Below are 66,277 nucleotides of genomic sequence, written 5' to 3' on the forward strand. Positions count from 1 at the left end.
CCATCGTTGGGGTCGGAGGCTGAAGCTTCTAGAGCCAGCAAAAACAGAACGACCAGAGAACCTATCATTGGCGTTGTTCTCCACGTTGTCTTGTTAAGCTAACTAATCTTGTTTCGATTTCTTATATGACTTAAACACTAAAAATACCCTACCATAAAATCTCAAAATCTAAAAACGTATTGTTGTTAAGTGCAATTTTTGAAACACAGCCAAAAATCCACCTGAAGATATCACTTTCACTTTATGTGACTTTTTACATAACATTTACTTCATATCAACTTTAAAAGATCGGAGTTGGACCTAGAAAGCACGAAGCATTTACTTTTAATAATATTCGATGATAATTTGAGAGATTTTTCTTTGTTTTTGCTTTGTTCTGGAACATTGCTCATAAAAAATGTTCTTCACTGGATACAACATCAAGGACAGAACCTGTATACATTCTATTAAAGTGAAGTTAAAGTATGTGAACAGCAGTGATGAAGTATGTTAAGATAACTTTAATTGGCCAGGGAAACTGCCGTTTTTATTTGGCGGAAGCAAATTGCAGTATATCGATATTGAAAATTCATTCAGTCGGCGAACGGTACACAATTCAATTTTTAAAGGACGAGTCAAATTTAGTTCTCGTAAATCAACATTTTGAAAAGTAGTTTTAATAAAATGGATCTTTTTGTTTGTTTGATGGTGTTTTTTTGTTTTTTGGGTTTTTTTTTTTTTTGTTTTTTTGGTAAAAGAATTTATAAAATGATATAGAGTTAGCCCCTTGATGATTAACAAATGAGGCCCATGAGGGATGCAATGTTCTACATATTGATACATTTATAGAAAATATTTCATGTTTTTAAATCAATAAAGATGCAAGTCAGTGTGCTACCTTTATGATGAAGATTGAAACATTTGCAAGCCTACTAATCATATAATTTTCACAAATGAATGTGTAATATGAATTGGATAACTAATATTAAAATCATTTTTGGTGGGTTTTTTTTCTTGCAGCTTGCTATTACTATTTCCAAGCATGTTCAAATCTAATAGCACTTACTAAACAAATAACGACAACTTCAGTTGTTTTATTGAATATTTAAATGACAAAATCAATTGCTCTGTTAAATATTCACAAGACAGGTCTTTAGAAAACCTGTATACCGTTCATTGCAAGATTGTAAACATTTCGCTAAAAATAGCTGATTGATTGAAAAACACCCAAGCTTGCAGGTCTGTAAAACTTCTCTAGACTTAGTCAGACATTGTTTCAGTGGATCCACGGCGACAGCATGCTGGTAAACGGATATCATGCTCCATAACAAAACTACAAAAACAAAAATGAATATTATTTAACGACATGTGGTTCTAAATGTAAACTTATGGAGGTTTACATAGGCATTGCCTGCTACCTAATCCATTTATGTAAATGTATATTCGCACAATAAAATTTGTTCAAATCAATTAAAAATTAAATATAAACTATGAATTACTAGTGGAATTGTTTGTTATGAAATTTTCTACGTTTTATTACAAAAGATGTTTTTTTCGTTTTTCGTTCAATCATTATAACATTAAAACTTGAAATTGTATACCAAAGATTTCAAAAGGTAAAAGTATATTTATGTTATAATCAACAACATATAACTTTTCATTAATGTTTCTTCATTTTTGCCCAACAATGAAAATGTGTATATAATAAAGTCATTTTTTCTGACTTTATATTGAATTCAAAAGCATTCTACGCCATTTTTCCACATTACAATTACATGATTATAAAATTCTTTATAGAACTACAATGTATATAGAACAACAAAAGGATATGTATTATATGCAAACAAATTAGAAAGATGTAAAATTATTAGTAATTCAAAGTTTACCTCGTTTCCTCCGTTGCATTCAGTATAACAATGGAAAATATCGTGAATAAGAAATTAGTTTGTGTATGTATGACTGCACACATTTTTGCATTAAGTCAAGTGATAATAGCTGCTGAATCATTTGTTCGTAAAGATATGGGGTCTGAACTTGATTTAATTAGAATTAATCAAGTACATGGCGCTTTCAGACCACAAGGATTATGTTTTGCAGAGATTATCTAATCAATCACATCATTGATTACATCAGAAATGGGAGTTATGGATTATTTTAGTTGTGACATATTATGGCATAAAGAATCAAATATTCATAATTTTATGATTAATTTTATAAACTTATTAATTTTTGTTATATAATCATCTATTGTCATTTTCCTGATTATTTCAAACCAAATTTGGTTAAATAATAAAGTCACAAAAGCGGCAACATACCTATTTGTTATGTGATGTTTTACTGTAAAAAGATGAAGGGCTCAGGTGGTTCAATTTCGAGCAGATAGAGGTTAATTATTTAATGAATAACGTGGAATAATGCTATACGCAGTAATGGTCTATTTCGAACATTATCAATTATGGATAAATACAGTGTATATATTGAGCTCCGACTTGAATAGTCAAAACGTTATTACAATGACGTCGACTTTCCAAAGATGTATTTTTCCAGCGATGAACATACTTAAAGGTCATATGAAACGACATCCTGACCATATTGAGTTATATACGGGAATGAGTTCATAAGTGCCTATTTAATAAGACTGACATTGTTTTTTGGATATTTTATGCAAAATGTGAGCGCCACAGTCGATCAAAATTACTTAATCGGGAAAAGGAACATTGACTTACGCGGCTTACCTCCCTTGCTTATGATGTCAGTAAGACCCAATCGCCTTATAAAGCTATGTTGTGAATACAAATATCCATGTCATTTTGCAGCATTTTAAAAGAAAAAAAATACTATTTTATATAAAACTTGTATAATTATACAATAATCAACCACGTTAGTATTTTTTCTCTCAAGAAATGAAATCGTGTGCGTTTTTATTTACATGTAATAGCGTGTACACAATTATATTCAGTTTCGAGATTGCAAGGAGAATAAATGATTTTCTTCATAGACCCACATGCAAGTATAATATGATTTTAATATAAGCATATTTATATGTTTTATTTTGATCTTTTTAATGAAATTGACAAATTCAAAAATAAATCTGATCGTTCATGCAATTCATTAAGATTTTTTTTCTAAACAACTTGTAGGCCTCATTGTGCCTCATTCGTTTAACGATTATATTGTTTGCTTCACTTTCAAATTCACAAATATGTTACCATTTAATTATTTTTAGTCTAAGAGAAATTTCTTCAAATGTTTTGTTTTTGAAACGTGTACTTGAATGTGCGGTGTTTTAATTTTAAAACGTGTATGTGCGGTGTTTACTCACAAATCCCTTTTATCTCACTTTCTTCGGCAATGTTTTCTTTCGTTTTTTTTATCATTATTGATGCTTGTCCTTAATAAAATCTGTTGATTATCTTCACATTCGTTCATAACTATTTTTATCAAACAACCGATTTATTTTACCGATACATTTCTAAATCCTTAAATGCCATATTTCCGCGATCTAATTTAATAAAACGTTAATACACGTGTACACAAAGTATTTTCTAAAAATATTGCTACATGTATATATCAATAAGTCAGAAATTTATATTATTTCGAAATAAAATTTAAGAATAATTTTGCGGCATTTTATAGCAGTTCTTAAATACAAACTATGTACACAATGCCTCAAACATTTTCATTGGCCTGCCTTATATACTTTTTTATGTGACAATGTAGCTCAATCATTATACGTACCGAAGAAGAAAATGATGTTTCTATTTCAAAAGGATAAGGATAGTTCATTAATCAGCTGTAAATGTTGGAGCATTTCTTTCGTTAAATTTCCACTCCAGTACGGGATCTTCATCATAATTTTACTTTTGTGAGAAGCTGATATTAGATTTATTCATTAACGACCAATCAAAACTAAGTCACCTGTAAGCTACTACGAAATCAAATGATCTCATTTGAAAAGAAAGACACGTTCATATATGCAAAAATTACTAAAATATAATCGATAAACTACTGTAAAATTACACTAGTTTTAATGCATTGTTTACATCGGTGGGTCTTTGTGACATCATAAATCCACAAAATCAAGAACGATAAGCGGGCAAGAATTTTTTCAGGTGCTCAGTTTTCACGGTTATTTCTCAGTAATGCAAAGGCAAAAAAATCTTACATCATGTAGTTTAACATTTGTTTATACCAAGCTTTATATTCATGAAAGAAAATCATAGTGTTAAAAATCGTTTCATATGACCTTTAAAAAGTCGACCCAAAGTTCATGTTTTTTCACGAGGATTTCTTTAAAAAAATCAGTTTTGAGTAAATAATAATTGAAATATTCATATCATTTTCAAATCATATCAATTAAAAAAACAATTGTATTGAAATAAATCACTTCATTTTTAAATTCTTCACTTCCCGGTACCAGTTTTTGACACGTTCCAAGTTTTGAATAGCAATATATGAATAAGGTCTTTAATGTCGTCATCGTTTATATGAAAAGAACAGCTTTTGTATCTTGCATCAAAACTTAATTTGAAATTATTTGATAATGCACTGTCCAATGCAATGCCATTTAATAACATAAAATGCAATATATAACTTTTAAATGAACTTAACAGTCTTCTGAATGTATCAGTTTTGTTTTATACAATAACTATCATGTAGGTATATATTTTTTGAATAAACACTTATGTTGGAAATACATTAATATAGATTTAGAGCCTTGGCAAGGGGATAGAATACACACAACAAGTTGGATAAAAATCATATACCAACACAAACCATGAGAGATTCTTTTTATTATGTATTTTATCACGTCTTTTGTTAAACCTCAATCTTATCTGTAAAAATGATAATTGTGAGCCACACAACACATTTACTCAAGACCTCAACAACTTTACGCAAAAAAGTTCTTTGAAGATTAACAAACAAACATTTCATTTTCGAACATGTGTTTATCAATCCTTGAAAAAATAAAGCAGCTTTTAATTTCACATTTAGAACTCCACACTCTTCAAATGAATTTACTTTTTCATTCTACGTCAATCAACCGCCTAACTGTACGTATTGTTTCATTATGGCGTCATATTGGGTTAAAATACACAGTGTTAGGCTATATCAAAAAATTATCCCATGAGTGATATCCTCCGTTTAGAGAGATAAACATGATTGTGATCAATTTATTTATATTTTATACATTCTGTATAGAAAATAAAAAATGCCAAAACTGAAGCACGGTGTCGTAGTTGAATTATTCACTACATCAGTGGAATGATATAAGGTCTTTTTATTACTTTACAATATATCAGTTTCCATAAACTATTTGTAAGCATTGTCTTTACTACCACTGGGGTTTAACATGTTAGTAAATACAGAATGTCAAAACAAAAAATGAAAAATATATGGTATTAATATTCCGTTGTAACAATATTTAACAAATTGGGTATATCTACTCAGCTTATCTTTTTAAAATTCATACTATTTTCACTTTATTCTTACCTTTAGCTGGTGAAAACTTTTTGTGTGGGTAATAGACGGATATAGGTTGACAAGTTTGACCTTGGGAATGTCTACAGTGAAGTGTTTTGTACACAATGAATTAAACCAGTTTCCATGTGTTAAGTGTATATCTCTTTAATGACCATCAAACCGCCTTGGGCGTAACCAACATCATCTAATATCCGCAATTAAGGTTAGATCTATTCACATGTTCATTTTACACTTAAGCATGCATGAAATCTACTACGATTTTATGCTATTGTTAAGATATTTGTTAAACAATTCACGCCAAAATAGTTCCGATTTCAATAAGCCTGTAAAAACGATTTTAATCTTCATTCTTACCCCAACATTTAAAACTCTTGTCAAAAAGTAACTTGTCTGTGTATTGCGGTAAATTTTCAGGTGTACCATTGAATAACTCATGTAGACCCAAAACGAAAAAATATGACGAGAAAAAACAAATCACAAAAATTACTTTCTTACAAGAACAAAGGACAAATTGAGAACTATAATGTGATTTCTTACGAAAAGGCTTGGGTTAAAGAAAATGTAGTCAAAATTATTTTGAGCTGTGAAACAAAAAATTTACTATTTCAGTTTTCATTAAATTAACTAGATAGTAAGTTTTGTCACTAAAATTTATCGTCGTAAACTAAATTAAAACTGGAAGGTTGTTGCTTACAAATGTTGACTGCAGTACTCGTTACAACTTATAGTGCTTCATTTTATTTTTGCATATACTTTGTTATACAGACCATAGCATAGTCCTAGGTGCAAAGAAACTGATATAAAAACCAAAATTATACTCTTGATTTCTGTCTTAAGTGCTAAAGTGAAAAAATGCATACAAGTACAAAAATACGTTTTTGGCATATCTTACCTGAGAAAAAATTGGGCATACAGATAATTTATACGTCCTAAAGTGAAACCGTCGGAGTATTTACTTTTATAGAATACAAAATTTAAAGAAACGAAGCAATATTTGCAGATCAAGGCATATAAGTAAAGGAATTAAACTTATTGCAGTAAACAGTGAGCATTTAGAAAACTATATCAATATATATTTCAATTTTTCTTCCCTATTTCTTTGTGAAAGAATTTAGCAAAAAAATAAACAATTCAAGAAAGTTAAAAAAAGAAATTTATCCCATGCATTCCGGTTTTTTTTTTAATTATCTATAGGTTTATAGCTTATATGTTGTTATCAACATGTTACCTACAAACATCTTTTTACATTTATCGTCAGTTATTATGTTTTTTATCTCTAGGTATTTGAGATGCAACAAATTCTTTCCAACAGTTCAGGTGTTTGCTGAGGGTAGAGTTGTCTTCCTTACAATGTAAGACTCCATTAAGTATTAAATCCAGTACAGATAAATAAAAAAAATATGCACATCATTTATAAAAAAAAACTTAATTATTGATTCCTTTGAATTATTTGTATTGTTTTTAAGAAAACGTTAAACATGATTCATAAGGATTGACATTTCATTGTTGTATACTTATTCATTGTATTTTTCTATTATAGCAAAGTAAGCAAACACAACCATTACTTAAAAATTGTCCTGCATATCAGACTTTCTAAAAGCTAAATGTAAGTACCCGGTGAATATCCTTGCATTCAAAACACCACAGGGTACTTAAAGTTCAATATAAATTCCATTTTTATAATAAATAGCAAGTATGGTTTCTTTTTCTTTTCTTTTTTTTAACTTGGGCTTAAAAATAAAAAAAAAGATAGATAATATTTGTTATGTTTTAATGAAAAATAGAAAAAAAATGAAAACGCGATGAATTTTCCGACTCGTTTGTGAAAAGAAATTTGATTGCGGTAAAAAAAACCCAATGTCTGAGAACATGATTAGACAAATGCATAGATGTGCTTTTTTTTTCTAACAAATTAAATACCAAGAACTCGATAATCCTTGTTTTTCTTTATGACAAAGCTGTGAGTCACAATTTGTACACGGTACGAGAAACAGGACTCGTTTTCCTGACCGGTTTTGCGAAGATCATTTTAAACTGATTTGTCACCACAGCGGATATTTTTATGAGATGAAATTCCGATAACTGACACTAACAATAAATATCAAGTTTTATAAATCATTTGCATCTACGAAAGGGTTTAACGTTAATTTATCGTCAACTTCATAAAAAATATAATTTATTTGTTATAATAGTGTCGGTATCCTAACATCAATAAGAAGTTTAAATGATTGGTTGTTTTTGTTTTTAGCAGAAAAGTTCTACATACAAACAGTATGCGTTAAACACTCTCTTTTATGGATTACCACTATCTTTTTAGGCTGATTTTAATTAGTGAGCAAAGTGTTAAAACACGACCAACCTTATCGTTAAGGTTCAAATCGATATATATATATATATATATATATATATATATATATATATATATATATATATATATATATATTTTTTTTTTTTTCAGCATAAATTTTGAAAATATTTTAGTACAGAACCTCAACATATTTAACGGTGCATATCAATATGAATATATCACTATGTCAACTCCGGGTCACACTAAAATAATTTACAATAATACTCCATGCTTAGAAGAGACTTATCCCAGGTTACGTAACATATGAATTAATACAGGTCAACGGTAGAAACAAATCTTTGAATGGAAAACAACGTTTTAAATTTTTGATTTATTTAGCATTTCAAGAATAAGCTAACCATTCATTAACAATGTCCCTGTACTTTTATCAGAATCAGTTAAAGTCTTATTGGAGGCATACAATTTTAGAATAACATGTAGAAAATTTGTGTATATTTTACGGAAGTGTTTTAATTTGAGATATAGACTACTATTAACCATGTTTTCACTTAATAAAACTATTAGTGAATTAAAGTAATTTTTTTTTCATTCAATGATATCAATAAATATTTACATCGAAACAGGGTATTGAAATCTCATGCAAGTATATTTTTGTAACTTTTAAATATTATCTTAAACAATATGTTAATAATGTTTAAAACGGAGTACACATTCAACGTAGATACATATTTGATATTTCTCTACTACTCTGCCATTTTCAAGTATAAATGAAGAAACATGCTTAAATCAAGTTGCATATTCTCAGATGATTTTGATCTATATATACTAGCATTTATTTATTAATAAAAAATGGTTCTTTAACACCCTATCGACAATTTTAAGTATGGTCGGGGTAAATGTATCTTTAGTTATAGCAGAACTTTGCTCTTAGTAACGTCTTTTTGAATTGAAAACAGCACAATGTATTTCTGAATTTGTCATTTTCCTTAAAAAAAAAAAAAAAAAACCGAGCTGATTTAGCCCGATAGGCTAGACAAAACTTTGTCACATTTGATATATTTTGATGTACAATAATTTTCTTGCCTTTAAAAAAGGAAATATTTGCTTTACTAGATGTAAACTGTTATTCCCAAGATAATTGGTCAAAAAAAGCAATAATTTTCATGCATCTGAACAATTTTCATTAGAAATAAATTCATTGTATAATTCGTAGGAAGATTGCTACTTTGATGATGAATTTGTGACAAATTGTGTTGAGAGTTATATGTTTTTGCAAAACAAACATTCTTTTAGATCAAATGTAAGTTTCAGTTGCTATTATTTTTCCCAGAATATGAGACAGAGTAAAATAATACTATAACATACGATTACAAATTATCCTAACATTTTCTTGTGACAACTTATAGAGCAACTGCGAGAGCTATAGCTATACTTTGATTATCTGAGTAAAAAAAACTTTCTGTGATTGTGACCGTAATTTTGATTAATTAAAGTTAGAAATATTGCAGTAATAAAAGACGCTTGTATGATTTGGTACAGTTTAAAATAAAACTGTTGATAAGCTTTAAACGAAAAGAATATTACAGTTTACAAAATGAGAATGGCCATTATCATTCAATCATTGTTTGCAAAATATTTTTTTCATCTTACAAAACCGATTAATAGTTGTGCAATATTTTTTAAATGGGCAGCTTATTTTAAGAAGCATCAATTTCAAAAGTGACTAAGTAAGAATTCGTTCGAAATGCACGAAATAGACAGGTTTAAAGACCTTTGTGAACATCAACAAGCGTCTGTTTTATTTTTATTCCGAGGCAAGCGTTGTGATGAATTAGACCGATTCTCTCGTGACACCATAACGACGGACAACCTCATCAATAACGTCTGCTTCAGAAGAAACTAATCAAATTTGATTGCACGGGTAACAATTGAATTTGCGGACCAAACGAGATCTAATATTGTGAAATTTTATCTTTAGGAAGTTCTCCTTTGCTTTTTGATAAAATATTTCTTTTTTATATTTTTTGTTCATCGTCCTACGCTAATTTGATTAGTTTCTGACGAATTCTAACTTCAAACAAGGGGATTAGGCCATTTGTGCAAAAGAAGAACCCAGAATCCAATCGATTTTGCAGAACAGCAGAAAATTACTTTTTATTCAAGTAACAAGTAAATTAGTTATTGCTATTTACACTGGCAATTTGTTAAATTATATGACGTGTGTTGATCAAGTTAATTGAAAAAGACGCGATCTGGTCTCCCCATTTCCCCTATTCTATGACAATTCCACGAAATGCTAGGACAAGACACGGTGAGTAAAACTTACACCTCCATAAATGCCCTCTTTTGTTTCTTGAAATGTTGCCTCTTCGTTTTCGAAAAGTTTCCACGATCTGAATCGTGAACGTGAAGGTTAATGCTTTCATGGAACGCCATTTTGGTGTAAACTAAAAAAAGAAATTTCATATTACAATTGCCTTCTTGTTTGCGTTCTGTAGCATTGATACTATAGTATAAGCTCTCCTTATTACTTTGTCCTTTACAAAAATGTTGTTCCACTCGCAATAATTTGATGATTATGGAAATGCTGCACGTCATTGCTACTTTAGTTTAGTTTGGATTCAGTTTAACATGTAGTGAAATGAAAGTGAGTTCGGACAAGATATTTAAGAAATAAGTCACCAGCTGTGATTTTGTGTGAAAACGTGAAATTTAAACATGGATTTCTGTACAAAGTGTGGGTGTGGGGAACCCCCAACCGGGCACCTGCATGTTCACTCTATCACTCAGTTAATTATCCAAGATTTCTTAAAAAGCCCAGCTATTGCCTTCCATTGTTAAAGGGGTGGATCATCTTACAATAAACTTGTGTGAGGATTCGGGTAGAGCAAAACTTCTCCTCCCTTTAACGACGAAGTGTCAGTCAGCGTAGTTAGAAGACAAAGAATAAAATATCACTAGCTGTGGAATGCGCTCCCAAAGGAGCCGAGGTTAACTAAATTTCAGTGTTCACATCCCGGCGAACTAATCTGATTAAAGAAAGTAGCTATTCGCCTTAATTATGAAGAATTGCGTAACAATGGAATTAAAGGTTTCTTAAATAAATCGAACTGTCATAACTCATTTGCGACTACAGGCAGTGTTGAAAGTCAAACTCAGGTCTTTATGTCTAAAATATTAAAAGGGACTCAATAAAAAATAGTACGTAAATGGTAAAGAGACAAAACACTTACAAAGGGAGTGGCTGTGTGTTGGGTGAAGCTGGGCTGATGTGTAATTTGCAATACAAAACAATATAGTTCTTGACTGTATGGAAATGCATAAATGATATGTTCATTGAGATTAAATCGACAATGAGATTGTATTGTCCATGAGAAAAGAACACTAATTCTTTCTAGTTGTCTAAATGAATTGGTGGTGTTCGAAGTATAATTAAGTTTTAAGAGTTATATGACCATTGTGTTATCCAAAATTAGTTTACATTATTTTTGCTTCATCCAATTCGTCTCATGAGAAAAACAACAATATAGTGTACATTCTACTTATATATGACATTTGTTTCATCTCAAGAATAAGTTTATCTGCAAAGTATTGTAGAAGTATACATTTTCGCTATTTGTTAATCTAGCAAATCTATGTATATACAATACATACGTAGGCATAATGTTTGCGATTTCCTGAGGTAGATATGTTTCGTAAAGAATAAATAAGGTTACTTAATTTATTGCTTAGTTAATACATGTAGTCAGTCCACAGCTAGATAGTTTAATGAACTCTTTTTCATCGCGTACTTAATATCAACGACTCCTCCACGGAATCTTCAACTCCTACCGCACCGGTTTAAGCTTTTAAAACAAATTAGATTTTCCCTACACGGAGTATCTCTGAGATGATCCCACTCTGTGTTAAACAGGTCGAGAACCAGTGTTTGATCTCCAGTAGATTCCTTTTTTGTATCTGATATGAAATAGAAAGTGACTTTTCTACTGGGAATGGCAAAATGGTTGGTAGGCCTTATCTGATCATCGCTCTCCCAATGTCTGTTTACAGCGATCACAGAAATGCATCATGATGTCCTCCTCTGGTGCCTCTGGCGCCGTGTTAACAGAGGAAATGCAGAGTATCTGTGTAGTAAGTTGTCTGTACTGAATGTTAACAGCAAGGATAGTTCTGTGTTCTGCCAGTTCTCCAAACAACAAAGGTATTGCGTGTACCATTCATCACGTGATGTGCAACCATAAATCTTTTTCTCCTTACCTTTTACTGGTTTCTAAAAATAAAAAAACTCATTTTCCACTGTTTTATATAATGAAGAATTACATCAAGATAATTATTCAAGTGCTAATATATTTTACTCATATCAATTTTGTCGTCTAAAATGTATTGAAGAATTAAGATTTAATTAGTAAGCTGGAAATGTGTTCAACATTCCACACAGGATGAATTTCTCCTTCAGTCAACTGAAATGTGACTGAAAAGGAACTGAAATGTTACTGAATGGCATAGTTATGTTATTCAGTCATATTTTAAGACCATTCAGTTAACTTTCAGTTGACTGAATGGCAGAGATTCATCCTGTGCCAGATGTTAGATAAAAGCTAATTTAACTGAAAAAGCTCACGATATTGAGAGTAATTAAAAAGTAAAACACATAATTCATGTAACTCAGAATCAAAGATTAAGTACTTCTTTAAATAAAAGACACTTCTCGTTCTGTACAAATGCAGTTTGTCTGTTTATTATTTTGACACCTTCTTTTTATTCCTGTTTTAAATATTGCATTAGTGTTTGCTGATCAGCATCAAATCAAGGTAAACATGAGGTAACATCACAGGTAATCCGTCGGTGGTCGCTGGAAATCTGTTGATTAATGGACTGATACCGCTTATCAAGATTCTGGAAACCACTCATTCCAAGTCCCAGGGAAGACCTTCCTCTGGCCCCGTGTTTCCCGCAGGACACTGATCGATCCGGAGATGGCGCTGAGGGTCCCAAAGATGGTAAACAATTGACGGCCATTTTTATGCGTGACTGATTGTTTGTCGCGTGTGGATTCACGCCTCATTTGGCGCGTCCGACTCTTGATAAAACATCCGCGTCAAGTTCTCATTCACTTTTCATTAAACCTGAATGATTTGTGATTCATCCTCAAGTCGGAACAGATTTCAATATTCTGGAAATTGTATAACTCAATCTCGGTGCCTAAAAACGGAATGCAGTCCTAATTATCATATACTCTTTCGCACCGTTAAGTAAATGCAAAGCTTATTATTTAGAAAAATTACACTGTAAAGCATTTTTGTACCTCACCCATATACTAGTATTTCGTGTATATAAATACATATGTGGATACGTAAAAGCGACGTTTTATTAAACAATTACAAATCATGGACTTATCCCAGGTTTGGAACCATGTTGTAGTCGAAATATTTTTTATTCCACCGAAACGACTGATATCATCGGATATTTTTCGTTTTGTCTGGAAAGAATCAAGCATTTTTGGGACTATAATTTAGCCAGTAATCTGGAGCCAGATGGTATGAAAACAAACTCCTTTAAGAAGCAGACTGATGCCATGTTGCACGGGCAATCTAATAAACCAGGTTAAACAAATCTCTTTAATTGAAGGTTTTCTTCGTAAAAAGAGAACCCGGTAGAGAATCGAAAAGTCTTGATAGACTTGATAGAAAGATATAAAGCCATGAAACTACTCAGTAAAAACTATGCAATAGGAAGACGTTTAAGGCGCACATATTGTGTATAGGCAAGAAAACCCAATGAAAAAACAAAGTATTTCCTGCATACGGTGAATCAGAGGTACAAGAAGTTAACAGAGACAAAGTTCAAGTTTGGCGTGAAAGAAATAGTTTAAATAGTAAAGTTGAGGTCAATGTAATAGATAAAAAACAAAAGATAGTGTTTATTGCATTGAAAATAGAACAAGACATTTTGAGAAAAAAAAAAGATATATTATGTAGAAAACAAGTATAAACTGTGTGAAATTCACGGTCTTTGAGATAGCCCAATGGATTTGGAAACTGAAACAGAAATCTCAATTCTTCCGAATATGGAAAAACAGATAAACAGACATAGTTGTGGTCTTCTAGTCATTGAACGGGGGGAGGGGGGGGGACAACCCCTACCTTTTATCAGTAGTAAAAAAAGCATGTTTAACAAAGCATGCATCGTACATGCATAGAACAGTTCATCATATTTACATAAATATTTTAAAATTTCACAAATCAAAATAATAAATATCAAAAGCCAATATGTTCTAGACCATTGTGATATTAATAAGACTATAAGATTGAAAGAAAGGTTCGGATTGTAGAGAAACATGAACAAGTAGACAAATAGGGTAGATCCTTCAGCATTCGAAATAACAAGAATAAACTGAAGACGATATAAGAAGATTCGCATGTTTTATGTGTCAGAGATAACAAAACAGGGATAGAAAACAAGAAACTGACAATTTCGCTGAGAATCAGAAGTATAAATAAATTGTCCTCAGATTGCAAATAAATAACAAGGAGGCAGCCATTCCAAGATGAATTTTTATTTGTATTGAAAAAAAATATCGTTTTGAATAACAATTGTCCGGGAATATCTGAGTGTGCTTCTGTAATCATTGTATCCAAGCTGAAATCTGATTATTTTAATGATAATATAGTTAATGAATAAATATCAAGAATTTAAATAATGATAAAGGTATAGTGGTCGATTACTAGATGGTAAGACTACAGTCACAGTCTGCAATTTCAGTATTTCTATTTTTAAAAAAGATATATATATATATTCTCGGGCTCGAATTCTTAAATATAAAGATGTAGCTGCCACGTGTTGATCCGGTGTTTAAACATTATCTAGTTTTTATATATTATTTAGTTTAGTTTAGTGCTAGTTTTGTAGATGTTTTTCTTCTTTCTTATGTAGTTTTTATTTTGTTGTCCTGAAGAAGGGACGGGTTGTCCCGAAAATTTGACAATATTTTACTTTATTGTTCGTGTCGTTGGTTATTTTTAGTGCTTTTATATATATATATATATATATATATATATATATATATATATATATATATATATATATATATATATATATATATATATATATTAAAATAAAATTCTGTCACCACAGGACGAGGGTTTTATTCAACCCAGTGAAAAAATGTGTCACTGTGAACCACAGGACGAGGTTTTCATTCAACCCAGTGAAAATATGTCATTTCTAGTAAATCATATGCTGCATCATAGCTCTTTTATCTTTCAAAAAACTCCTCTACGTACTTTTACATTGCTAAAATGGCCAAAATATAACAAACATTAGTCATTTTGATTAGATTCAAACTGATGAAAGCATTGGGAACAAATCACGATAAACTATCCGAAATAGTACAAATTACAAATTTATATACAAAAGAAATTAATATGATACATTTTGTAATACAAATGGAAGATACATAAATCATATGAATTGAACATATTTTATTGTGTAAGTTACATAAGAGGATAGGAAACAACTTCTCCCAACTTTGTGTTCCTCTCCCAATGATAATACATACAATATATACAATTATCATAGTAATATTACATGTTACTTATAATTGTTAGCTTTATCATAGTAATATTCATAAATTTGCATTTACAAAGTATTTGCGAATATATAATAAATTCTGTTGGTATACAGTATAAAATTACAAAAGAAAATTAATTATCAAATCTTTAAAACTCTTTATTAAAGTTCTGAACTGCTGAAAAAAGCTTATCACATGAAAAATCAAATTAGAACTATACAACATAAAAGAAAATAATAATGCAAAATATGACAACATACAAATTGCAAATCAAAAACTATACAAAAGTACAGGTTATACCCATACAGATAAACATTACACAGTACAAATTGATAACTATAAAATACAAACGGGAAAATGAGCAATATACAAATTGGAATAAATTAACTGTGGAAGGCTTCAAGTGCCATATTGAATTAACAATTTTAAAAATTGTTCTTAGCTGACGTTGCAATTCTGTTCAACAATTTTTTTAAACAGTAAGAAACAACCAGAAAATTCAAAGATATTTAAAAGGAAAGAAAAAAACCAACAAGGAACGAATCGTGAAGATGCCACGATGTGAGATTGTTAAAAAACGCTACATATATAAGTAACGAGAGAGTTTGATTGTATCAAGATAAAAAAAAAAACCTAACAATTAATGAAAGGTAAACATGAAATGTTGATAAGTATCGGAAATTAAAAAATAATAATTTTGAGGAAAAAAATAAAACTTAAAAGGACCCCGAAAAGCTGGCGTTTTCACTCTTGATATATTTGTTTTACTGTACAATATTTCTTTTCATGTCATCATGCAATGTCTTGCTAATCTAAATAAATGATGGTGATAGTCCTTTTGAAAAAGGAATATAATGACCTAGGCTGTTAAACGATTCGCATGTATTTGCATTTATTTTATGCTTTTTGCCATTCCCAAAAAATCTATCAAAAAAATAATTTACACAGACAAAATAAATTGTTGTAAATGTGCTATTTAAAATAGAAAAACTGTTGCTATCCATTCAAAATGGAAATTTTATTTTTGTCTTTAAAAGAAAAGGCAATGCTGTTATCACTAAGACTGTCTGTACCCATTGTGGCGAGTCTTTGGGCTCCAGAGAAAATAAATGAAATTAAAATTGAATGAAGTTGTTCTTTTTCTTTATTAGAAGATACTTAAAATTACATGATGGGTTTTGAGAAACCGGGTTTTTCTTTAGTATTTTTTGTGCTATCACACGTTCATTTTCACTTTAAAAAGCTGCATAATAATTCATTTTTGGTGGCAAACCGATAGCTTCTCTTGATCCATATATCAATTCTATTAAAGTCTTTGTGAATTTTATTTTTTATTCTCCGTGTTTCGGTCGACTTTTTCATTTCGCTGATTTCCCTGGGCGGCCATTGGGATATAAAGTGATGAAGGTATCCAGAGCTCGTCAAAGTAAACACGGCATCGCATCCAGTCCTAATGAGGAAATGTATACAAAAATCATTAATGTTAAATTAAGAGATTGCCAAGCTTTCTAGGGGCCATTTCAAGCACTTAATATGCCGTTCTTGGAACTCCCTGAGGACTGCTTGAGATTGTTGATCCATTACCGTTTTTTGTCACAATTTTATTGTTAACGGCAACGAAAGGTGGGCCATTTCGAATCCATTCAGTTCTTCCCATTTTTAGAGGACAATCGGGTGAATTCTGTTAATTGATGCTGTTCTTTGCTAGACGATATTTTAATCTGCAACTTGATGCAATATCGTTTGTCCGCTTTAATATCGTCTCACTGATTACTACTGGATTCTTTTTTTTCCAAATCGAGAAGACAACGCCCACTCTGTTATAGAGTGATAAATATAGGTAATGATAAGCCGATTGACCTAGCAAAGTGGACACAAAGGATACCGGAAATAGAATGACGAATTTTAGATGAATATTTAAGGTGAATGAGAGCATAAAGATATAAAAATATCTATAGATAAACTCTTTAAAAAAAAATTAAATCAAATATGCAAGTACACTATCTACTAATCAACGGAATTGTAACTACTGAAAATTATAAATGCACAGAAAAGAATTATCCAAGATAAATGAATAAATTTAAAAGTTGATGTTGAAATGAGGAAAAATATGATAATTAGTAAGTCAGAAAGTTCTAATAGCATGTTAAAATAGTAGCTAATGTTTTCTATTTTTTGTTCGTGCTAACAAAAAGAAAATAATCTGTGATATATCATTATTAAAATAAAATCAATGTTCTTACAGGTTTAAGAATTTGTTTCTTTTTTACTCGAGGGTGCGCGGCATGGTGAAACAAACATTTACCACATGTTAGTACATGTATTACTCAAAATAATGTATAGTTATATACCTCTCTCTAGTATTCTCTGATTATAAGTTTAGTTCACATTGAAACCGATACGATTCCAGAGAAACTCACTGAAACACTCGAATCAAAAGAAAAAAATCAAAGAAAAATGCTACCAGTGCAAAATATTCAGTAGGATATTCCTCTTTTTTTTTTTATTTTATTAAAAAAAAAAATGTGTATTTCTTGAGATATTTAATTGGTGTTGTGTTAACGTTGTAAATGAAAGGAGAAATGAAATTCAAGATGAATAGATACTAGAATATCGTCATGAACATGCACGTTTGTTATAAATTTATAAGTCTTGTACTTCTATGTTTTCTTTATACAAAGTTACGTTCCTTCATTGCTTCACAGTATAAAAAAAAGCTGGTACTGGGCAGCACCCACTCCTGGTGTAGCCTGATTACTCTGATAAATAATTTTTTAGAATATGAAATTATAGCCAGGACGGTTGAAAGTCTATTTTGGACTTTTTTCCGGTGAAGAATGATTATCGAGTTGATAAACGGAGATGAGGTCACATATGACATGTTTATAAAAGAACCCCGTCATTTTCTGACATTTTTATCATATAATTATCTGATTTGATGTTCCATACATTCATAAGATACAGTGTCGCACTTTTTTGTCTTTTTTCTTTGGTTCTTTTACGACTTTCTGAAAAATAGAGGCTCTTCATTTTCTACACAAATATATAAAGAGAAAACTAGCTATCTAGATTAGAACTTTATCTAAGCATTATTTGCTTAGATATAAATAATTAAATGTTATTCTTATTCATAAGGCTAAAGTCATTAAAATTTTTTATGATAAATAAAAGATAAGATAAAAAGTTTAATTGAACATATCTTATTTTTATTTTTGATGCATGTACAATTGGATTAAGGAGACTGCGTAGTCAACGAATAAATCGTCAATTCTATATTAGTATTTCTAAACGACTTGTTTGGCTATTAAGTATTATTAAGTAAAGAAAAATTTCATAACTTTTGAATTTAAAATTTGAATGATTTTCTATATCTTTATATAGAATTTTTCTTTTTTTAGGGATCTATACAGTCGAAAACTGACCACGACCATTGAACATCTTAAGCACAAGTTAATATAAACTTGAATACCCTCTCCTTACATGTATTGATGTATGGTATATATTGGAATCTAAATATTTCCCATTTAATTATATGAAAAACATTAAAGCAAGTTCTGATGAGTTTATCAAAATATTTACATCTAGAGAACAAAAGTTAATTCTTAATAAAATTTCCTCCAAAATGAATAGAGCAGCCAAGTGCTTTGAGAGCAAAAGATATGGCGTAGAATAAGAGGACTGTTCTAACAAAAACATCTTTTAATAGAAAAAAATGTGGAAGAAATTGCAATTTCATACAATATGACTTGCAGTTGTAATGATATTTTACACAAAAGCAAATTCAGTTTGTTTTACTATCTAAAAAGTTGTATAAGTGATGAGTTATGTGTGAAAGTTGCAGATACTGTTTGTTTGTTTCAATAAATATATTTTTTAAATCTATTTCTCGTCTGTCACTTCTTTTTTTCTTTTAGATTTTTATATATCACGTGATGAAATCAATCAAGGTAGGACAATTAAAACATACACAATAATTTTAAAAAATGTGTAAAAAAATGAACTGGACAGAAAATAATTGCACGTGTATCTCACGAATTCTCAAGTTATCTATCCGTACCATGCGAAAATCAAATGAATTTCACTGCTTTTATTTTTATCAACTAAAACCGAGCCGTGAGTGTGTGACTTTCTGTTTGTATAATATTTATAGGACATTCATACTCCTAAGTGTTAAAGTTCATTTTCCCCGGGGGTTACTACATTTCTTAATTAAACACCGGGCGCGTCAGACCCTCATACAGTACCTGCTTTACAAACCGCTGTAACGAGTCATGCCAGAGTCGGATTAATCTGTAGAGTAACTGTTACGATTGGACGCTAGTATTGTTTCTCTCCATTCTTGGAAATGAAGTCGAGATAATGGCGACAAAAAGGACACGTTAAGGCGAGTAACCTACGACGCTTAATCAATCAAAAACGTCAGCTATCTGTTACGTTTTGCTTATAACGGCAGTACACACAGTATCGCATTCACGCCTCGCAAAAACTTCTCTAATCAACGGACAAGTGCTACATGGAACAGCAGCTCCGAACGTGTTAGGGGGTGTAAAATTAGACGTCGTTTTGAGTTTGAGGCACTAGTCCGTAATAAGCCGGGCCCTATTTGTCTTTAGCATCGCTGCGCTCTTTGATGAAATGATCAGGTAGTAGCGCCACGAGATTTCACCTGTGTATCGATGACAGTGATTGATCGGGATTATCTAATCAACCATCGAAAACCGTCAGAAAATTAGACCTCACCTGGTGCAAAAGACTTCAGGTGCAAAAATCGGCAGAGTTGGTCCTCACGGCCGCTAAGCCGAATGCCGGGGTTCCCGCGGGGACCTATTGATCCCCAGGTAAAAGCTACCCGAGGGGCGGTGTACCTGTTAGTAGGTGAAAGGAAGGTAAATACTGCGGACTTATCTCCGATGATCAAAGAGAGCCATGCGACACGGGACCGCATAGGTATCGCTAGTTCTCCTGGCGCCGAGCCGTACCGGTATGAAATATTGAAAGGATGGTCCAGGAGTTAGAGATCCGTCGTGGTGGAGGTACTTTATTATTTATCATCACAGGAACTGGTCATCGACCGGTGGCTACAAAGGTTTATGGTCGCCAAATGCAGGCTGTAATGTTCGCCTATCTTGTGACCCGATCTCGTGTAGACATATGTCCCTGTCCATGGTGCCGTCACTAAATAGGGACAGTAGTCAATCTAACACCAAATCTACAACTTCTAGTTTTGATTTTATGAATTTATTCATCAAACACTAAAAACATATTTACTCTACACATTCGACATTTTCCCCTTCAAATCCATCAGTTAAAAAAATGGTACAATGACTGAGAAAAAAGTGCGGGGTTTTTTTTATGACTTTTATCCCATGTTTTTGAGAGAGAGAGAGAGAGAGAGAGAGATCGTTGAGGGTTTTGCATTAAACTATGATTCATCCTACACTGTCAGCTGCTTAGTATGAAGAAGCCCCGGACGACGAAAGAGTTGAGACAAAAAAAGTTTAAGATCGGTAAAGAATCGTAAGTCTTCTCCCATCGTCCTGTGTTACGTTGACAAATCACCTCAAAAATCCGATACCTCAGCCCAGGCGTTCTGTCTTTCTCATTGATTTACGAACCTAATGGCTGTCGTTACAGGATTAAGAAGCCCCAATGTGCGAATATTATTTGATTTGAGACCCTTTAAGTCCCTTATGCCCGTAAACTAACTGCTTTACCATTGGCTTGATTGCATTATCGCCCTGAAATAACACATCGTCTTTTCCTTGCCGCCGAGTAAGACTTCGCAGACTTCGTCTTCACCCTTCTATAAGACCTCAGGTTCCAAGCACACCGAACTCACTAAGAAAAGACTCACCGATCTTTGTTTTTAATAATTGATAGGCGATCAGTTTGGCCCACTCGCTTTCACAACTCTGAAAACTTAACTTTAAAAGTCGCCGTTTCGAACACCCATTGCTTTTCTCGTGTTCCACATCGAACCCGACGATTGAATTTTGTGTTAACACGCTGTGTCGCGTTTCTTCCAAGACAAATCGTAGACTGAACAAGGTAACGAGACTCACACCTTCACCTGCAGAACATGCTAGCCGCAGTGTGAGCTCGGTGTCAAACGGGAGCGGGGTAATTCTTATTGATGACACAGCAACCGTTTGAAACTGATCCGTTGTCCATCTTCAGGCGCTAGGATTCTACCAGGACGAACATAGAGGCGCCAATAGGCTTTCTTCAATATGTGACCAGAGATAATTTTTTACACTTTCTCGGTCAAACATTTTAAAAATTTTGATAAAATAAGGGAATCTTTTCGATTTCTTGTAGAAAGACTGTAGACGAAAATGTATTCAATGACTGTAGTGACAACAACGACAGTAAACTGGTGATAATGAATGATGATTTCTGTAAAATACAGTTTTATTTTTTCATTTTACAAATATGTCAACATTCTTCACCTATCTATCTATCTATCTATCTATCTATCTATCTATCTATCTATCTATCTATCTATCTATCTATCTATCTATCTATCTATCTATTTTGCTATCTATCTATCTATCTATCTATCTATCTATCTATCTATCTATCTATCTATCTATCTATCTATCTATCTATCTATCTATCTATCTATCTGTCTGTCGAAGGGGGGGGGGGTCTCTGTCAATACGTTTTCATTGATCAACTAGTCAACCTCTCATATTTTTAAGGAGAAACCCCTAATAGTTTTTTTTATCTTTTTCTTTAAAAGATACAAAAAAATAAATAAAATACGGAGATTCGTGTCCTTAGTCATTTATAACAATATACGGGTCAGGAATCTTATACTTGACATGATAACTAGGGTTTGTTGTGATTCTCCCGAGTGCCGCTCTTGTGGTTCTCCCTTGGCTGTGAGGTGTGACACTACCCCCGTGCTCTTGACAACTTCTCACCCATTTAGCCCTCTCTCACTAGACAGGTGCCCGCTCCATCTCGCGGCTTCCTTGCCTCTGTCATTCGCCGCTCTTTCATCCCCCGTTCTACTGAAACCTGCGAAAGGCTGAAACTGTCTGTCTATAAACAATGAACGATCAATATCTAATGAATATTCATTTTATAAAGGTCACGTGCAATATTCCGGTTGCAAGTTTCAAAAGCATCTCGACCAATTGCTGATGACATGTTGTGTTAAGAATTTAAGGTTCAATCGGAAAAGAAGAAAAACTGTCTCATCGCTATACTTCAAAAATCTGAACGAGTGACTCGGAGATTGTGTTCCTTTTTGGGTTGTAATAATAATTCCAGACCCCCCAAATGAATATGTCCTCCCTGAGTGACTTACCCCCTGCCCATGGTGGTTACCACACGGAGGGGTCACGGGCTAGCCCCACTCCAGCCTCCCTGACCGAAATGATCAGTCGGAACAAGTTCCTGGAAGGTAAGAGATTATATGTGATTGCCTCGCTCTTTGATGTCAATTTCAGCAATTGGTTGTTGGGTTCCTTAATTTCATTCCCGTATTCTGATACCAATTAGTTTGTCGGCTTTAATATTTCAGTTGATACTTCTCTATCGTCTCTTGATTGGGAAATAGAGCGATATCGTGATGCAAATCAAATTAATTTTTTTCGCTTAATATAAATTAATAATAATAGACTGGATTTAGTTGAAGGGGTATTGTGTATAACGATTTGTTGGGTTTTTTTTCTAATCAAGTTTTGAACATAATCAATTAAGAGGGACATTTTGGATTAAAACTTGGCGAAGCGATGTAGATTTCTTAATTAACTTTCGACTCCCCAATTGATTTCTATTGGGGCATCTAAATTTAATAGAATGGGAAAACGCGCCTTGGTTCCGAAGTTCATTAACAACAAATTCCAGTCAAGTAAGGATTGGTGAAGTTTGACTCCGAACTTTTCCAAGACGTTCCAACGAAATTCCTGTGTTTAAGGATTTAACACACTTTAATAATTCGGAATATTGTCCCCGTTTGTTTCGGGATATCGTTTGGACCAGACTGTTACTCCGAAGAGATCGTAAGTTCGGTTTGACAGGAAAACTACACAGTTTTCTTATTTCGGATTACTGTGTGATTAAAATTGAAACAGGGTTTTTGAATTTACATGTTAAATATATATATATATCAAGGCATTAATTGTATGTTGAAATCTGACTTGATATGAGGCTGTGTAAAATATTGCTTTCAGTTTGTAAGACCTGAAAAAAAATCCAGAAAACAGAAAAAAATCTATCACTAAATTCATCCAGTTTCCATGCCTGATATTTGATATTTCTGGTCATTCAATTTGAAATTTCTGCTTCTCAATATATGATTGATATTCCCGTTGAAAAAGCAAGTTATTTAAATCAAGAATTATTCTAGGTAAATATGTATTTCTTTTTATTTTTTAACTGTATATATCTGTTATAAAAACGAGGAGGAAAAGACAATTCATTTAGTGGTCAAAGTCTACTTGTAGCGTTTTCCCTGAAAGTCTAACCATGTAGAAAATGAAATTCCATGCTCGACGCAAATGTAGATTTTTCCCTCGGAAATTAGAGATTTGTCCTGAAAAATTGATTTTAGATTGGTGCAATCCTTGTCGATGTTCCGGGTCTAAGCCTCTTACTGGTGAGTCCGGATTTGTGAACAGATAGACCTGTCGGGTAATTAGTGTCCTCCGCTATCTCCACAGTTAAACACTGTGCCCCACGCTGCTCTGTTACATACCCCGTACACCGCCAACAGCCTGTTCCTGTCTGGGGTTTAATGTATTAAATAATATAAAAAATTGTAATGTTTTTCTGTGATTCAGGTAATTATAGTTCAATGAAATAGTAAAATTTATTTTGCAATGAAAATAATGTTGTCAAAAATAATACAGCTATAAAATTACTTTACAATTAAATGACCTGTAGGATTTTTTCTTTTTCTTTTCATTTTTTTTATTTCACCCAAAAAAATTTTTATGAAAAAAAAATCTGCTGATTTCCATTATTTTGTTATCTTTTGAAGGAAAAACACGGAGGATCTGTGTTTTTCTTTGATGTTGACAAGGACCGTAGGTTGAAGTGAATGAATTGAGTTTAATGAGAAATTAAACCCAGTATTTCCCACATTTGTCACCAATCGGGACCGATAGTTATCGTGTGTTCGCTCATGTGGAACCATCTAACGGTATCTTCGCACGTGCTTTCTAGGTAACTATGCGTGCAGCTTTTGTTTCTGGATGCACCTGCCCATAAAATTTGAAAATGTGACAATAATTTGGATACAGTTCGTCAGTAGTTCGGTCTTTGTGGAGTTTTTTGTAATCTTTTAAATCAACACTTGCCAGAAAAAATCCAAGCGAAGGCCATTATTTCATAACACGCCGTCAAATCGCTTTATTTGATACACTAAACAACAGAGTCGCAGTTTTAATTACAACCCATAATGAAAACCCGTCAAATGAAAACATTTATTTCGTGCTCAATCGAATTTAGAATTGGACCCTTGGGAGTCCTAGGCGTCAAATATATACAAACCACTGTTGAAACAGGACTACGGCCACTGAAAGCCCCCCTAATGCATAACGTTTGTCGGGTATCGGGTGTCGGTCCCAGATAAATGGAGGTCTCTAAGATAGTCCAAGTCTAACCTTTATGTCGCGCGGCGCAATTATCACCATAAGGTTAGCACGTCAAACTCTTGAAAACTGAATAAAAAAATGTTCCATGTCAGATCCTTGGTTGGTTTGTTATCGGCCGTTTTGTATTTGTACCCATTGTAGTTCCTATATTGTTTTAGGTAATAATGGTTCGTAAACTTTTAATGTAATTAAATAAAATTAAGAGATAATGAACCATGATAGTCCGGAAATGAAAGCAAATGGCAAGTAACCGTTTTATTGTCGTTAATCTTCGGAAGAACGAACAAAATAAATCCTTCCCCACCGGTTACTGATTCTGTCAGCGGCACGCGCCGACCCGCGGATTAATTTCTCCGTCGTTTAAACCTTTCAGGTCACACAGGTGTAATTCAATAAGCCGCGAAGACAGGGACAGATTTTGGAAGAAGAAAAAATAATCAATGAAAAACGAACTTTTAATAAATTACACAGAATGTGTGTTTTTTGTGAATAATTCCAACTTAGAAAAAGAAGGTGAGAAATGCCGAGCTGTCGATGTACAGTTGGCTGACTAGAAGAACTGTTAGGTTAACAAAAAACCTTATGACTTTTTGTTGAACGTCGTGGGTCCTGGGTCCAATTTGATCTCCCCTCTCGTCTTTCTGGCCTCGGTTCTTTGGACAGATCATAGTGCTGTGTTGACATTTTCTTCCTGCCTCCAGATGGATGGCACGCGCCATCTTCATTTGAATAATTTTCCACACGAGTCAGGACATGGGCCAGTTACTTCATTTTTCGGCAAACATGGCGTTATGCGCGGTGTCGGTACGTAAGACACGTGTATCGGGGATTGCTGGGGAGCGTTACATTGTTGGACAGAAACCTGCCATTTTTCTTGAATTCCTATGGGGATATTTGACTCATTAAATTATCCGCCTTAATCTAACCTTATTGTCGCGTTTTACGGCGATTGAAAGCTGTCCTGTCATATTCTCCACATTTCGTAAGCATGTAAAAAATATTGGTGTAAAACTATCATTTGATAATTCCAAGGGTTCCAAAAAAAACCCAAAAGAAGCTTAACGTTGTCAGTTGAAAATCCTCTTGACAAAATATTATTGAGTGTGAACAATTCTGTAGGCTGCATGACCTGAAAACAACTTGTGAAAATATATCTACTCCATGCCTCATACCGTGTAGAAAACATGTCAACTGTCAAATACTCATGTAAAATTTCAAATCTTATTCAACATTAATTGATTTAATATTTAATATAAATGAATTATGGTAAAATAATAGAACTAAGTGTGACACGTGTAAGGAACATGCATTGGGGATTTATGTCAATATTTCAAATCCATCTGTAGATGGAGGGAATACACGGAGTTCTGTTGGTTTTGTATATTCTGAGCAAATTCTATCGGGAAATAATATAATTACATTAACTATTAAAAATAAAGAATTCTTAAAAAAAAATAAAATTAATCGGAGATTTGAGAAAAAATATTTTTCTAATTTTGATACATGTATGATATTTAAATGGATGCCATAAAGTAATTTTTTTTCCTATAATTGAACTGATTGATAAATAAATTATTGTTATATTTTCCCGAAATATGTTTTAAATGTCGAATTGTCATCAATTTGCACCTCATGATTATTATTTGTTCAAAATAAAACAAATTTGCACGAAATATCCGCATGCAAAGCAGGTTAAATTGAAACATTCGTATTGTGTACTGAAAAATATATGCCAAGTGACCAGCAGTTTTTATTAAGGCAATAAATTCAAAGCAGTGTCAGTAAGAACAGCTTTGTTTTTCTCTTTAATTTATAGTCTTTCTATTTTCAAAGAAGAAAACCCCCAGTATCTGTCAACTGAGCACTGTTAACCCAAATAAACACGGTAAAACAATGGGCAAAAAGCCGGAAAACAAGAAGCCGCATATGGCAGTTCTAGCGAGTTAAACAGGCATGCGTATTCATTACATTGTAACTCGTATTTATCCACAAAGAAGGTCTGAATTCTCGTGTCTGGACGACTTTGGGCCCCGCCCCGGGACCAGCGCTTACAACGCCGCATCTTCATCAACAGATGGTCCGACAATGGCACCCAAACAACGAGAGCGGTGTCGGTTTCCGTCGATCGCTGCCTCTACCCCTGCAGCAAGAGTTATCAATTAAAACGGGAATAGAATCGGGCGAAAATGAACCAGCAATCAAAGTCTATTTACGCCAGGAAAATCCAATGAATACCTAATTTATGTTTTTTGCGTTAGAAATTTGCATAGATCCAATAATTTTGACAAGTGCGCTCACTAGAATGCCGTGTTAAAACAAAATCTATCTTTTCATGTTGTTACCAAATGTTTACCCAATCTGACGAATGATATCGATGCTTGGCGATTTATGCTAAAAACCTGGCGGAATTAACAGACAAACCAGATACAATCATACATAGCCTCTAACAATTTTAACAAAGGGAAATCTGCATGATTCAAAATTTTGTACAAATAGTTTACTTTAAACATTTCGCCCCTCTGCCAATATTATTTTTTTTTTAAAAATCAACATCGTTTTTTTAAAGACTAAAAAAATCTTAACGTACTTTTTACATATACATGTGGATCTTTAGAGGATGAATTTTAAAGATTTTAAAATTTATTTATTATTCTTATTTTGTAGTTTGGTATTACTGAGATACTGTTTGAATATATACATATATTTTTAAAATCGCATAATAATTAAATCATAATCATCATTATATTAAAGACTTGCAATTCAAAAGTAAACAATAGACTTTGGATAAATAAATTAATCCACTTACAATATAAAAAATACTAAATTTACCAATATTTCTTTAACAAAAAATTCATCGGATAAAAATATTCTCAAATTCTAAGCAATATTCTATAACACTTAATCCTTTGATATACTAGTAGTACTGTAAAAACACATATATTCACGCCTGATCACATTAACAGTCACACGAAGGACCATTTTGTCTTAATTTTCTCGCTTAACCAACAACAGATAAATTATCAAAAGCAAGAAATGATATCTTCGAATTTTGATAACACAAATCCTCGTTATATGCAATTATTTTTACTGCAAGCTTCAGAGTAAATCTAATTGGGGTAGAACTATTAGTCAAATTTTCATTTATGAGTACTTTGTGTCTCAAGTTTTTTTTTTTTCGGGGGGGGGGGGGGGGGCGTTCAGTAATGGACATACCCTACGTTGACATTGAGCTGGATAACCAAAAATTGCACACCGTTTCGCGATATATTTTTCTTGAAGATTGATAAATCATTTTCTTATGTGTACAGAAGGTCCACATGAATTGCTGACATGATTTTGTTTCTCTTTCAGCCGCCATCCCTAAGTGCGCGGGGTGCGGGGAACCGATTCTGGACCGATTCATCCTGAAAGTCCTAGATAGATCCTGGCACTCCCGCTGTCTCCAGTGTCATGACTGCCACGCCCGGCTCAGCGATAAGTGCTTCTCCAAGGGGGAGAAGGTCTTCTGCAAGGACGACTTCTTTAGGTGAGTCCTAGAAAAAAACCCCTTAAGATTAGGCACGAGAGAGAGAGAGAGAGAGAGAGAGAGAGAGAGAGAGAGAGAGAGAGAGAGATATTTGTCCATTCACTATTTTTAGAGATTCTGGTCATGAAGTTAGTAATTTTTAATAATATGTACATGAGAGAAATAACAACAATCTGTGAATTGTTTTTGGAAACCATTTATAATAGATAATGGAGTATAGAGATCAGGTTTGACAAAAACTGCCCTATATATGTCTGAACTCCGTGAAATACCCCCAAGTTGTCCTTGTGTGTACCGATCTATCAACATTATATAAAGATGCATGGTTCCCCCATTGTGACGGAGGACTGGTAATACATTCATTTCCACCACTGCAATGTGTTACCACTCTGGACTAATTCAATCCACACAGCCCATTCACCGCCAGGCAAAACTTGCAGCTTTAAATTCAAAGCGAATGGTACCAGACTAAATTTCAATTGCTAAATAAACTATATTTCTGTTCCACTAGATTTACTTCAAACATGCTGGAAATTTCCCCCATAATAAAATACATATAAATAATCCATTTATTCCTTGTTAGACGAAAAAAAATCATTTTGCTCTTTCATTAAGAAAGAATAATTAAAATGAATGAATGAATAAAGAAATAAAATGAATTAGTTGATAGATAAATAAAATAATAAATAAATAAATAAATAAATAAATAAATAAATAAATAAATAAATAAATAAATAAATAAATAAATAATTACAAAACCGGAATCTAAATGCATAGAAGCATGTACAATACAAACCGTGTTTTACAAACTTTGTAAGATGACACATCATTTTGTACTTTATATTAAAAAAAAAAGATAAAGAAATGAATAAAATAAATAAAGTAATAAATAAATAACAAGTCTTGGATCCGTCTGTTTCCGGTGCCCTGGTTGTTGGATTGATTCTGACGGATGGCGGGTAATCCGGGGTTACACAGAGTTATGATCAGGCGATAATTGTTCTCATTTGTTCTGTCACAGAAAAAGAAAGCGATAAAAGACAGGAAAAAATCATTGTTATCAAGCACGAACACAGGTCTGTAGAGTGAACACTTAAAAAGCATCTTCTGAACCCTAACATAAACAAACGAGACGGAACTGGAATGATGGCTATTCAGATTTATTGCATTCTACGTCGTAAAACTAAACAGAGAAGCAACAAGTTGGGTTTTTTTAAATTCAAAGTAAAATGCAAATTAAAAAAGCTTTTGAAAACATCCAAGTTTTTCTCTAGATTTATACACAGTATTCTTCGCAAAAATACTTTCAAAATGCGTATATGAAAATATGAAATCTACATCTGCGTATGCTAAAATGAAAAAAAAAATCACTGAAAGTAATTCAATGAGTAGCCCAGTGAGGAATATACACAAATTAAAAAAAAAAACCCACAAAACCCCAGTTTTTGATAACCATACATGCAAACAAAGTAAATATCATACTTTTATCTCATACCAACAATTTACTAGTATTTAACAAGTCATAAATACAAATAAAACAAAGTTTAAACTGTTAATTATCTTCACGGTATTAACTGATTTGTTATCGTCATTAGTTGAAACCTTTAATATGATTTCTATTAATGTGTTTCATCCTGCATACATTTTACCCCTTTTTTTTTACATTTTATATAAAAATATATTTCAAAATTTCCTTTCTATAAATTTATCATCTCGTATTTTCGGTATCAATTTTCGAGGAAATAATACGTATAAAGTTTAAGATATTCACATAATGAATTAGTTAACATTACCGGTATTTCCAAAAATGTTACCTTCTGTTTGCTCTAATGACAGAATAATTCTTGGGAGTGATATTGTAGCTAGGTAAACCAACACTTTTTACTGCTGATTGAATTTCATCCTATTTTATTTTTCCGCTGCTATACCGATTTTGGATGATGAACAAAATTGTCAAAGATTTTACGATGGGAATCATAATTTTCATCTTAATCTCGGAAATGTAAACATCGAATATCGGCCCCGATTTATCTTGTCCTGACTCGGCTACATAAAAACCAGTGGCTTGATGAAATTTCATTTGATTAAAAGGATAACATTTCCCAGAACCGAGTGCGGCCAGCCTCTTGATTAATTAATATGTGACCCAAAGTCAAGTGCGCGTCGACAGATGGAGCCTGATCTGACGAGGAACTCTCTAGTCTTCTTTCAAACCAACTTCTTGGCAGATTTGTCGGCTTAGACTTATTGTTTGCCCTCCACTTCCCTTAATTCTGCCCTTCTTGAGTTTCCTTGAAATGATACTGTTTCCAAGGCTTCATCCCTTAAGTCAGACCCTCGTATGAATTTTTATGGTTTATTAATGGTCAATTTTTTTGCCCTTTAAGAAACTTACAAGGTTCCTGTTTAACAGATCTATGAAGATTTTTTTTTCTTCAAAATCTTTCTCGATTTCTGTTTTTCTCGACGGAATATATTTTTACACGGATTTTAGACATGTGTCAAATAAAAAATAAAACTATATAAAAAAATTAACACCAGGATGTTTTTTGTCACGTTTAAGTAGACATTACCTGGCGAACTAAGATCAAGTAGCTGCTTTTGGTTAATGCTGTCAATAGCTTGCATTTTTATACACTTCTCGCTTAAACAGTTCATTAGTAATCTTTACAATGTATGGCCTAATTCATTGCATTTTGGTTTACACTAGACTGAAGAGTTCTTAATATATGAATATATTTAGAAAAGAAGAATACAAATTATCTGTATAACACGTCTAGATGTTGAGTAATTCATTCCCATATTCGAAGGCGAAAGTGTATTTTTATTGTTCATTTTAAAAAATGATATAACTCTGTACTTAGAGTAGGAAGTACACAGTGTTATCCGCAAAATTCATCCTCCCTCAGCCATTACCTTAATTCATCCTCCCTCAGCCATTACCTTAATTCATCCTCCCTCAGCCATTACCTTAATTTTAAAAATATTTTATTACGTATCACATAAAGGGATGGGATAACAGACATTGCTTATATAATTCACTCCGACATACATGGTCAATGTCATATAGTAGTATACAAGATTTTGTGTCGTACAATATTGACAATAATATTATAATATATATTATATTGATAAATATATGCATGTATGTATGTATATTTGTAATCTATGAAGAGAAATTACAATAGGTATGATAATACTTATAATATCATAATTTGTAGTCACTAGTAATGATAATAATGATAATAAAAAAGAGAGAAAAAAAGGACAAATATACAACCATTACCTTATTCTTGATATTAAACATTTGTAACACGTCAATTTAATTTAAACTAAAATTCAAGTCATAATCATGTCTTTTATATGTGTGTGATTTTTCATAGTTATTTAACAGTAAACATGTACGTTCAAACAAAGTGGCGTTTTACTACGCATTAATAACTAACAATCCAAATTAAATTGTTTACAAAAACTGCCAGCTTTGTTTATTTTGCTTACTTTGCATATTTTAATCTTCATGCATAGTGGTCTTTGTTTCATTAAATTTGCGTCACATCGTGTGATGGTAAATAGCAGAGTCAAAAAACAGTGGTTAGTATTATGAATTTACAAACTCATGAATGGACTTTGACAGAGCGAAACTGCTAATGATCCATTTATGAAAAGAAAAGAGGACTGAGACTTATAGAAATGAAACTGTTTGCTATGAAAACAATTATCTTCTGTGCACAGTTATAAAGACCCCGAAGATCTAATTTTACAATGTTCCTATATTGTAAATCCTAAAAGAAGTCGGAACTTACACATTTTACAATATGCATTGTTTTTTAGGACAATGCACGCATACGATTAAAAATTCTGAAAAAGAATAGCAGAAAGAATGAACGACAGAATAGGTCTTCTCTGGGATGAGTTTTTAACGATTGATGGTTCCCTATAATGAAACAAAAATCAGAAAAAAGCTAATCAGAAAATCATAGTTAAAAAAACCACTTAATTTGGGCCCGCCATCTGTGAGGAAGTTTTGTTACTAGCAAAAATAGCCATTTGGTTAACTTCTCAAAGACTAAAAGACAATAAGGATATTCTGATCGAACTTCCAGTAGACTGAGGAACCAGTGATGCATGCCTGTCAATATGTGCACGTATCGTGTGACAGGTGGAGTTATGTGTATTTATCAATGCAGCCCGACTTGATCGGCCCTCTGTCTGATCACGGAGTGACAAGACCCCCAAAGACCGTCAGAGAAAGGGTCGGGGCATTGTCTGTTCTTGGAGACCTTTTCGGTTGTTGGGACAGTGGCTCTGTTTGATAATCGTGCCGGATCTCCATCGCAAGAGATTCTATCTTTATGATTGATGCGTAAGTAATTTTAGGACATTAAAAAATCCATCAAAACAATATGATGGGGTCCATTTTTAATGTGGCTTGCATCTGTCGGAACAAATGACGAAACAGCGGAAACGCAACCACAATGGTCTATAGAAGTGTTCCCGATACCAGACGCTTAGTTATCACAAGGAATGCGTAAACAATATGTAATCACTTGTTAATATGAATCTAACGACTTTATTAGATATGTTAACGAGATAGTATATTTTTCTGTTTGTGTTTATTAATTTGGAATCGTCAGAGGATGCATTTCTTCTTAGACTGGCGACATTTATGATATACCAAAATAAAAAAAAGGAAAAGACGGATATAAAAGAATAAACTGCTGGCAGTTCCGATTCTTACAGCAATAGATAATAATGTAATTGACAACATTTTGTTAACATTCTTTTGAATGCAAATAAAAATACATTTTTGTAAGGGTTTGATTTACGGTAAGATTGAGCGTGAAGTAATGATCACATGTTCATGCACGTGATGTTTCCATTCAGACAAAAGGGTCCCCGCTGGTCTAGAACAAAGTCTTGTCATTTGTTACATAAATCTGTCATCTTTATACATTAAATCATTGATCTTTTGAAATAATTTTCAAAAAAAATCGTTTTCACGTTTGAAGACAGCATATACATACAACAAAAACCCTTACTGAATAGAACACATTTGATTGGTCCATTCTAAAAACCCCTACCCACTCTTAATATGAGTACGTGAAAAGAAAGGGCTTGTTTCGAAAGATTCTGTCTGACCAAATTAAATGAAATAAAAATACATTTATTTTGCCCAAAGTCAAACAGATTCTAAAATTAGATAGTTGATTGTGGTTCAAACTGACTAGTCGGGGTATGGGGGTAACAGTTATGGGGGGGGGGAGTTCCCGATTTTATGCAATCATGCAGTATTCTTGATGATATAATAAAGTGTGATTAAATTACTTATGGCACCTGCTTCAAGGTTCCTGTATTGTACATAAAGACACAAATACATTCACGACGAAACAGAAATAAGAATTCCAACTCAAATCACTCAATAAAGGAGTGCTCCATGATTAGACCTTCAAATGCATGCTGTGTCGATTAACTTTCGGTTTTCAGTTTATCATTGGTTCAGGTACGTGACAGAGAGAAATAAAGCGTTTATTTCTTTGGACTCAGTACTTTTGAACAGAGAAATGCGTTTACCTTGCCTATCTTGTACATCGGCCCATCTGGCCGAGTCGATCGTCGCCCTTTAATATTTAATCATTTTCGTGCACTTGGCATATAATTGGATTCCCATGGTATTAGGGGTTTAGGAACCACCGCTTTATGAGGACCGAGTTTCTTACGAAAGAACAAGGTTTACACGACATTCGGCTCTATGAACGTCTAAATAATATATATCTCCCTGCTTAACCAAATTAAGTTTTGTCACCTTAGTGAAATAAAAGGGGGAAACGTCTCCTAGATCAATAGTCGTCCTAAGATGCCTTGTGTATTTAAAAGTCGTCTGTGTCTGTCGTAATGGAAGTGAACATTTTAGAAAAAGAACAAAAAAAAAAAATAAGTTACCGGAAAATCTTGCATTTCAGGAGTTCGTATGGCTCCTCCCATCACGGGAAGCAATATGTCATTTTGTTGATGTTTAGAAGTTGTGTATCTATACAAAAATAAAATAGAACTAGAGCAAAGCTCGTTGCAAAGCAACGAGTGGGTCTTCCGTTAATGTCGGAAGTAAAGCTGGGAGTTCCTGTAGGAAGCAGAGCTCTTAAACCAATAACAAAAGTAACTTAAATAAAAAGATGAAAAAATCGAATTATTCCTGGTACGACTTAACAAAATACGAATGATTTTTAGTACGACTTAACAAACACCTTTCCGATTTTAAGAACGACTTAACAAAAAAATTTCCGAATGTGTTCAAGTACGACTTAACAATTATTTTTGGTACGAGTTAACTTTACTTTGAACATTACGCTATTTTTTAAACCAAGGACGCGGAATCAAAATTTCCGGAAAAATCGATTTTCAAACCCCGATATCTCTGTAATGCATTGTCCGATTTTTAAACAGCTTTCAGTGTTAGATTCAGCTAAATAAGCTCTACAAAACACATATTCATTTTTGATTTGATCAGAAAATTCATTTTTTCGAAAAATTTGTTTCACTTCCGGTTTGGACCGGAAGTGATAGATTTTCATTTCCAGCCTTATTACAGAGGTAAATCGACCAAATCATAACCATTGAAAATTTCAAGCCTCTATCTTAAAGCGTTTTCGAGAAAAGTCCGGGACAAAATGACTTTTTTAAATTTTTAAAATTGACGTAACGTCAAAACGGACGTGACGTTCTCTTTAAAATTTTAATACTTTTGAGGGACGCCAACTTGCAAAAATCTTTGAAAATTTCATCAAAATCGGTTAAAAACCTTTTGAGTTATGAAGCAAAAAAGGAGTCAGAAGAAAAGAAAAAGAACTAGAGCAAAGCTCGTTGCAAAGCAACGAGTGGGTCTTCCGTTAATGTCGAAAGTAAAGCTGGAAGTTCCTGTAAGAAGCAGAGCTCTCAAACCAATAACAAGAGTACTAAAAAAAAGATAAAAATAATCGAAGTATTCCTGGTACGACTTAACAAAATACGAATGATTTTAAGTACGACTTAACAAAAACCTTTCCGATTTCAAGAACGACTTAACCAAAAAAAATCCGAATGTGTTCAAGTACGACTTAATAATTATTTTTGGTACGAGTTAATTTTACTTTGAACATTACGCTATTTTTTAAACCAAGGACGCGGAATGAAAATTTCCGGAAAAATCAATATTTAAACCCCAATAACTTTGTAATGCATCGTCTGATTTTAAAACGGATTTCAGTTTTGAACTCAGCATGGAAATAACTGTAAGATGCGTACGTAAAAATATTAAAATTGAGAAACATGAAAATTCAAAAAAATTGGTTTTGCTTCCGGTTTCGACCGGAAGTGTCCGAATTGAGTTTCCAGCCTTATGTCATAAGTAAAACGGTAGTTCTACCTACTCTGTAAATCTCATAGCTTTATCTTAAATCGAAAATGAGAAAAGCTCCGGACAAAATCACTTTTTAAAACGTGAAAAACGTCAATATCTGACGAATTTGATGACGTCATCAAATACTTTTTTCATATCATAGAGATCTTTTAGATATACATTAAACCTATAAATTTCAAAACAATCGATGCAAGCGTTTTTGAAATATTTGAGTTGGAAAAAAAATAAAAAGAATAATAATAATAAGAATAAGAAAAAAAAGAAACCGTAGAAAAACAAAAGGGTCTTCCGTTGGAAAACGGAAGACCCTAATAATAACTAGAGCAAAGCTCGTTGCAAAGCAACGAGTGGGTCTTCCGTTAATGTCGGAAGTAAAGCCAGAAGTTCCTGTAAGAAGCAGAGCTCTTAAACCAACAACAAGAGTAACTAAAATAAAAAGATGAAAAAATCGAATTATTCCTGGTACGACTTAACAAAATCCGAATGATTTTAAGTACGACTTAACAAAATCCTACCCGATTTCAAGAACGACTTAACAAAAAAATTCCGAATGTGTTCAAGTAAGACTTAACAATTATTTTTGGTACGGGTTAATTTTACTTTGAACATTACGCTATTTTTTAAACCAAGGACGCGGAATCAAAATTACCGGAAAAATCAATTTTTAAACCCCGATATCTCTGTAATGCATCGTCTGATTTTAAAATGGCTTTCAGTGTTAGATTCAGCTTAAAAATCTCTACAAAACACATACTCGGTTTTGATTCGATCAAAAAATTCATTTTTTCGAATGACCCCACCATACCACCTGGGACTTTGAACAAACTTGAATCTACACTACCTGAGGATGCTTCCACTTTAATTTGAGCTTTTCTGGCCTAATACTTTTTGAGAAGAAGATTTTCAAAGATTTTCTCTATATATTCCTATGTAAAACTTGATCCCCCTCTTGTGGCCCCTCCCTACCCCCGGGGACCATGATTTGAACAAACTTGAATCTACACTACCTGAGGATGCCTCCACACAAGTTTAAGCTTTTCAGGCCCAATAGTTTTTGAGAAGATTTTTGAAAAATACCAACAAGTTTTCAATAATTCTCAATTATCTCCCCTTTAAAGAGGGCGTGGTCCTTCATTTGAACAAACTTGAATCCCCTTCACCTAGTGATGCTTGTAGTGCCAAATTTGGTTGAAATCTGCCCAGTGGTTCTTGAGAATTAGATGAAAATATGAAAAGTTTACAACAATGACAACGACAAATTGTGATCAGAAAAGCTCACTTGAGCCTTTGGCTCAGGTGAGCTAAAAACAAAATGAAGGAAATATTATTGCATACTTTTATTGAAAAACAAATTTTCACAGCTAACAATTGTAAATTACTTCAAACAGCCATAATTTTGTTTGTTATAATTTTTTATCAAACACAAACCACAACAAGGCATGATGCTTTCTTAAAGTTCCATTACAGTAACTGTTCATGAATTATTTGATTTAATTTGAATTACTGGTAAATAGTCTGTAGAACACATTAAGGAATATGCATGTGGGTAGAGGTGACAGGTTAATCTCAAGAGCTCAAAAGAATCAACAGGTATAAACCACGTGGCCACCAATAGCTGAAATTAAAAAAATCAATAAGCTGTGTTAATACATGTACCGGTACTAATAATAGCTGTGTTAACATTAACATATGCATAGTATTTCTGAAAAAAAAATACACTGACCATGCAGTGTAATTAGTATGACATATCCCGATACGTGACATTAGATGGCACAAGACAGTTTTTTTGATACATTTCATTGTAGCCTGGGAACGTGTGTCTTCGGAACCCTGTAACTAGAATTTCCTCAGTTCCCATTCAGCACAAATACCTTTAATTCACTCTTTATAAGGCCAATCACCAATTTCTGAAGAAAAATACTAGTCAAAACCTGTAAAATTTTCTACATACTGGTTTGACCCTTCCATATTTTGCTAATTTTTCATGATTTTTCAGCTTTTTAGACCTCCCCCAGCCAATTCCCTGGAAAGGGTTGACCTTCCGTACCATGTGCATGTTGCTCCATCACATGTCAGAAACTTACCGGTGTATAGTTTATAATGCCCCATCCACCTACTTTTCGTGTTATTTACCCTCCCGTCTGTAACTTGCATTTTCACGTGCACTGTCTAATTAAAGTCAACACAACAGTCATAGCCGCAGGTTTCGCATTTTACTTCTGAATCTCATGTACCTAACATATGGGGCCTACATATTGAATATCAATTTCAACAAGAGACATCCCTCTAACTAATGATAATCATTAAAAATCATTTCATGAATTTTAGCAACACTCATAAGCCGTCAAGTACAGCAACTCTCAATTTTACAAAATTATTGACGGGTACTTTATCCGAAACTGTCCCTTGCTACCTTTAACTTACACTAACATTCTCTGAAAAGTCATCTTGTCTTAAACTCACAAAGCTTATGCTATTCTGAGAAAAAGTATACCTCATTTTGCCAATTCCATTAAGGATTAAGAAAAATATGGCCATTTAAGTGAACCCAGCATTTCTACCTTCCTCTATTTAACACAGATTCATAGGGCTCTCCATAAATAAAGCATCTTTACCTAATCTTATAGAGGTCAACTGTTGTTCAACCTCCCTAAATAAGAAACCTTATTCAAAACTACATACATATACATGATATTATCATGACAAAAGCATCACATCACTTAGAAATATCCTTACATGTATACCCTCCCCCTTTTTTGATTTTCCTAAGAAGCATTAGTTTGAACACTTTAACCTAATATTATGAAACTTGTGGCAATTCCCTTGAGTCATTTCTCACACATATTTGAAAACAACCATCACTGATATTGAAAATTGATCTTTTCACTTGATAAATGGATGAAATGTAACATTTTTTTTCACAAAAAGACATGCCGCCATACATGTGATTTCTTGTTTTCATGAAACAGTAAGCTTATAATCATATTTAGTGAATATCTTATCTATTCTGGTTTCTAGTCTCCTTTTAACTTTGCTAAAATAGTAAGACCTACAAGTGTGATGTCTGCTCTTAATTAAAATGAAATTCAAACACAACCGGGTACCTGGGGACGGATGAGAATTCCATGATAAATGTTCAAATTTTACATGTTTTCCTACATTTTTGATGCATATATACAATAAAAGGGTAAAAATATGTTGTTTCTTGATCATTTCGAGAGTAATTATTATAGCAGATGTTATTTCAAGGTCAAATGTACATTTAGATATCCAACATGTAATGGTAATGGAGACAATTGAAAAGAGGGGGTGGCTTTTTGAATTCTGTAAATATATCTAAAATAACACTTTTGGATAGGAAGGAGCAAAAACTTGGGTTTTTTGACATATTGTATACTTTGATAACTGCATTTGTCTACATGTGAATTTTATTTGAAAGAAAAATATGCTGTTTTAAAAAAATTGAGTTATACGGTATAAGTCAGGTTGCTTAATGTTATTTCATGAAATCAGACAGCAAAATTACTGCAAATTTATAATTTAAATAATTCAATTGATCAAAACTCTTTTACAGTATTAATTCTTATCTCGGTAATTAACTTAAGCCTATTAATTGTCATCAGGATAGGAAATACCTACTTTCTAAGCCAATTTACTCTAGTGGTGGTCATTCTACACATTTAAAAGGGATTTACTTCCCTTGTGTATTATAGATATAACTAACATCATCATCCATTTCCCCCCCCCCAAAAAAAATAATTTTGGTACAAAATCCACTCAGAATTATAGTTAAATGAGAAATCTGAAAATACCATATGTAGTCTTGAAACTTACACTAACATTCTCTGAAAAGTCATTTTGTCTTAAACTTACAAAGCTTATGCTATTCTGAGAAAAAGTATACCTCATTTTGCCAATTCCATTAAGGATTAAGAAAAATATGGCCATTTAAGTGAACCCAGCATTTCCACTTTCTTCTATTTAACACAGATTTATAGGGCTCTCCATAAGTAAAGCATCTTTACCTAATCTTTTAGAGGTCAACTGTTGTTCAACCTCCCTAAATAAGAAACCTTATTTAAAACTACATACATATACATAATATTATCATGTTAAAAGCATCACATCACTTAGAGATACCCTTACATGTATACCATCCCCCTATTTTTTAATTTTCCTAAGAAGCATTAGTTTGAACACTTTAACCAAATATTATGATATTTAAATGCTTCTATTCTGATCAATTGAATTTTTAAGCAGCGTGAAATTAAAACCATCGCAATTGATACTTTCGTAAAAATCATGAATTTTTAACACGGTGAAATTAAAATGACTTACAATACCGGTATTTCATCCGAACAGCCTCAAAGTATAATTTTCTGCTATACCATTTTTTAAAAATAAAATCTACTGGTTTTTTTTTTGCAAATAAATTTAGCGAGGATTTTGTTCTCTTTTCTTATAAATGACAGGTTTTAAAAACAATATTATGTTTAGGATGTATAAAATTCCATAAATTTTTTTACAAAGCTTTGGATTTTAGTTGCACAATGAAAAAATGAGGGATTGCACGATAATACATGCTCATTTTGAAATTTAAAGCATTGATGATTTCTTTTCCTAGATAGAGATATGCACAAAATGATCTTGCTCTGTGATGCTTTGCCAAGATTAAAAGCATGAGAGAGAGAGAGAGAGAGATCTGAGGCACATGTAGTAAAAATTATTACATACATTTGTCTTACTGTAAAAATTGTTTACAATGTAGATGTGTTCTGCATGTAAAGTTTACCAAAAAGGAATCAATAAAATTCAATATATATAAAAGATAAACTAATCTCAAAGAATTTACTATGTTCTGTGAAATAATCAAATCTTGAGAAGAATGTTTTATAGATATCAGGGAACATTTACCTAAAATCTGAACTTAAAGTTCTTTTCATCTTGCACTCTGTTTTACATGCTCTTTCACAGGCGATAATCATATATAACGGCGAGCCAGACAAAAGTTCTAATTTTAATTAGACTGAATATTTACCATGTCAAATATATTTATTTAATTAAGCACAAGCCTGAGTTCTTTTATTCATTAATCAACATGATTAAGTGGAGGTGATATGGTAAAGATCTGCTATATTCAAATATTTAGGGTAAAGTTATCATCATGCAAACATGCACTCTAATTACAACATTCTACTCTTGTGTGCCTTTGGACCCCCACCCATTTTAATTGCACTGGTTTACAGTGTGTGGTGTGTTGTTCAATATAAAAAAGGACATACATATACATAATAATAAATAGAAATTCAAAAGAGTAGTGTGCAAAACATAAACGTGAAAATACATTGAACAGATAATATCCCGAGATTTCTCTGACTCAAATGCCCGCTTTTATATTGTTACGCACGTCAAAAGCGGGGGTTAGAGTCAGAGGAATGTCGGAATAGATTGAAAAGTGCACAAACACTTTGAAAAGAAAAAGTCAATACGATATATCCTGTATTGAAACATACCTTTATAATCTGTCATACGTTAGTTGAGCTGAAATTTCCACTATCGCCGTCTTGCAGGCCATTCTTCTGACACACCGCTATCAGCTGTTGTTCGCAGTCAAAACATGGCGAGTTGACATGGTGAATCGTACGATAATTTTTTCGATTAAAACTAATAAGACTAATAAAAACTAACAACGTAATTATCGACCGAATTAACGAAATTGTTTCAATAAACACTCTGATTAACTATATAAAAAAGGAGTTCGGTTTTATATTACCTGTACGAAATCTGTTCAGCAGGAGTTACTTTAACTGTGAATTTTGCACTATTTTTTAAACCAATAACGAGGAATCAACATTTCCGGAAAAATCAATATTTAAACCCCGATATCTCTGCAATGCAGTATCCGATTTTAAAACGAATTTAAGTTTTGTATTTAGCTTTGCAAACTATACAATATGCATATAATTTTATGTTTTTTATAAAGTTTTATGATCAGTACGAATTGATACAGTAGAAGTTACTTTCAGTGTGAATTTTGCACTATTTTTGAAACCAAGAACGCGGCATGAAAATTTCCGGGAAAATCAGTTTTTAAACCCCGATATCTCTGTAATGCATCCTCCGAATTTTAAACGGTTTTCAGCATTAGATTTAGCTTAAAAAGCTCTACAAAATACGTATACGTTTTTTGTTTGATCAACAAATTCAATTTTTCAAAAAATTTGATTCGCTTCCAGTTTCGACCGGAAGTGACAGATTTTCATTATATAGCTCTATTACAGAGGTAAATCGACCAAATCATAACCATTGAAAATTTCAAGCCTCTATCTTAAAGTGTTTTTGAGAAAAGTCCCGGACAAAATGACTTTTTTTAAATTTTAAAAATGACGTAACGTCAAAACGGAAGTGACGTTGTCTTTAAAACTTTAACATCTTTGAGGGACGATAACTTGCTAAAATCTCTGGAAGTTTCATTGAAATCGGTTGAAAACTTTTTGAGTTATGAAGCAAAAAAGGAGTCAGAAAAAAAAGAAAAAGTATAATAATAATAAAAAGAAACCGAAGAAAAACAAAAGGGTCTTCCGTTGGAAAACGGAAGACCCTAATAATAATAATAAAAAGAAACCGAAGAATAACAAGAGGGTCTTCCGTTGAAAACGGAAGACCCTAACAACAATAACTAATTATGTTATCAATGACCTCATCAAAACGAAATCTTTAGAGAGTAAATAAGGCTGAACTTGTAATGACAGCATGACATTTTTGGATTTAAAACAAAAGCAAAACATAATGATTAATGATAGGATTGAGGGATCGAGTTAAGACAATCTGACAAGAATATATTAACTTGGAGATCCTGACTTGCGGACTTTTGATAAGGAAACCAGTGATGACGAAATACTAAGAATATGATAAAACAGCTTCATGGTGTATTTATTACGTCACGACATCCGGGTACAAGCTCGCACTCCCCTATGTTAACCTGCTTTCATGTCCCAGACAAGTATCAGACCACAGTGACAGTAATTTATCTCTGGGGAGGGGACTACGCAACATCAGTAGCTAGGTTTTGTTGTCTTTGATGGAAGCTGATTTGGTTGTCAATGATGAAGTCTTTTTAATGCTCTCAATTCTTTACATTGATATATGATTCCTGCATTAGTATTTAATTAATCATAGGAGCGAAATACAGACGACGGATTTTGAAAAATAAACAATCAACACCCCATCTTTATGGAATGCATTCATATAATTTAAACACGTTTTTATATTTAATATTTTTTTTTCAGATGCTTTGATATAGTTGTTGGATCTTTGCAATATATGAGTATTTTCCAATCTATTTTTAGACGCTATGGTACTAAGTGTGCTGGCTGTGAGAAGGGGATTCCCCCGACTGAGGTGGTGCGCCGCGCCCAAGACAATGTGTACCACCTGGAATGTTTCGCCTGCCTGATGTGTAGCAGACAGCTCAACACGGGCGACGAATTCTACCTCATGGAAGACCGGAAGTTGGTCTGTAAGGCGGACTACGAGTCGGCTAAAGCCCGGGGCATCAATGGTGGGTCCTATTTTACCGAAACCCACTCCACACAAATAAAATAAATTTTTTTTAGAGTACACTGCAACCCGTAGAGCGATTGCAAGTACTTTATAAAAGTTTCATTTTTATAGGGCCTCATGCTAAGAATTTATCGGTTGCAGCCCTTATAAATATTTCGTTGGGAGTTAGAGATTAAATGATTCTTACTTTTTTTTCAAAAATTGTCGAAGAAAGTTAATTTCAAAGCAAGAAATTCATCACGAATTTATTGTAAATTAATAGATAAGAGCACCTTTAATTTGGTTGGTCAGTCGGGGTAGGGAGATGCAACCCTTTTTAAACTGAGGCCACAGTTCTTGCGGTTGTAGTGTATCGTATGATACCATTTCGTTGAGATAAACAAGGCAAATAAGATAGGAATCCCATAATATTCTTAACGTAATATTCTTCGTGAAACAGAAATCCGATTTGGGTAAAGCAGGTAAAAATAGTTTTTGCTACATCCCTAGCACCTGATGCAGATAAACAAGAAGTACTTAAAGATCCATAAGACCAGCGCAAACACGCGAGCAGCTCTTACAAACTATCACCAGAACCCGAGAGATTCTATGATTTATCTATCCTGAGTCTATAAATAAAAATTTTAATGAAAAAGAAGACCAATATTTTTTATGCGCAAATAAAATGCACGTGAACACTGTCAGGTAGAGAATAGAAGCGGGTTATTTTGTTTCAGCGGCCAGCTCCTTACAGTACCCCTGTTATTGATGCGCCGCCGCCGCTAGGCTGGTGTTATCATCGCTCGCACACCTGCGTACGCCGTACCTGAAATCGATATTGCCCAGAGTGACGTGATTGGGAATTGATTTAAGTTATTTAATCACGTCGAGAGTCCGCTAAGCTTATCGTTTTCTCTCATCGCTTTCTTCTTTTCATCTACTTTTTTCATTCAAAGGAGACGCCTTTGCAAATTATTATGTTTCTTTAACGGTTTTCCAGGAAATCATAAATACCAATGATAGCTTATCTAAAAAAGATTGCTTTAATTATTCTCTAAATGCAAAACGATGTTTAAACTTCTTAAAGAATAAACCATAAAATTTTGTTACAAAATGAATTGAAATTTTTTAGAGTACGATATAGATGCAGCAAATAAAAGACCACGCACAACTATAACTGCAAAACAGCTAGAAGCCCTGAAACGGGCGTACAACGAGAGCCCAAAACCAGCTCGACACGTGAGGGAACAACTGAGTGCGGAAACCGGCTTGGACATGCGTGTTGTTCAGGTCTGGTTTCAAAATCGGCGCGCCAAAGAGAAGCGACTCAAGAAAGACGCCGGAAGAAACAGATGGAGCCCTTACTTCCGGCAACTAAAACGCAACGGTGACCAGGATAGTTCTAACAGCGCAGACGACAGATCGGACATCTGTCTTGATGACGGTACGGTTCATTTAGTGCAGTTACTGAGTAAGAAAAACATTTTTGATAAAGATTTTAGTACGTGTTTCTGCCTGTCAAAACACATTTCCGATTTATCTTAGTTGCTTATCTTTTAGATGAAGTAGACGACTTGGACGAATCAATCAGCCAGTCTGGTCGATTGTCAGGAGATTTATTTAGTTCGGGTTCAGGACAACCAATGGACAGAGAGCCAAACATGGGCAGTGTGCCCGTCGGTCCCCCTGAATCCCCGTCCATGGAAACCTGGTCCCACTTTGGAAACGTTCCAAGTAATCCGAATTTCCTCGGACGTCATTCGCCCAACATTCCCATGACAAACTCACATTTAATGCCTATGGATCCACTGCCCATGATGGGCGGCCCGTCCAGTGTAGCTAGGCTGATGGGAGGTGATTTGAACGATAACTCACAAGGTTATTCCGAGTACTCATCAAATTCAAACCATAATCACGTGGAAGTTTACTAAAAACAGAACGATGAAAAGTGGTGAAACGAAAAGATATCAATATGAATGGAATTATCTTATTTTTAAACATTCCGAAATACGAAGGTCGTTTTCAAGTGTATATTTTTTTCAGTCATATCCAATGAAGAAAAGACCATATAGAGACTGATCAGTGAAAGATTGAATAGGTTATATATAGTAACATTTGATTTCGTGGCTTTCCTGTGTTTTAAATATAGTGCAGCAAATATCATTTGTTTAAACTAGTCCTCTTTTACTCCGGGAGAGTGCAATGCTTACTGAAGTTGTTATTTAAGAAATGTTAAAGCACATTTCTTTTTCATTTTGTTTTGAACGCTGTTTTTATTTTCATTTGAAATTTATATCATTCATCATTCATGTTTTACTCATGTTGGGTTGGTTTTGTCCAGACACAAAATCTTCTATTTGTCATTGGTCACGTTTTATGTAATACTATGAAACAGATCATCAGTCTGTCTTTAATATTTGTTTAACCATTTTTTCACATATTCATAATTATCTTCATTCAACATTTTATTTTTGTCTTAGCTAGAAATAAACTGTATCACAAATATATAAGAATTAGCCTTTAATGTAAATTATCATCAAATAATACTCTTTATTTTATAATATGACGGTTTAAATACTTTACAATTCCATGTATTCAATTCCAAAGGATCAGCCAAACGATTCTTTGTAGAAATATTTGTATTAAGGTAACTATTCATGTTATTAAAAAAAATTGGATTAACTTATACTTTATTAACAATGCATAATACTCACCTAATTTTATGAATATTAATATAATGATTTTTGTTTACGTAAAAAATATTTATTGATAGATTTTCTTAATATTTTATTTATTTAAGGTAATTATTTATTGTTGTTATAATTTAGCATGGTAACTTTTATTTCATTGTTTATGTATTGTTTTTATTTTTGGTAAATTTTGTGGAATAAATTTTCTACAAAATATTTTTAGTTTTGCTAACTCAGATTTCTGATTGAAAACAAAATAGTAAAGCCTAAAGTATATAAATCTGACGTTAAAGAAACTGCCACATTGTGATATTTAAATTCACTGGGTGTGAAAAACTACAATGAAATTTGTAATTTTGGCATTTAATATACCCAGTTCAGTTGAAAATTACACTATAATTTGTAATATATGTTTTTAAATTTCATTAAATGAATTTTAAAAATTACTATATCACAGTAACAGCAAAACTATATTTACTGTCAACAAGTGTTTCACCAAAAATATTATTTTATTACTTGATTTTATTGTTCATGTATCCTTAAAATTACATTATTGTTCGTATGGTAAGAGCTTCACTGAATTATTTCCTGATTAGGAAATATGAGGATTTATATAGCCTGACGTTACACAACGGAGAAACTAAAAATAAATGATCATTCAAGTCAAAGACACTTAGAAATAAATTAGAAAAAAATCTAAATTAGATTGCAAGAGCAAAAAACTATAGGTTAATTTACTCTGTTGTATTGTCGGGGTTTGATTGAAAGAATGATGATTTTCTTATTTTCATTTATTTTTACCAAAATGTTAAACTGCTCAGTATAGATATAAATTCCTAATTTGTTTTATGATCCAAGAAATACAAATTAGGGACAGCATTAAAACTTGCGATCAACAACTGTTGATTTTTTTAAGATAAGAAACACATATTTTCAAGCATTTTAACAGTTTTATTCCATCAAAAAATAGAGTTTTAAACATAAAAAATACATATCTTTTAAAAAAAAAACAGTTTTGGAAATTTAAGATTTCACATAGTACATTTTATGGTAAATCCCAAAGAATGTACACAACTGATGACATGAAATATATGTTGAGGTACTAAATCAAAAATATATAATTTATTAAATATTTAAATACTTAAAATTTGACGATTCTGGGTTAGTTAAAAAAAAATAATAATGTAATTAAATATCCAAATGAATATTACCTTAATCTGATTACAAATAACGTATATGTAGATGTGACAACAAATTACGTGATTTTTAATTTAATGAAAAATGACAATAGATCAAAACAATGCGCATATTACATAAATCATTAAGAACAATCAAAAGAAGATACACAGGTAGAACATTACAATTAACACCGTTTGCAAGTTACACATATACTCAGTAGCACTACAATCTACTAAAGTGCAGAACCTGTTGAGCAAAGAAAAAGTCATTGTAAAACAATGAAGTATAATGACTCGGGGCTGCAGTGGAAATGGAGCTGGCGTAAATGGCCAGATCCGCGGGCGCCAATTGATATCAAAATTTCCATTTCACTCGGCAGCGATCGCTTTCTGTCATTGTCGACGTTTCTCCCAGCAAAAGATACAACATTATGACATGGCTTGATATAAATATATTGACGACACGTATCGAGGGAAATTAACAAATTGACGGCCGAGGCGATCAAAGTCCCAATCTATTCAGGACGGCGCGCGGCTCCGAGCAGCGAACGAAGCTGTAACGGAGGAGAGGACCGGATTAATGCCATAGCGCGACTGTAACACGAAGGGACCAGGATTATAGCCAAGCAGATACTACAGATACTGACAAATCGGAAATGTCTTTTATGTCCGGTATTACTCATTAGGGTGCCCAATTACATAAACCCTTGTAAAAGTTTTGCATTTTTTTTTTTAAATTGGTATTAAAATCAAAGAATTTGTATTTCATACAGTTTTGTAACAGATTTGCATCTCTAATATTGCTATTAAAATAAAAGAATTTGTCTTTCAGAAAGTTTTAGGATCGATTGTATGTAAATACCAAAATTTGATCGCCAAACTCATACTTTATGCATATATTAGTCACATATTTTCTCCAAACTTTATAGTTTGATACAAGAAGTTAACAAAATAAGGCTTCATTCAAATTTTGTCATTTGGCCAAGGTGCCATGAAAAATTGTAAAATGGATATAGAATTTTTTTTTACTAACAAAATTATTTTAAGTAAGGCTGGCATATTTAGCTATGCAAAATAAAAAGTATATAATATATCCTCAAACTAATTTAAAAGGGTTCTTTACATTTTGTATATTGTATTGTATTGATTTACAGAGGGCGACACTTTCAGCTATGCAAGAAAAATGTGTAATGCCGAAAAGGGAAAAAGAAATCACGGTGGAATGAATATAGTTAAGGTGTTGGTAACATAGTAAAAACACAGTATTTCAAATATTTGATTTTTCCGTTACCCTATCAAGCAACATTTTTGAACTCAATTTAATAGAAATGCAATTCATAAATAAATATGAAAATTAAGAAACGTTGCTATAGTAGGAAGGTAAATATAAAAATGAAAACATAGAATGAAAAATTCAATATCTTTTATACGATAAAAATTGAAACTGTATTTTGACTCAAAGTGTTGACTGTTGAATTGGAGTTTAAATTGCTTCAATTTTTGTACTGTAATTTTTCATATCCATTTTTCAAATTAAAGGACTACAGTGGTATGCTAGATCATTTTGTATGGTCAGCAAAAACCCAGAGTTATAAGCGAGATACACAGCTCAAAAATCGTTGTTATGTAATCAAGGCAATTGCTATGTTTTAGTTTACAAAGGTTGCTGAATATAAAAAAAACTCTGAAGTTTCAAAAGGTATGGTTAAAAACTGGAAGAACTAAATTTAAAAAAAAACTTGTGCTTAGAATTGTCTTGCAAATAGAAAAATGTAGGTTTATGAAGCTTTTATCGTACATATAACATATGCTTAAAATACATGACAGCACCTTGTTTAGAAAACAAAGAATTATATGCACAGTTTCCACATTAAACTTGAAAACTGAATTTTGAATTTTTTATTAGAATGCAAAAGTATATCATTGTAAACATTAAGAATAGATAAATAAAATTGAATTTTTTTTTTACCTTAAGTCGTTACCTTGTCCCTTTAATAAAGTATGGATTTTTCAATTATTTTCCCTGATCGACCGTTTCTCATAGCAACAAAACTTTTATGATACAGAACAGAAAGACTATATAAGAAAATAAAAGACATGAATACTCACAGCAACAAACATAAACCATGCTTCCAAAGTTTAACATATCTAATATTGATGCTTGGACTTTTTCTTGCAACAAGTTTAGTTTTAAGATTTTTTTTATGTAGAAATCTCCATTTCCATTAGCCGAAAACTGTACATATTAAACCGAATAAAAAGTATTTTTCTAGGTAAGGAAAACGTCATATCCAAAAAAAAAAAGATCTGCTTCACCTGCCAGGTACGAACAGTCAAACACATTATCGATGCATTAACATTTGATTGTCACACTAAAATGTACTTTGTTCCATTAATTATTGCTTGTGGAAAACCGAGTTTTAAATTAAGGTAAGCATTATACATCTTCTATATATATACGGGCTTTACAATACACTTAAAACTTTGATCTGAAAAGGACATCGAAATGAAATACTTAACTCTAAATAATATGAATGCACGGACCCTTGTGTCTGAACACAACTGTTTTGTTAACTGGTGGAAGCCTTCAGGTGATTATATAAGGGATTAAAAAAAACCCAACACAATGCACGGAAAACCAATGCTTCACAGAGAAACGCAGAATTAACTTCTAGAAATCAGCTGTGTTTATCAGTTAAAACAGGCTGCTTCTTTGACTCATGGTTGGTTGTAACTAGATCTTTCCATGAAACACAAATTTAGGTAAGACATTTAAGCTAATTTATAGGTACTTATATTCTAGAAAAACTTCAATTGTGTGAACCTGTTGAAACAGTATAAGCTTTATAGAAGTGACAAGGTCTCTCCAGATTCCACAGTTCAGGTAAAACATAAATGCAAATGTAGGAAAGATCTCCGAAAAATATTGGCATTTATTTCTTAAAGACCACATATCCTAAACGTGAAACATCTTCGCAGTTGTGTGTAATGTAATACGTTCGTTTATTATAGCATTGAATCATGATTTTTTGAAGTATACACTCTCATAACTGCCGCTGTGTGTGCATACAAATTGAGTAACGCGCGTTAGCGCGTTATGAAAATTTGTATGCACACACCGCGGCAGTTATGAGAGTGTATACTTCAAAAAATCATGATTTAATGCTTATATTTACATTTTTTCAACTTCTTGCCTTGTCTGCAAATGTGATTAATGTCTTAAAATTCCTATCTTATTCTAAGGGTAAGTTAATATTAATGGAAGAGCCACAGTAACAGCCACAAGCGTGAACTTTGATTTTCGCTTGTGACGTTGCAGTTTGCAGCGTTCAGCGTTTGTGACGTCATAATAAAACTCGTCAATTTGACCTTTGACTACTTGTTGCATTTAGAGGCATTTGAAGATCACAGAATTTAATGGGAAAACACAGTAGAATGTAAATATAATATATTGAGGCCGTGCCGAGTATGTACTAAGTTTTAATTGATTACAACATGGCCGCAACGTATTACGCTACGCCGCTCATATGTTTTATATGGGTTTGTTTTTTTATTATAGATACTTTGTCCCAAGTCTCTGCGTCCACCTCTTTGCTTAATATTTCGAGAATCCTAAATACCTTTATGCTCAAACCACGTTCATCCACTAGAATGAAAAAAAAAGTTTGTTTTGAATTGCTCCATTCTACCACTACAGGTTTCAATACACAACCAAAAATAGAAAGTCTACAGGTATTTTGCATTGCAGACGACACTAACAGTACCCGAAATATAACGTTGAAAAATTGTGCAAGGAGTACCGAGAACTTCCGAAAGAAGAAAAGATGTAAACATTTTCCATTATAAATCACCGTTGTAAAAAATTGTTTTCGTTGATGTTAACTCCTCTGGATTAAAAAAGATAAAATGTCAATGAAGAATTCTTGGATCTTTTCTCTTTTATCGATTTCAATTGTACTTCCTTCAAGTATGTGTATTCTCATTTAAATTCTTCTAAAAGTGAAAGAAACAGTAACCTTGGACAGACTATAATTTAAAAGCTTATGGTAATGAACCAATGCACAATTTATACTATTCAAAATACATACTATTAAATTATCTTCTATAAAAAGCTGCTCATAAAGGCCTGATATACTACACTCTCAAATGATGTACATGCAGTTTGCACATGCCACAGAAATCACTGCGGTTTAGGTCCAGCAGTAAAAGCGTTGGCAAATATCTTGTTCGACACAAGGGGATCACGGATAATGTCGACACACCTCACCAACTCTGGATTGTCAACAAATTAATCAGTGCATAGCTAGACTTCAATACTTACCTTAATATCAGGTTTGTGATTATGAATTCACGTCATTGAAATATTTATAGGTATAATTTGTACGGTATATATACGTAAATCTTGATGTAAACAGCAACACACTTAATCACAGGATGAACTTTATATCTACGAACTACCTAGGCTTATATGAAGACAAGCACGTAATAATAGATAGTTAACATAAAAAAAATTAAAGAGGGCATGCGTAATACAATTAGTCGGCTGCCCATGTCAGAAGCAGGCAATACCAGTTATTTCAGGAGCACGTTGACCAATGCTATTCATCAACTTGGGTACATGTACCTTCGTTTTGCAATTAAACATAATGTATTCACGTCATAATGATTTTTTTGCCAGAATGCACGGGATTGTAAGAGTTATCTGTCCTTCATTGAAGGGATATCGATCTCTACTTACTCCTTCAGAGATTTGAGAATAGACAAACTGAACTTTATATGCATATTATCTAAAGGTTTGTATATCTAAATGAATAAAAATATTTGTGATTCAAGAAGTTACCTGCTGCAAATTCAGTCTTAATTTTTATGGATTTCTTTTTGGCTTCAAGGGGCATGGTTACGATTTTGCTCAAAATTTAGTTTACCGTTTTTAATGTTTGCAATGTTTTATTAAGGTATTTTGAAAAGTCCACTAAAATTTGAGTGTCAGTCGTAGAATAAGCGAGATACAGAGCTCACAATTCTTTGTAATGTAAACAAATCTCAGAACATATTTTTGTTTACACTCTGAATCATGAAAAGAAAATTTAAACGCTGGGCATTGTTTATGTTCAAGACGAATTAAAAAAATCAGCTTGAAAATATATGTTACCGGTATATTAAACCATTGTAAACAAAACAAAAAATTATAAGCTAGATATATTTTGCTTATATCTCTATGACTGACACTCACATTGTAATTAGAGCTGCATTACTTAAGCATTGTAAACAATAATGATAAAGAAAAAAATGACTTTATTGGTGACCATGCCTCTTTAAGAAATGCATGCTTAAAATCATTAGTCATTACTTATCAAAATCCCAATTTACTAATAATTGTTATAAAAAAAAGCTTTACTTAAGCATTGTAAACAATAAATAAGAGAAAAAAAAATGACTAAAATCGTGACCATACCTCTTTCAGGAATGCAGGATGAAATTCTTTAGTTATTAAAATCCCAGTTTATTAGAACTTTTAGTAGCACTATGCATCATTAAAATTAATTCATAGATATGACCCCATTATTTTTTCCGCACATACATTACACCATTTACTTAAATGGAAATTGAGGTATAGGGGTACATTCAATTATGACGCTTACCTCGAATTAGATTGTCAAAACATTTTATAAACTCTGTCATATCTATAAATATCTATTTACAATTATATTTTATCTATAAATACACATGAAATTGACAATTCTAAACTCTTTTTGATTTGAAAAAAAAATGATTTGTTTCGTTATTTTTAAAAGCATGTATAAAACGATGTCTAAAAGGATAAAAAAAACGTACACACAGATATACTTTTTATTCAGTCAATAAATAGATTAATCATGTTCTTCTTAGTACTATACTATTAGAGTGAACAGGACTAGCAGTGTAAAATTATTTGTCATTAAAATTACATGTATTTGTTTTTTTTTAATTACATCAACGTTTGATGTTCTCTACAACATATATTATTTTCGCGGCCACTTTCTTGCCTTGCAAATGAGATATTTTGATATGCATTACCCCCTTTACTTTTAAATTTTAATTAAAAAAAATTTTAAATTTACTTTTAAATTTTATTTAAAAAAATTTAAATTAGAAATTATTTTGGAATTAATTGTAATATCGGTCTTTTAACATAGTGATATAATTACAGTTTTAAGGAAATATCAATAAAATCAACTCTTCAAACTTTTGAGTTCGTTTATTCTAAATTTGAATAATAACTGTCATGTGATCAATATTAGTCAAATAAACAGTGTCCTTTTCGGTAAATAAATTTCAGGTTTAAGGCTTTTGAAGAGTGGAAATAGCTGATCATAGAATGTGTTTGGTGATCACTACTTCTTAGGTAACATTTATTTTTCTATTAAAGATAAATTTGCTGAAAATAAAAAAAAATTAAAATATTTTTTGCAGTAAGGTTCTGAAAAATTCATTTCGATATTAGTGCTTTTAAATTTAACTGCATTACATAAAACTTCTAAATTTATTATTGAAATGATTTTACTTTTTATCTTTGGTGTAGAATGATCTACAGACACTTGCAATTTTGCAGCATTTGATGCTGCGCCTATTTCCAGCTGCCATTATGAAGTACTTGGTGTAATAAATCGTATCTATAGAAATACTGCAATTATTTGAGGGAAACTAAACCGTTTTCTAGCTGATATTGACTTATACTTAAGGTTTAGAATTATTTCATAAAACTATAAATCTAATAGGAATGTTGCAGAAATGTTTATCTTCGCTTTGCCATGATAAACCACTATTATACCACAGAAAACTTACAAAATACCACAATGAACTTTAACAGAAGAAATATTGTAGACTTGCCTGATTGCTCGTAAGGAAATCAAGAAATTACGTTTTTTCGTTATTTGAAAATCATTGAAATGCAAGAAAAAAAATCACAGGCATGTTTGATGATTTACTCTGCTTAGATGAACTATCTATAATTAATAACCATGTTTTACTTTAGGGTAGTAATAATCTATCTAATAATTTATATAGGAAAAAATCTCCTGGTCAAAATTTTGTGAGTATTCGTTGGAAAGATATACCTGACCAATTTATACAAAATAAAAGTATCTTTTATAGAGAATATTAAATAACAGTTGTTCTCAATAATTATATTTTACAATAAACTCTTTGTAAGATGTAAAAACCTTTGTCCAACCTTTAAAGTGTCCAAGAGACGATTTGAACTCAAAATTTTGAATTTCATTTTTCTCTTTGAATATTTAAATTATTTTTTATTCGCTTTTTAATGCTTTGTCAAATTTTGATGTCAAAAAGTTGGTAACAGGCAAGATACAGAGTTTGAAATGCTTTGTATCGTAAATAATGCTCGAGTCTTGTAATCGTTCACATATGTGTTTTATTCGTGTAAGATTCAATCACATGTTGCTTTTTGCCGTCGCCTATATTGTTTATGAACACATCGAATGAGTTTATCATGCTTACCACAAGTCATATTGTCAAAGAATTGGTAATTCCTTACTTTACATTATTTGTAAACAAATAAGACTCGAAACATAATAATGAATTCTTTCCTCTGTATCTCTCTTGTGACTTCTAACATTCAAATTTTGACCAATCATTCAATATGAAACCATTTTATTCAAAATACAAAATTAAATTTGGATCTCAAATTGTGTCTAGGCCTCTTTAATTTGTAATACATATAATATATGCAAACATCTTAAATTATTAGACTATATGATACACAAATTGTACACTCTTTTTTGTCTTTACCTGATATGGCTTTATGATCGAGAAATTATGGAATACATGGAGTAGCTGATATTGTATCGATTCTGTATCGTTTCAACATGTATATATCAACTTACATCTACTTAATAAACATAAACTGTGAAGATTGGACTGAAGGTTTACATCTTTCTTTCAATCAATCTATTGGTCCGTTTATCAGTTCGAGGTCTGTCAACAGGAACTTTGCAACAGGACAAATGTGGCCAAATCATTTCACGTTATTCAATCTAGTTCACATTAGTAAATTCGATCAATTTGAGAAGGGGTGAGGAGACGTTTTCTTTTACATTGTCAATACAACTTATCAGCTATACAAATGTATATATACATGCGATAAATCATTAAATTACAACGCAGAATAACCGTTTAATGACAATGACAGAGTTGTAAAAACATTTTGAATTCACATGCATATTTTCATTTAAACAATGATAAATTTGAAATTTTTGAAATGAAAAAAATATTATATTGTCAGTAAGTATTCCAGCTGATCTAAGTACCCATAGTAAAAACGTTAATAAAATCTGTAACCAAAGACATCCGATGTCGTGATGTAACATCTATAATGAAAGTCTAAAAAAATATGCTTTTTTGGGCGGTAAACAGAGACATTATATATATATATATATATATATATATATATATATATATATATATATATATATATATATATATATATATATATATATATATATATATAAAATAAAACTAATAATAATAATATACTAATTGGCAATCATATAATTCTAAGTGTCTCCCCTAAAGACTTATCATAGATTTACATTTTAGTGTTTTTTATATATATATATATATATATATATATATATATATATATATATATATATATATATATATATATATATATATATATATATTGTTTTTAAATATGAAAAGTTGATGATGAGCTGGGAAAGATTCAGTTATATGCAGCAAGAATGGCTACAGGTTTTTTAGTCATAACAATTCATTATATTTGGAAACAGGATGGGAATCATTAATAATGAGACGAGACCGTTTTAAATTATCAATGTTATTCAAAATTCGTAACAACCTTGTGCCCTTCCTATCTTTAAGATATTACTTCTGGCATTCGAAACGTCATTTCCCATTACAACACTAAAAATTCCTTAAACTATTCTGTGCCTAAATATAGGTAAGAAGGTGGTTTTTTTTGTAAGTGTAATGATATATTTATTTATACAAGGGAGCCTACCTCATTAACTATTTTCAAGAACAAAATTACAGAGCAACATTACAAAGCCCTCAACGTATTTTTCATTTGATAAAGGTTTTTTTAAACACTGTATTTTTAAATATGACCTTCTTCATTGCAACTTAATAGCAAACTTTTGTGTTCAAGAGGAAACTAGGAAGATGCAAATCACTTATTTTTCGTGTGTAAAAAATATTCGTTTAGTAAGACAATGTCTTATGTATAATCTTTTGACGTTGAACTTTCTAAATATAATTGATGTAAACATTACTTTAGGGGTGTTAAATTGTTGTATGATGATGGAATAATGAAAATATTTAAAGCACTTTACATTTTACATACAGGATTGTGGAAGCTTCAACAAAATTATTCAAAATATAAACTTTAAATATATAATTTGTCAGTTTGAAATATTTGAATGTACAAAGTATTGACATTTCTTCTTATATGACTCCATTCCTATTTGACTTCTACTTATACACAATAATACAAACATTTAAATAAGTATTTTATTTCTATGTTACTTTTACTATAATTGCTTTGAATGTTAATTTGTTTGACAGTCAGTGTGATATATATAATGTATGAATGAAGGAGAGGACAATCTAAGTTATTATAACTCATGTGTCTTCCTGTTGACATAATTAGTCACTACAATATGTTCCATTCAATAAGTTGATCAACAAATCGTCAATGACAAGTTTAGTGTTTGCCTCCAGTAGGCCTGTTATTTTACATTATCTTTAATTATCCTTCTGTAAGACAGTGATGTGTCCAATATAGACAAATGCATTTGCTATTTTATTTTTGTTTGAAATATCTCCTCGCGATCGATGTCGACATATAAGTGTTGATTGAAAATATACAAATTGAGCCCCGGAACGCTGCGACAGTATTCCGTAAATTAAACGGTCAGACTAATTAGCATTTGACATGGTGTTTCGCAACTATTTTGCATTAATAATTTACTCTTGACAATTTTCTCACAATCTTTTCCGGAGCATTCCGGAGCATTAAATTTTGATCCAATCGTAGTGACATGTAAAAAGATATCAGAGAAATTAAAATATAATAATTTGTTGATATAATTGAGGTAAAATATACAAATTTTAACAACTTCTGATTCCAGCGTTTCTTCCTTTAGTTGTTTGTTTATATATTTATAATCTTTTACATGAATTCGTTTTATTGTCTAACAAAGTATTCCTTAGAATAGTTTTATTGGAATTTTTCGGAAAAAAGTAAGATAGGATTTTTTGAATTAACAACTGCAGACTACTGAATCTGACCTACAAAGTTCAACGGTGCATCAATGTTTTATTTGTATATAACCATATGTTTAAGTATATTAATTTTTTTAGATTCATCTACTTTACTTTTTTTGGTGAGCTAAAGATATTAAAAAGCATTCATAATGAAATATGTTTTGGGGATGTTATTTAAAAATACACTTACCTATTATCTAATACGAAGCAAGCCAATCGTGGTTTAGAACGCAACTGTTTCTTAGCTTAGTTTGTTTGATATTTGATTACGTATACAATTTGTAATTTATTCACAACAACTATTTTTTGATGACAATTTAAGATACATGTAGCCGTTAATGAAAACTGAAGAAGAAAAAAGTTTCCGAGTAACAAAATTTTTGATTTTATAGACGGTCAACCACCGTTTATCAGTAATATATATTTTTCAAAGCCTTAATTAATATTAAACAACAACTATCTAAAGGAGTGCTAGAAATAAGTGGTCTTATATATTTGATGAAGTTTAGAAATAGGGATCGCATTAGAATATCTGCACAAGTAGCTCACAATGATTAAGCAGCAGATCGCATAATAGATTTGAGGCTAAAAGTAAAACAATAAAAGGGTTTGTATCGTTTCACATCACGTGAGAAATGTGTCGTTTTCTAAACAATTCTACATATACGTCAAATTCCTTCATATGATTATCAATGTGGTCCCAACTTCATAAACGTATTTTTTTTTAATTTCTAAGAGTCATTTATTAAAAATGGTAACCATGTTGATTATTTTAAGACATACAAACCTATGGCAACACTTTCACTGAAGTATTGTCAACAAATCAGAGTTTATTTTTATTTGTTGATAACATTAATCAAGTCTTTTGGTTATAAGTAATTAATCGGTCAGTTAGAGTGTGTCTCAACTCGGTACACTAATCGGTAATTTTTCTGTTGCTGGTTTGATAAAATCATGTGATTAAAGAATAAGTATTAGTATAATGGTGTGACAAGAAACGGTTTTAAGTTTCCTAGGTAGAGAGTACATACTTACTTAAAAAACTATTGTGCATAGAGAACTAACTTTAAACTGTAATATATTTGTGAAAGGCAGAACTTTTAAATTTTTATTGTTTTACATAGTTTACATGTATTTTACATGTAGTTTACATGAACTTTTAAATTTTTATTGTTGTACATAGTTTAAAATCCTTTATAAAAATCAATAAATAATAAGTTTATAAAATTATTTATAATTATTTCGTTTATAAAAATACATATTTAACAATATTGCCTGTTTATGCATTTAGATGTGTGTTGGATAAAAATTCATGTAGATTTGTTAGTAAACCACAATTAACGTTGCAAAGGAATAAAAAAAAACAAAGTCTCTCTTTAAACGTTCAAACAAATCCATGTATTACAACCTCACAAACAGTACGCAAATTGTCAATTTACAAAAATTGGCCTCAACGACATAAAAAGATTCCACAATAAATGACAGTAAAGAGACCAGAAGCATGCAATTATTAAACACTGAATTTCAAATTAGGAAAAACAATAAGGTTCACTAAAAAGATACCGATAATAATAAAATAGATACTTTCATATTTTTTTAAAATTACAATTTCAGCATTAGGTTAGGGCTAAAATTTGTCGTCATATCTATGTAGAAGGATAGGAGTTATCATAAATGCGATTCTTTTGGAATATTATCAATTTTCATAACAATATTTTTTAATGTTTAATATTTTTTAATCATAGTCATCTATAACAATAATAATAATCAATTGCAATTTGAAAAAGATTTAAAACAAAATTAAAATCACAATATCATATTTCCATATACATTTTAGAACAATGTGTTATTACTATAGTAAGATTAAAAAAACTCAAAATACTAAAAACAAAAACAAAAAACATTTGAGCATGACAATTATCTATTCGAATGTTTTATTCAATATGGTAAATATCCAAAAACAACGGATAGAAGATATCCATAAAATTAAAAAGATAGCAATAGAAATACAGTTATGGTATTAACAGCATATAATGACATTCGTCGTTAAAAACTGTAAAAGTTTTTAAAATATTTAAATAAAAAAACCCATCTTATTTAAATTGAGTTAGGTCATGATAAATAACACATTATTAGGTTGCTAATTAAAGTTCCATCATAATCACAGTCTTATGATGTCAATGTATTTTAGTATAAAAATAGCAATATATGATGAATTTTATTTATTTCACTGGACTGTATTTAATAATCGTCAAGTTTATTTCATCCTGGATAAATAGAATTCTTGTTTTTTGTGAAATCAAATATTTTGTTTATTCATATTTCGAATCTTAATTTACAACAGTATACGTAAATTAAAAGAAAGAAAGTTTATTCATATTTCGAATCCTAATTTAGAACGGTATACGCAAATTAAAAGAAAGAAAGTAGATAATGTATACAAACTTATTTTTATGATATGCGTTAAAGTTAAATAAGAATAAAGTTTTAATGTCATCTTAATCAAAAATCATATAACATGTTAGTATCAAAATCTAAAGAAGGTTTATATTAATGATTAAACTATGTAAAAATGAAGATTGTTTACATATATATCCATCATTTAGACCTTTTTTCATTTCTTTCAATGTAGTCTTGAGTTTTGGAAGGAAAATATTGAGAATTTCTAAAGCCTGTACTGTACAAAAACTAAAAACAAAAGATTTTAATGATTTCAGTTTTAATCGAAAGTGTTTCTGATACCAACAAAATAGAACTTTTTATTAAAATTAATGACAGAATGAAAATAAAGCTGTCCAAACATCTTAAACATTCACTTCCCTGTTTGTTGATAGATTGCCAAGGTTTTTCAAGGCTGAGCGGCCCATTTTAAGACGCCTGACACCAACCATATCAAAGAAATGCTGTGGAACAGAACTCCATTGTATGAGGACGCGAGAGTAAACGATTATATAATTGTCAGTTCTAAGTTAATGACAATTTTAATAGGAGGTGCGTGATGTTCTATATAGGGTCGAGGGACGTCACACATCACTCATAAATTCCTTAATGCCGCACACCGGCATTACTGTTTCTTTATTTAATTAATCTGATCTGATAATCCGAAAAAAGTTGGTACCAATGACTTCGTATAGAAAATATGTGAAGGGCATTCATCATGAAAAGAACAGAAATTTAAGAATGGGATCTGTCGTTCGGAAGAAAAAACAATCTTGCAATATTTATTCATAAATTATTAATAAAGGTTAATACAAAATCTCTAGAACATATTTTCCTTTCCAATAAAACTCATAGACTAAAAGACAGAAGTAGTCCATAAAGGTCATCACTTTTTAATTGTTGATAACTTTGATGCTGTTTATCTTTTCTAGAATCCCAGAATGCTGGAATCGGTTGCTACCATTGGAAAAAAAACTCAGTGATTTTATCTACGAATATACTAAAATGTATCTTGATTAAAACTTGATATTTGAGTTTCAAATTTTGACATAGCATTATAAACTTTTATATTTATCAGTATAAACATTGAAAATAGAAAAATAAAATTTAAAAATTTTAAGTCAAATCGTGTTCAAGTCCCTTTAAGTGACTCATTTTAGACTTTTTTCGGCATTTTAAAGAAAATATGTTTCGAGAAAATAATTTTATTCAAACTTTGACGACGTTACAAATTTTTAATGTAATTTTGAGAAAAATCGATTTTCTTTCATTTTAAGGTGAATTATTTATTGTGGTACAGGCAAAGCTTATCAGCGCAATAGTATCTGGCAGCTGCTGTTTTCAATAAATCCCTATCAAATACAAAAGGGTATTGACAATAAAACGAACTAAAGTAGTGAAGGGGAATACCAACCAAACCGTGTTTCGGGTAAAACTTTGTTATTTCAAATCATTTCTTTGCTGAATTTCACGAACACAGATGCTCTCCGATTTATTTTTATTTGGAGAACAGAGTTGTGTAACTGTACTACAAAGAGACTTACCGATTTTTTCAACAATAGAACAGACGCATTGTTATTTATTGTAGAAATGCATAGATGTTTACTGCGTGAATAATTTTTTGAATTATGAAGTCTTTGAAGGTCATTGAGTCGAGCCTCGGCTGATAAATGATTATCTAAAATTATTTGTATCTGAAAGGTCAGAGTAATGTGACCGCATAGATTTTACGGTGCTAGGGAATTCTTCTGGATCTGCATCGGTCGTGTGCAGTACGAACCGGGTGAGGGAATGTTGGCGTAAAGGGTATAAGGTTGAGGCGCGCTGTGGGCCGTAAGTTAAAACGAAGGGTAGGTTTGCCGTATTCCCGAAGGTCCACCAGTATACAGTTCCAGAGAAATAAACCAAGTGATGAAGGATTCCGTATTTATTGGTCGAGATTCAACGATGGCAACATTTTAACAGACATACATTTTACAAACAAGTCGGATATGGCCAGTAGTGGCCTCCGGACTCTGGGTGAGTCGGACGTGGCCGAGGCTGGCCGCCGTATTCCAGACTGCCGATTGACAATTGTACATAACTATTTATAAAAATATAAACAATAAGTATAAATTGACAAGTGATGACATAAGTAAGCTGAGTGAAAGGTTTACAGATATAAAATAATTAAATAAACTCAATGAGTCTTTGATGTCCAAGATATGAAAAACTGATAATTGCACAATGTTGTTTTAAGAGATTAACAGTCCTTGAGACATGACACTCTGTCTCTTTGAAATCACATTAAGAGTCCGAAAAGTGTCAATCACTAAATAAATAAGTAACTTTGTAAGAAATAAATTGTGAGAAAATATTACGAAACAGATGTTGAATTTTAAAAGAAAAGTCCAAAATAAAGTTATAATTAAACAGTGAATTTTGCACGGTGATAGTTTCCCACCGCTCCGGGGAAAACACGTCCTCGTGTTTTGAATGGAATATCACATTTACTGACCACATCAATTAGAACCTATGATTCACATGTGCACATAATATCAAATGACAATAGATGTTTCAATACACTAAACAATCACTACAAAAATGGGGGAAATTAACTTAAATGGAGAACTCGCTTGACCATGATGAGGTACACTATTTATGAAGAACAAAGCTAGGGTGTTTTGACAAACATTTGATAAGTACCAATCAACATGAACAAATAAGCAATCTAGATCCTTAATAATGAGAATAATTATCTGTTGGAGCCTTGTAATAATCATGGAATGGGACTAAGGAAATAGAAAACCTATCTATGCAAATAACACCTAGAAGTATACAAGTTTCAGTAGTCAAAGACATAAGTGCACATGTACCTGACTATAAAAACAAACAAAACTACAACGATTGCTACAAAAATGCTAAAACATAGTATTAAAAGACATATCAACACTTACACATTGTTCTGGGAACAATCGGTCAATGCAAATAATTGAAAAACACATATCTCGAGGAAAATATCCTGTCAGCGTACAACTTTCCATTTGTGCGGAAACATAAACACATTATATAAACTCTAAACCGGTCACATGACAATATCCGGAATGTGAAATAGCAATTTTACAAATGTTGAGTAAATTAGCTTTCTGAATCTCAAAAAGACACAAGAGTTGTAATTGAATAATAATCAATATCCTATCCTTGAATTATCATTTAAAATGATTAGTTAGTTAATTTAAGACTTATCACATCCTGCGCGTTTTTCCGGAAATAAAAATAATCAAAGAAAATAAATTAAGATTTTAACTTACTAATTTTGAAATTAACAGAATAAAATAGATTTACCGAATCAAAAGTAATTTTGTTAATGATAGTTAAAATGAATCGTTGAATGCATTTTAACAAAGACCTTATTAACATTTTGTGACAAATTAAGCAACCTGAATAAACAATGTATATTCATATGCTTTCTATGAAAATATTGTACAAAGTGCATGGAACAAAATAAACACAAATAAATCAAAATATAAAATTGTAAGTTGCATATTTATAAATGGTATACATAAAAATAAAAATATAGTTTCCTACCTGTAATAATGACCAAGGCTTCTTTAATAAAGTTTACGTAGTTTATTCTTGAGTGTCCAGCAAAAAGTGACGCGCTGGGCACTGGATACAAAAATCAGCCTGGTCGAGGTAGGGTTCAACAAAGGGGGAATTATCAGAACAACAAAAACATATACAGATACATATACCCAAATTACCTATCGGGGGCCTCTCACAGAAAAGATACCTAAAAGAGCAGGTCTAACAAAGAAACTTAATCCGATGACCTGACACTAATTGAGTCAAGAGGACATCAAAAGAATTTGTTAATCGCATTGCGTGGCTTCGCGTAAAGGTTATTTGTTGATAAATAAAATGGAATTTAACGTGCAATCAAAATGTGTGAATATGTACCTAACTTCTTAACTTTTTGGCTTTAAGCTAAAATACGTGTTAATCATTATTCTGTGATAAAGAAAGGATTACTTTAGGAATTTTCTTGACGATGTTAGATTGAAATTGCAAATTTTAAGATAGAATAAATAATTTATTTTTATATCAAATTTATTATAAAATATAGAAGAGGGTCGATTAGACCTGATGATAAATCCCTCCTGGTTCGAAAAATCTTTGTCCTCAAAGATGGAAAAAAAAAAAAAAAAAAAAATATGGATGTTAAAAAAAAATAATGAGAGGTGGGTAATGTAATAACATACCATGGTATATAAAAAAATAAATTCTAAGCTAAAGGACTATAACATTGAAAAATAAATTGCATTAAATGTATATGTACAGAGGTAGGTATGAAATGACAAAGTATGAATACATGGGGGGGGGGGTGAAACAAAAAAAGAAAAACATAGGCTTTGTACTCACTTAGGAAGTGGACGACCAAGTGACATGATACAGAACATGGGAGTACAAAAAAAAATATATTGTGGACAAAATACCTGACATTAGTTAATACAAACCAAGCATATTTGGTACAATAACATGGTATTCTTGCACACTCCTTTCACACAAAGTAAGCTCTGCAATTCCAGATCTAATGCAGTGAATAAAATTTACTGTAGTAAACGAAAATATTGGTGGTGGGATAATAAAAAGTAAACTGTATATGGTTGAGCTAACAAATTTCGCAGTCTGTGAGCCTTAAGTGGTGAAATGAGAATGGTGGTGGGAATGTTGATGCGTTTGTTTGTATGGGTATTTTCAATAATGAAGTTGGGTGCATCTAATGAGAGGTTTGCCCAAATAAGGTATGTTCTGCGTATGTTGATGTGTTGGATGTCTTGTGGAGGTTGAATGTTCCAGTTGTCTGGACAGAGTGGGAGTGTTAGTAGTGGGATTAGGATGCAATCAGTTCCAGAAGTGAGTTCCATGTGAAGTGTAGTTTTGTGTGTTTGTTTGAATTTGTTCCATAGCCTGTGTGCATAGAAACAGATAAGTAAAGTAGTGAAAGCTGAAAGTGTAACATATGGCCATGGTGTCGTGAATGAAGTGTAAATGTTTTGAAGGATAGGTGATGGTGAGTCAGTGTTTGGACCATTATTGTAATAGGATATGAGGTTAGGATGTGGGGTAGGGAAGGCTGAAGTTGGGTTAGGAATGTGGGTTACAGCAAGAATAGTTGTTAATTTTCTAATTTTGAAGAAAGACCAAATACAGTATAGCATGCAAAGTGTTGTTAACGCAGAAGCTACCATAGCAATTGTACCACTAGTATCAGGAAAAGAATCAACAGTGAAGTCAATTTGACCTGCTAACATGGATTCAGCCAAAGATTGAAATACAGTCTCATCTTTCTTAGCTAATTTTGCCATTTTCTTTAAACTTAAATGATGTTTCTGATCTGCAGCCAAATACTGAGAAAATGAATGATTAAAAATTTTGAATTTAGGAATTTTTAGATCAAGATATTGTTGGAATGTTGTATCGCCAAAGATTGTTGAATGAAATTTTGGATCAAAGAATTCTTGGATAAGAGCAAGGTTGACAGGGTGTAGCACAGTTATGGAATTAGAGATGTTTTGACATTGACCAATTCTAGGGGGTAGATATAAATCTCCAGAAGTAACCGAACACAAACATGGTAAATGCATTACACAAAATGGGCAACCTTTAATTATTCTTTGACCTGTTGAGCAATCGAGGGCGAGCATTGAAGTTTGATAAAAAAGGATACTAGAGGGAGATAATTCAATAATTGATGGTTTTATCTTGTTTGGAAAAAATCTGAAATCACATAATTTGTATACAAAAGATTTTTGGTTGTAAAATAATGATGACATGCAGGTTGATGAGGCAGAGGAAGTAAGTGCGAGGTGAAAAGGGCAAAATTTGATTGATGTACCTTTGCAGTTTGCAATTTGATTTGAAGTAACATGTGTGAAGTGTTGGTTATCATGTGTGTGTGCAAAGTAAGTTGGGACATCTGCAAGTTGTGTGGCATGTGAAGTTGATGAACTGATGGGTACAGGAAATGAGTAGACTCTGTACAACAGAAGTGGTTGCTTATATGGAGAGATTGGGATTTTTAAAGTCAAAAATAATGTAGAATGGGTCCTAGCGTACAAAAAATCACCAAATGAAAAATAATACAGTGGGTCTTTATGAATAATATTAAATTTGGGATATTTTTGGTCGATTATGTTTTGAATTTGATTTAAAGATGATTTAATAACATGCGGGGTAAGCAAAAAGGGAGATAACTTGCCTTTTATCAATTCATGAATGCTAATTTTGATG

General features: G+C 32.0%; 2 protein-coding genes across 2 annotated transcripts in view; one reads left to right on the forward strand and one right to left on the reverse strand.

Annotated features, from left to right (window-relative positions):
- The window catches only part of LOC128191497 (endoplasmic reticulum chaperone BiP-like), a 7,209-nt gene extending 7,044 nt beyond the window's left edge, over window positions 1–165 (reverse strand). The window contains exon 1 of the mRNA XM_052863596.1: window positions 1–165. This exon is cut by the window's left edge and continues 45 nt beyond it. Within this exon, the coding sequence (XP_052719556.1) occupies window positions 1–68 (68 nt within the window). The 5' untranslated portion in view covers window positions 69–165.
- A 22,315-nt stretch (window positions 166–22,480) lies between these two features.
- On the forward strand, window positions 22,481–46,554 carry LOC128157016 (LIM/homeobox protein Lhx3-like). The gene is made up of 5 exons (XM_052819364.1): window positions 22,481–22,752; window positions 28,301–28,475; window positions 43,218–43,429; window positions 44,543–44,854; window positions 44,971–46,554. Exons 1-5 carry the CDS (start codon window positions 22,629–22,631, stop codon window positions 45,339–45,341), a joined length of 1,194 nt encoding a protein of 397 aa, XP_052675324.1. The 5' UTR covers window positions 22,481–22,628; the 3' UTR covers window positions 45,342–46,554.
- The last annotated feature ends 19,723 nt before the right edge of the window (window positions 46,555–66,277 follow it).

Source organism: Crassostrea angulata, chromosome 7 (assembly GCF_025612915.1).
Source record: "Crassostrea angulata isolate pt1a10 chromosome 7, ASM2561291v2, whole genome shotgun sequence".
NCBI classification, from domain to species: Eukaryota; Metazoa; Mollusca; class Bivalvia; order Ostreida; family Ostreidae; genus Magallana; species Magallana angulata.

Excerpts from the sequence above, each read along its gene's own strand:
- LOC128157016 (XM_052819364.1), top strand. The coding sequence starts at position 22,629 with ATGAATATGTCCTCCCTGAGTGACTTACCCCCTGCCCATGGTGGTTAC. Across the intron at positions 28,476-43,217 it reads TGCAAGGACGACTTCTTTAG|ACGCTATGGTACTAAGTGTG; the intron begins GTGAGTCCTAGA and ends ATCTATTTTTAG. Across the intron at positions 43,430-44,542 it reads TAAAGCCCGGGGCATCAATG|AGTACGATATAGATGCAGCA; the intron begins GTGGGTCCTATT and ends GAAATTTTTTAG.